Source organism: Euphorbia lathyris, chromosome 10 (genome assembly GCF_963576675.1).
Source record: "Euphorbia lathyris chromosome 10, ddEupLath1.1, whole genome shotgun sequence".
NCBI lineage: Eukaryota > Viridiplantae > Streptophyta > Magnoliopsida > Malpighiales > Euphorbiaceae > Euphorbia > Euphorbia lathyris.
The window spans coordinates 53,990,833-54,062,921 of NC_088919.1; the positions used below are offsets into that span (position 1 = coordinate 53,990,833).

Here is a 72,089-nt window from a genome sequence, read left to right on the forward strand (position 1 = left end):
GAAAGTCTCAAATTCAGGATCTTCTGCTGCACGGATTTCCTGAGAAACGAAGTTATAGGCACGTAGATTTAGAGCCAAGTCGACTGTTAAACATCCCACATTACTAAATGAGAAAGCTATATGGCTCCTTAAATATGTGAGACAATCCTCACCCTTTGAGGTACCTTTTAGGGTAAGTTAGGCCCTTGTTTACATGGTATCAGAGCCATGGTTCAATGTTGGGGCTCCCGTTGATATTGGCGTCACGCACCAAATGAATTGGACATGAGGGGGGCGTGTTAAACATCCCACATTGCTAAATGGGGAAGTTATATGGCTCCTTAAATATGTGAAGCAATCCTCACCCTTTGAGGTACGTTTTGGGCTGAGTTAGGCCCTTGTTTACACCGACTACTCCAAGAGCGCTCATCCATAAACCAGTTACTGGTACAAATAACATAAAGAAATGTAACCAACGTTTATTGGAAAAAGCAACCCCAAAGATTTGAGACCAAAAGCGGTTAGCGGTGACCATTGAATAAGTTTCTTTAGCTTGAGTTGGGTTAAAAGCACGGAATGTATTGGCACCATCACCATCTTCAAATAAAGTATTTTCCATAATAGCACCATGAATAGCGCATAACAGGGCAGCGCCCAATACGCCAGCAACTCCCATCATATGAAATGGGTTTAGCGTCCAGTTATGAAACCCTTAGAAAACGGTCGTTTTGAGGTGTTAAATGGCCATCAGTATTAAAAAGTGTAAAGTTCAGTGGTCATACTGTTTAAAATTAAAATTTAGTGGTCATAATGTCAAAAAGAGCAAAGTTCAATGAGTATGGGTGTAATTTACCCGCAAAAGTAGAACAATCAAACAAGAAAATAAGATTATTTTAAAACTTTTATATATATTAAAAAAAGATTAATTTAGGTAAATAATAAGTAAAATTTGCCTGAAAAACTTCCACTTTAAAGCAGAGAAGCATATAAAAGATAAAGGAAATAATAATTTTTCGAAAAGAAAGAAAGAAAGGAAGAAATAATAATTATAGAGCATGTGGAAAACGTACATAACACAACCCTCTGCCAGTGATAAAAGAAATTGCAAACGGTACTATCCCATGATTGAAAAAGACAAATAAAAGGAGGGTGGGATCCATCACTTAACTAAATTAAATTTCAATTCAAATTTATGTATTAAATCTTAATTAAAAGAGAGTTTAATCTACATAGTATATAATATATATGGTTAGGAATAAGCATAAACCGGACAAAATAAAGGGTAAGCATTCGTACTGATACCATAACGACAATCCACACCAATCATACATAGCAACAGTGAAAAAGGTATAAAATATGAATAACGCACATATGATTTTATTAATATATGGACATTAATAATATGTTTTCAATACTCCATTAGTAGTAATAGGTGGGATCACTCTTAAAGATGATAAGATCCTAGATTAATTCTAGTAACAAGTTCAGAGATGACGAGTTACTCCCCAATAATATTTCTTACGCCAATTTGAGACTCAGGAGTAGTAGAAGTTGCAATGGCCCTGTTTGGCAAATAACTATTAGCTGTTAGCTGTCAGCTGATTACATTAGCTGTTAGTTGATTTTTTTATTTTTTTGTTAGCTGATTTGATTAGCCGATTATGTAAACTTGTTTGGTAAAACTTAGTTGATTGCTAATAGATGTTTGTATAAAATGACATATAAGGACATGATAAACTCTTTACTTGGAATTAAAGAGTAGTAATTATGGGTAAAAATATCATTTAAAAGAGATATAGGAATAAGGGGTAAATTACACCCATGGCCACTGAACTTTACCTATTTTCACATTATGGCCACTGAACTTTACCTATTTTCACATTATGGCCACTCAACTTCATTTCTTTCCAGTATGGCCACTCAACTTTACACTTTTTAACACTGGTGGTCACTCAATTTTAACTAACTTCTCAAAATGACCGTTAATGATCGTTAATGACCTTAAATGAAAATATTCAAGAGTTAAAGTTGTTCAGAACGACATTTACCATGAAACCACATTTTTTATTTTCGAAAATCACATTTTTTGGAACGTTCTCTCTCTAAAAATTCATTTTCTCTCTCCTAACTAAACAACACCTAAATGACCTCAAAACGAAAATTTTAAAGAATTGAAATTCCTTAGAATATCATTAACGCTTTGGATTTTTATTTTTAGCCATCAATGGTCGTTTTGAGGCGTTAAGTGGCCACCGGTGATAAAAAAAAAGTATAAAGTTCAGTGGCCATACCGGGAAGAAATGAAGTTCAGTGGCCATAATGTGAAAATGGGTGAAGTTTAGTGGCCATGGGTGTAATTTACCCCAAATAAGCTAATTGAAAAAGCTCATAAAATTAGCTTTTTGAACCCAATAAACTATTTCAAACCTCTTTTTACCAAACACCACAATTAGAGAACTGACTAGTCAAAACCTCTAAAGTGGCTCAAACTTCTAATTAGAGCTAATATCTCACTCGTCATTGCACTCGATAGCCAAGTTACTCTCCCACTTTACATCCCCACTCTCTTTCATTACATATATTCACTCTCCTCCGTTACACAAGTTTCACCTTTTACTCTTTCCTATATTATATTATTACTCATCAGCAACATATCAAATATACGTGCAGGTTAATATCATAATATTTTACTAAATTTAAAGCCATTTTATCTTTAAATTTATTCAAAATCATAAAACTTTTACTTTTTAAACTAACTGACATACAATTATTATTATTTTTCAAAAAAAAAAATACAATTATTTTAAAACATGTAAACAAAACATTTGAATCGATATCTAAAAGTGTGGTTTACAAACATTTTATTCTCCATTGTATTATTACTTTCGGAATTAAGGGTTAGGATTAGTTTAGTCCAAATTAAAGTTTTGACATCAATACAATCTTAAATTTGTAATATTTGATAAATTGATTAAAATTCGATAAAATTTGAAGTATTAAAATTTAGGATAAATTCTTACCAAAAAAAATTAGGATAAATAATTTATTAATCCTCACATTTTTACGTAACATATTATTTAGTTTTTTATTTTGAAAAGGGTTAATACACATATTTGCCCCTGTGTTTTCGCGGAAAAATAAATTTGCTCTTAAATCAAATAAACCCACAAAACTATCCCTGAATTTTCCATAAACCTGCAATTATACCCTAATCTAACAAAGCTGCTAAACGACGATGACATCAAACCTTCTTGTCTCCAAAAAAAATTGGATGACGACAATCAAAATTCATTTGGTTTCTTATTGTTTTCTATTGCTATTGCTTTTGGATTAATTAGGAGGTTTAGACGCCGTTTTATTAGGTTGATTGAGCTTTTATGAAAATGAATTTTGACAATCTGTGCTTCTAACTTGGTTTTAATCGAAATTGAATTTGCATATTTTTTTCTGTTTGTGATTGGTTGTTCTTTTCTCAAGTTTTTCTGGAGAGAAGCAGGTTTGATGTGAACATCGTTTAACAGCTCTGTTAGATTAGGGTATAATTGTAGGTTTGTGAAAAATTCAGGGATAGTTTTGTGGGTTTATTTTATTTAAGGGCAAATCTGTTTTTCCGAGAAAACACATGGGCAAATATGTGTATTAACCCTTTTGAAAAATATACTATAATTTATTTATCTTTTATCACGGTTAACTATTTGGTCATTTTGTTTATTTTCTTTAGATTTTTAACCAAACATATTTTAGCTTTCGGGACAATCACAATATGACACAGAATGGTATTGTTAGTCTGTTATTTTCTGTCTGCTTGTTTATACCGAATAAAACGGTTAAAAATCTACAAAAGTTAGATAGAACGATCAAACGGTTAACAATGAAGAAACATACGAATCTTATAATATGTTTTTTAAAATAAGGAGTGTGTTAATTAAAAAAAAACTAATAAAGAGCTTTTTATGGAAAAATTAGAGGTTTGACCATTTTAGAGGTCTAGTTAAGCTTCTAATAGTGGTGTTTGATGGAGAAAAGTTTGAAATAGCTTAGTGGATCTAAAAAACTAATTTTGAAAAAGCTATTTTTCAATTAGCTTATTGCTCTATCTCTTTTGAATAACATTTTTTCCTCTATTTACTACCTTCTAACTCCAAATAAAGACTTTATTATGTCCTTATTTGTTATTTTACACAAACAACTGTTAACAATAAGCTAAGTTTTACTAAACAAGTTTACACAATCAGCTAGTCAAATCAGATAATAAAAAAGATAATCAACTAACAACTATTTACCAAATAAAATTTATGATACGTAGGCTGTGATGTTTGTCAATTCTAGAGTTTGAGTGGTTAGATTCACAACTTTTAAATTAGATTTCGAATTTGTGTAAAAAAAATCATTACTGAAAAAGTATCCACCTGTCTGACATGGTTGTTAACTTCAATTACAGAAATACTTATACACATTCAACATTTAGGGGAAAAAAAAAAGGATGGGAATAATGGTCATGCTTCAGTTGGACCCAAACAATCACATGTTCTGTTATGAAATTTTCATGATTGAGATTTGCAAACAAGGGAATATCTAGGCTCAAATAAAATAAAATAGTGAACTGATTTATTTGTTAGGTAAAGGAATGGGCTAAGAATGACAACAACTATGGTAAATTATGCCCATGGCCATTAAACTTTACTTATTTTTAAGGTATGATCATTGAATTAGAACGTAACATAAAAATCATTTAAGTTTGCAGTTTTTGATATTATAACTACTAAATTTTAACTAAAGTCTCAAAATCACTATAAAAATGTTCTATAATTAAAGTTGTTTAGAACAATATTTATCATAACATCACATTTTCTATTTTCAAAAATCGTAAAAATTCATTTTCTCTCTCATAACCAAACAATACTTAAATCATCTAAAAACAAAAAATTTGACGAATTAAAATTGATTAGAATATCATCAATTCTTGGAATTTTTTATTTGATGTCGTCAACGATTATTTTGAGGCATTAATTGAAGTTTAATAACTATAATATTAGAAAGTGTAAAGTTTGAGACTTTTATGTTATACGTTTTGAAGTTTAGTAGTCGTACCGTGAAAATTGATAGATTACGTAAATATTAGTTAGAATATTTATATAATCTTGTATTTTAGGATTATCATATATTTAACATGGTAAATTAGCATATATTGTGGTAAATTGGCTCCTTAATTCTAGCTAATATTTATGTAATCTATCAAAAATAAATAAAGTTTAATGGAATAAAGTTTAATGGTCGTACCGTGAAAATGAAAGTTTTTCTAAGAGATATAAGGATTATTGTTACTTATAGGACTTGAATACTCATGAAGTCATAACAGTTGGATGGGTGGTAGAGGGACTTTACCTGCTCGATAAAAAAATCATTTTCTTCGATTGTTATTTACGTAATTTCACTTTGTCGTTTCACTAAAATAGACCAGAATAAAAGTACCACAAATATGTGGCACTGCAGATTAGGACATGCACATTCTGATGTTTTGAATCATGTACCTAATATAGAAGGTTCATTGTGTAAATGTGACATTTGCCCTTATGCAAAACAACACAGATTCACTTTCGTCAGAAATGATATAATCACCGCAACGATTTTTGAATTGTTACACATTGATGTATACGGTCCATATAAAGTTGTTTCTTTGACATGAGCTATATATTTCTTAACTTAACCATAGTGGATGATTTCACTCAAGTCACTTGGGTGATCTTGTTAAAATTGAAAAGTGATGTTGTACATGCTTCAGAAGTTATTCAGAATATGATTGCAACACAGTTTCATGTCAGCACCAAAATAATTAGGACATATAATGACATTGAGTTCTCAGCCATGATTGTCAAACATTTATTCAAGACAAACGGCATAATACATTTAAAAACTTGTATTTACACTCCCCAACATAATGGAGTTGCAAAAAGATATCATATAGATCTTTTGAACACCGCCAGTTCTTTTATATTTCAGACATGCTTAGATATAGAATTTTAGGGTGAAACTATTCTTATGGCAGAACAAATTATCAATATTTTGCCCACAAAATTATTTCAATGGCAGAGCCGTTATGAATGTTTATATGGTACATCACAACATTATGAGAATTTTAGAATATTTGGTTGCAAATGTTTATACACTAACATTTACCATCTAAAGGTAAAGGTAAATTTGATGCAATGGAATTTCCTTGAATATTTATAGGATTCTCTTGTGGACAAAACGGTTACAAGATATATGATACCACCAATCATAAATTGACAGTTTCAAGAGATGTTGAATTTCATGAAATTGTTTTTCCTTACAAAATACTATCAAGCTTTATCTACTCGCAACCAAATTTTACAGATGACATTTCTCACACTCCAACATTTTCTAGTTCTATCTACCTACAAGATAGATTTTCTGAATTAAGTACAAACCGATAGGAGAAATTGATAGCTACAAGGCTCAATTAGTTTTCAAAGGTTATAATTTAACCTGTCGGGTTGATTATTTTGAGAGTTTCAATCTAGTAGCTAAGAGTGTGACTATTAGAATCTTTCTTGGCATAGGGACAACTCAAAATTGGCCCATTCACCATATCGATGTCAATAATACACACTTGCATGAAATATTGGATGAAAAAGTGTATTGGCTACCTCCTTTAAGATACACTAAGGCGGAAAAAATGTCAAGTTTGCACGCTTCTTAAATATTAACAGTTCAATATAATTTTATCAAATACTAATAATTAAACAGCTAACAACAACAGCAAACAGCTTACTGCAACCGCAAACAGCTAACAACAACCGCAACAACTATTAGCTAACAGCTGAACCAAACGGGCCCTTAGTGTATTACTAACAAAATTACAAAAATCATGTTAAAAACTAAATTTGCTATATATAAATTAATCATAACTTTTTTTTTATTGTGTTATTAATATAGTTATAAAAAACCAACAAAAATTGTACGAAATTGTTTCAATTTATCGACAAACTTATTTGAAAAGTTGATGTAACAGTTAAGTAACAATTAAATTAGTCCTTTTCAAAAGTTCGAAAGCGCAAAGCTAAAACTGTTTTTATTTAAAAACGTTAGAATTAAATTTACTCAATTTTATAACTTAGATTAAAACCTGAAACTTAAATTTAGGTTTAATAGACACTCAACCCCTAAACTTGTAACTTTTTTTCACGTGACCCCCTCAACTTAGGGGACAACCTCTCAACCCCCTTAACTTTCCAAAAACATCATATACAACCCCTTACACCCCTATGTTTGGTCAAAATATTGACCCGTGTAGAAAACGCGCTTGACTCTTGACCACACCAATGTCACGTGTCATTTTTTTTATTAAATTTTTCCAACTGATTATTGTATGCGAGGTGTTGTCGTTGTTTGTCGTCGCAGCCTTATCGATGTGCTGAGGTTGGCGGTAGTGGTCGTCGAGATGAAATCACTTGGAAAAATTTAATAAAAAAGTGACACGTGGCATTGGTGTGGTCAATAGTCAAGCGCGTTTTCTATACGGGTCAATATTTTGACCGAACAGAGGAGTGTAAGGGGCTGTATGTGATGTTTTTGGAGAGTTGAGGGGGTTGAGAGGTTGTCCCCTAAGTTGAGGGGGTCAGGTGAAAAAAAATTATAAGTTTAGGGGGTTAAGTGTCTATTGAGCCTTAAATTTAGCATATAAGTGGCAGCACAAGTTTTATAGCTTTCAATTTTTTTTTCCTCCTCTAGTTTTGTCGTTTTTGGATCATTATTTGGTAAATTATTGCATGGTCATATCAACAAGAAATTTGATTGATATGATGTTTCAGTAAATAAACAGTAAAAAACAATTGTGGAAATAAGGTGAAAGAATATTTCCTACTTTGTCATATACTTACTATATCTTCTTTAACATTCTACGTGCGTTTGATTTGGGGGTTTCAAGAAAGGGTAAGGAAAAGAGGAAGTTTCATTCCCTTTGTTGGTGTTTGTTTTGCTAATTAAATGATTCCTTTTACTTTTTTAGTTTTGGGTTTACCCCTAACTCCTCTAACTCATTCCCCACTTCCCCCTAAGGTTTTCTATTCCCTTTCCCCTCTCTTTCTAACCTACACTCCTTATAAAATTCTACTTTACTCCATATTTTAATTTTTATTTTTATTTTGGTCTCTATATTTTTTTATTTTTACATTTCTTTATCTTTGGATTAATTTCATTTTTGTTATATATTTTTAATTTTTTTACTCAAAAAATATTTTTTGAATAAATTTTACTTTTTTTTATTTTTGTTTAATCCTTATATTTTTTTATTTATATTTTTTTATCACTAGATTAATTTTACTTTTGATCCTTATAATTATTTAAGTTTACCTTTTTACCCTGAAAAATAATTTTGACCAAATTTTTTTCTTTTATCATATTATTCAGTTTTAATATTTATTTTTAATTATTTTAAAATAATTATTTTCTTTTTAAATATAATATTTATGCATTTTCTTTGATTAATTTTAACTTTTATGAACTTTATATTATTATCAATAAAGGTAGCAAGTGAGTGACATTTTGGATTGTTTGGGATTATATATGAAGTTATTTTACGTTTTATGGAAACTATAGTAAAAGAGTTGAATTTTTTTTTATTATATATGAAATTAAAAAAAATAGTTTTGATTCCCTATATGAACCAAACATCCACAAAGGGAATATGGTGGAATTGCATTCCCTTTCCTAAACATATCCAAACACATAGGGGTATGAATGCTCATTCCTTTCATTTCCTTTAGTTTCCCTTTCTTGATTCATTTTCCCTTACCCCTTATGAACCAAACGCCCCCCTAATTTTTGCAAAATGTTTTTCAACGTGTGCTAAATTTTCAAACAGAATTAGTACTGTATTTCCAACAAAATTATACGAAGCACGGGTAATTCTATATTTATCTTAGACAAAAATGTAAAGATGCCGCAAAATTATAACAAAAATACAAAGATGCCACTAATTTTTCTACCAAAAAAAAAAATTGAAGGGGAAATTATATATTTTGGCACAAAGTTATATCAAAATTGTGAAACAATAATTGAAGGAAGAAGAAAGCTTGTTTCCTTTCTTTTTTCCTCCCATGTTTTTGTTTTTTTGGTGTGCTAATTATTTTTTCTTTTGGTCTGTATCAGTTTATTTTGGCTCGATTTATATTTTATTTGATCTCTAGATTCGTTTGAAGTGCATTTGTTGGTTAAGATTTTTGTTTTTGTAATCTTTTCTGTTATAGCAAGTGTAGAAAATGTAGATCTTATCCGTAGATTACTGGATCCGAAGTTTCAGAATTGTTCCAATGATGAAGATTGGATTACAGTTGTTCTGCTGCGTATCTGAGGTTACGATAAATATATGCTTCAACGTTTTTCTACTTTAGATGTACCTTTAATAATCTTTTTTTCTTTTCGTAGTCTTTTCCTTCCTCTTGTGGATCTTGTATTAGGCTTAGCCTATATGTATCTGATGTTTTACTCATTACTGTTGTTATCATATACTAGCAATCTTATTACTTAATGAAATTTCAGCATTCTTATATATATATATATATATAAAAAACTCACTTGTCACTTCTTTGTTTCAGCCGTCTATCTCTCTAACAAATCATGAATCTCCAGTTTTTTTATCTCTATCGTATCATCTATATTTCTCCTGTAACAGACAGTCAATGTAAGTATATATACATCTGTGAATGAGGTGGCTCATGTTTTAGCATTCCTTGTCAGAATTTACTGAGTGAGATACTGCCATTTTAGATTTTATTTTATAATTTCTTATAGGATAATTAATTTATTAGTCCCTATATTTTGATAAAACACACTGTTTAGTCCTTGTATTTTCAAAAACACATGATAAAGTCCCTAACTTTTTTCTCGATGAACTGTTTAGTCCCTAATGTTTTTCTCAGTGAACTGTTTAGTCCCTGCTGTTAGACTCTCATGAAGATTTTGTTAGTCAATTTGGATTTGCGTTCTTCTTTTCCTTTCCTTTAAACTCTAATGCATCTGAAATTAACTTTGAGTGTTCTTCTTCTTGATTTTCTTCTTAATCGTTCAAATTCGTAAGCATTTGGGTCTTTTTTTTGTTGTTCTCCATACAAATAGCTTCTTTTTCTAAATTGGATTTCCTCTTCTAAAGTTGAAGGTAAATAGTAAATGGTCATTTAGTCATTTCCGAAGTCATAAACGGTAAAAAATCTAACAAACAGACGGAATGACTAAACAGTTCACTGAGAAAAAGGTTAGGGACCTTACCATGTGTTTTTGAAAATACAGGGACTAAACAGTGTGTTTTGTCAAAATATAGGGACTAATAAATTAATTACCCTTTCTTATATGTTGATTCCGTTTAATTAAACTTATTTTTCTTTAAAAAAAAGTGAATGTATTTTTTTTTAAGTGAGTGTATTAAATTTATATTTAATCTAACCACCAAATCTCAACATAACAATTTATAAAAATGTGGTTGACGCTGAGGGTGATTGGAAGTGGCCTATGTTTGAGTCCTTCTTTGGTCTGGATATTCTCCTTAAGATCAGGGGAGTCAAGGTTAGTACTCAGGAGGAAGATATGGACAAGCACTGTTGGGCGCTTTCCAATAATGGTATGTATTCTTGTAAGTCTGCTTTTGAAGCCTTCTCTTGTAATGGGTCCGGTCAGCCCTCCTTTTCTTGGAAGTCCATTTGGGCTTTGAAGATCCCTTACAGAATCAGGAGCTTCATTTGGCTGGGAATGAAAGACAGATTGCTGACCAATGTCGATAGGCACAGAAGGCATCTTGCTATCTCTGGTGCTTGTAGTAGGTGTTCTGGCCATGTTGAGTCCCTTTGCCATGCTCTGAGGGATTGTTCTAAAAGTATGAAGGTTTGGAAGGAAGTCCTTCCTCCTCACATTCTTCCGTCCTTCCTTGCCTATCCTGAGGCTGATTGGTTCCAATCTGGGGTGAGTGGGAAGCTTCTGGCTAAGGTTGAGCATGGGGAGGTTATCTTTGCTATCATTTGTCACCAAATATGGAAGTGGAGAAATGAAGAAATCTTTGGTGGTAAGGAGATGTATGTTCATAACTTACCTGAGTTTTTCTCGAGGAAGCTCTCTTCAGTTATTGAAAGTTTTAAAGGGGATTCTTTGGTTAGAGCTTCTCAGAATAAGGAGGAGCGTCTTGTCGGTTGGTGTAGGCCCAAGGAAGGGGTGGTGAAGCTCAATACAGATGGTTCTTGTCTGGCTAGTGGGAGAATTGCGGCCGGAGGGGTTTTAAGGGATGGAGGGGGTGCCTGGATGTCTGGTTTCTCTCATAACATTGGTATGGGTTCATCCTTCTCGGCGGAGCTGTGGGGTATCCTCTCTGGGATTAATCTTGCCAAGAGTCTGGGTGTCAAGAGGCTCTCAGTGGAGTCTGATAATAAGGAGGCCATTGATACGATCTCCGACAATCATGTTATCTGTTTTATTAGCCAAAACCTTATTAAAGCCATTAGGAGGCTTGTCTCCGATTTTGAATCTGTTGAGTTCAGACATATTTACAGAGAGCAAAACCGTATTGCGGACCGCCTGGCTGCTGCTGGCCATGAGAGGATGCTGGGTGTCTCCATTCTTTCTAGTCCTCCTTCCTTTCTCTTACCCCTTCTGCTTGAAGACAGGATCGGGGTCAGCTTTCCTAGGCTGATCCCAGGCTAAGTTGTGCTTGTTTCGTTTTGTTTTTCCTTTCCTTGTTTATCAAAAAAAAAAAAAAAATACATCAATAAATTTAGATTTTAGTATATTAATGTTAGGTATCACTTTTAGTTTTTTTTAGTTAGACACAACAATTATGTAACTATGATTGTTAATAATGGACTTGCAAATTAGTCGCAATTTCAAAAAAAAAAAAAAACACCAATAATACAACAATCTTTAAAGAGAGGAGAGTATTGAGAGTTGGTGTGCCAGCATTTCTAGGATGTCTGTATCACCCTTCCTCACTAACCAGCTTTCAATTAAAAAAATAATATTGAGAGTTGGAACCCTCAATTACAAAATACACAATCGATTCACTATTTGTCTAAACAAATATACTTGAAAGTATTAAAAATAACTAACAAGGACACGATTTTAAAATAAGATTCAACATGTAAAACTACAAAATCATAATCAATATATATCCAATATCAAAGTTGATATGATCGACAAAACAAACAACGAGATTTACATTTCCACCAAAGATGGGGTGGAGATGATGAAGGTAAAATGAATGTACTAGTGAAGTTGGGAAAAAAAACATGAATTATGTAATAGGTTTCAAAAATCTTCTATTTTCTTTTTCCACTAGCTATTCAAATCCTTAGAGAGTCACCATACTCGCATGAGATTTGGTGTGAAATTTGTGGCCCCGGTGAGCGATGGGTACTTTGGAATTTCCGGGTGAGATGTGGTTAAAGGAAACAAGAAGACACTTCCAGATTTGATATACCGTGACTCAAATAAGGCATAGAGAAAATTTAGTCATTTTTCGTTGTTAGACTCTTTTTAACCATTAATTAATTTAATCTAAAATCCAATTTAAGTTTGAAAAAATACTTTAAAACTTGCATTATAAAAAATGATATTCCACAAAATTAAAAACTATAATTAGGTTATCATGGTATCATCTGAATGGTCGGGATCAGTACTGATGTTGAATTTTTTCTCTTCAAAAAAATAATTGATCACAAAAAGTTCTTTTTCTTTTTTAGAAAAAAAAAAGGTGAAAGTTGAAATAATTGAAAATAATTGAGAGCAAAAATAAAAAGGTTGGAAAAAAGAAAAGACTTTGAATGGAATCATACACAAATCACACCCTTGGATGATGATGATGATGCAAAAAGATCAACGATTACAAATTAAACACAGGATGGAAATTAAATACCCTCAAAAACACCCAAATAAATACATCAGAGAATGAACGAAAAGCCGGGCCGCCTCCGCGGCCGCTGCCACCATCACCACCGTATCATCCATTCCTAACCACCGGAACTAGCTAACTTCAGTAGTCAGTGGTGGGGAGTTGCTCATGGTCTCCGTGACCAATGAAAATGGTCTCATAAATAAGCCCAGCAAGCCCACCTCCGACCAAAGGCCCGGCCCAGTATACCCAATGGTTGGTCCAGCTCCAGCTAACCAAAGCCGGTCCGAATGAAACCGCTGGGTTCATTGAGGCTCCGTCAAATGCCCCACCCGCCAAAATATTTGCTCCGACGATGAAACCAATTGCAATTGGGGCAATTGTTCCCAAACTACCCTTCTTCGGGTCGACCGCGGTGGCGTAGACGGTGTACACTAGTCCAAAAGTCATCACAATCTCAAAAACAAAGGCGTTCCATACTCCCACACCGGCTGATAGAGCAAAAGCAGATGTAGCCTGAAAAAACAACAACAAAAAAAACGAATCAAAACTCGGATCAGAAGGATTAAAATATCTCTAACGTTTTCAAAGATAATGTTTATTAGAATGTAATTTTATTCTTATTTCAGTAAAATAAAATAAAATTGAGCTATAAAAACATAATGAATATAAAATTACATTTTTAAAAGTGTAATTTCCGAACTTGCTATACGAGTCCTTGATCTTTGCTCAAAAAGTTAAGTTTACATTTTGATTAAGTTAAGTTAATGCTGATCCGGTGGTTTTCACCTAGTCAGTGTCTGATCAAGTGAATTTGCTCAGTCACCATTAAATTTAAAATGTGTGAATCTAAACCTTAAGATGATTGTAATCTCAACCGTAAAATTTTAATAAGCTTAATTGTTTAGTCACTGACTAGGTAAAAATTACTGGTCCCGATGTATTAAGTATAAAAAAAAACATAAAAATGTGTTTTAAAATCAAAATTTAGGTAAATTGTGTCTAATTACATGATGATTAGAGGTATTTTGGACCGTACACAAAATACTACCTTTTAAAATGACCGTTATTTAACAAACTTAATTACGGTTAGTTAATTAATTAATCAGTTAATCAATCATTACCAAGCCGCCGGTGCTGAATTTGAGAAGCAAGCAAGCGACGGTGGAGCCGGCGAGCTGAGCGATCCAGTACAAAATACCACGGAGGAGAGAAATGTTACCACCGACGAAAGCGCCGAAAGTAACAGCAGGATTAACATGACCGCCGGAGATGTTAGCACCGACGGAGACAGCAACAAAAAGAGCGAAAGCGTGAGCGAGAGCAGCCGCGACAAGGCCGGCGGGAGACGCAGCGCCGTTGTCGGTTAGCTTATTGAAGGCCATACCAGATCCTTCGCCGGCGAAGACGAAAATTAGAGTGGAGATGAACTCAGCCAGAGCCGCCTTCAAGGCGTCCGGATGAGTCGCCTCCCGTGTATCGCCGATAGCTATGTTTCTGATCGGCATCTTGTTTTTTCCGATCAAGATCTGACGGCGGAGATGAGGTCACTGATTTGTGTGAAGCAAAAGAGTGATCAGTGTGCAAAAACTGGTCTCCACTTCTCAACTTATATGGAAGAAATGGTACAGGTAAACCGGTATTAGCCCGTTGCCGGTCGGAATTTTAAATATGAAAAATAATATTTAAAAGATGATTGGTAGATATGATGTATAATGCAATTTAATATTTTTTGAAGAAATTAAAAATATTCGGTCTAAGCCTATCTACCAGTCACTACTGTTGACCGAGAGTTTCGAATTATTCGGTCTAAGCGTATTTTCAGAAGAAATTACAGAATTATTATATTTTTTGCATAATACATGTTAGGAAAAAAATTAAAATAATAATTATGTGATTTTACATATTTATAAATAGAAAATTGTTAATATATTTTGTCAGTAAAAGAAATTTTGTTTACATTATTAGTAAAATAATAAATTCAAACTAGTTTTTGAGCCGTGCGATGCACGGATTCATCTTAACATATAAATATTAACAAAAATATAATCTAATAATTACAATTAATGATATAAAGGTGCTATATAAATTAAATATTATTATTTTATTTTCACATTTACCTTAAATAATTTTTTTATAGATAAATATAATAATATAATTAAAATTAATATATTATATATTATATTATGTTTTTTATCAGTAAAAAAGGAGGAAGTGACACCTCAACTCCATCGTTACTATTTTATATTATATATAGATTATATTATGTTTTTTATCAGTAAAAAAGGAGGAAGTGACACCTCAGCTCCATCGTTACTATTTTATATTATATATAGATGTTTTCAGGTCCGATCCTGATATTCTAGAGGCCTAGGGGCAAAGTACCGAATGAGGTCCTAATAAATAAGTGTAAGTAAAAAATAATGTAAAAAAAATCAATAATGTAAAACAAAAATTACTTAAAAATAACATATTTTTATTACGCGCATCAATGGATCTAATAAAAGCATCAAATTTCAACTAAATAAGTTATTTTATTTCGAATTAAATATCAGTTGCTCATACAAAATATTATCTACGAGCATTCTAGATCAAAATCACTAAAAATAGTGTTGCATCAATATTCTCTCAACATTTTATCTTTCTTATAATGTTGATGATCTTAAATAAATTTTCAATAATTTTAACTCCGAAAATATTCTTTCAGCAGATACAACAGTTATTGATATAGTTAAGAGGATTCGAAACACAATTGAAATATTTGGATAATAATATGCTGCTTTGGTAAATTTGTATGTTGTGACTGTTTAGGCCTATGAATTATATTTATTGTCATTGAGATTTTAATTTATGTATTTTTCATTAAAAAAATTTATTTTTGGACCATTTCCTCCCTTATGCTTAAATGTGCACTGCTAATTGCTTAGATCTAATAGTATTTCTGCAACAGTTACATCTTTTAAAATTTAATTTTAACAATTTTTTATTTTTTTAGAAAAAATATTATTTTTGGGGCACTCCCATCCCTTGAGCCCTAGGCATGCGCCCCTCCTGCCCATGCCCAGGGACGGCCCTGGATGTTTTTTATCAGTAAAAAATAAGGAAGTGACATCTCAACTCCATTGTTACTATTTTATATTATATATAGATTATATTATGTTTTTTATCAGTAAAAAAGGAGGAAGTGACACCTCAGTTCCATCGTTACTATTTTATATTATATAGATATGCAGAGAATTAGAGAGATTTTAGGGATTAATTTAAATTATATAAAACTTTTAGATATAGATATGCAGAGAATTAGAGAGATTTTAGGGATTAATTTAAATTCTATAGAACTCTTAGATATAGTACGAATAAAATAATCTTTTTATAAATAAATATAATAATATAACTAAAGTTAATATATTATATTTTATATTTATATTTTTTATCAGTAAAAAAAGGAGGAAGTGACACCTCAGCTCCATCGTTACTGTTTTATATTATATATAAATATGCAGAGAATTAGGAAGATTTTAGGGATTAATTTAAATTATGTAGAACTTTTAGATATAGATATGCAGAGAATTAGAGAGATTTTAGGGATTAATTTAAATTATGTAGAACTCTTAGATATAGTACGGATAAAATAATCTTTTTATAAATAAATATAATAATATAACTAAAGTTAATATATTATATTTTATATTATATTTTTTATCAGTAAAAAAGGTGGAAGTGACGCCTCAACTCCATCGTTACTGTTTTATATGATATATAGATAGATACGCAGAGAATTAGAGATATTTTAGGGATTAATTTAAATTATGTAGAACTTTTAGATATAGATATGCAGAGAATTAAAGATATTTTATGGACTAATTTAAATTCTGTAGAACTCTTAAATATAGTACGGATAAGCCAATGAGGGTTGGTCCGAGTGGTAAGGCGTTGAACCTCTGCTTGACAGGTTTGAGGTTCGATTCCCCACTCCGCTAAAATTTAGCCCTCATTGGTAGGTGATCTGTAAATTCCACTGTAAACTCTCATCGAGGTCTGTGGTTTGCCCTGACCTTGGGAGTGGTAGACCAACCCTTACCTAAACTTTTTCCTACCAAAAAAAATAGTATGGATAATAGAATAACATTTTTATAAATAAATATAATAATATAACTAAAGTTAATATATTATATTTTTTATCAGTAAAAAAGGAGGAAGTGACACCTCAGCTCCATCGTTACTGTTTTATATTATATATAGATAGATATGTAGAGAATTAGAGAGATTTTAGGGATTAATTTAAATTCTATAGAAGTCTTAGATATAGTACGGATAAAATAATCTTTTTATAAATAAATATAATAATATAACTAAAGTTAATATATTATATTTTTTATCAGTAAAAAAGGAGGAAGTGACACCTCAGCTTCATCGTTACTGTTTTATATTATATATAAATATAATAATATAACTAAAGTTAATATATTATATTTTTTATCAGTAAAAAAAGGAGGAAGTGACACCTCAGCTCCATCGTTACTGTTTTATATTATATATAGATTAATAGTTGATCGTTATTAATATGATAGGTTGATTTTCCTTAAATTACATATTTACTTGTTTTTTTTATAATCATTTGAATTATTAACTTTTACGGAAATGGTATTTTAATTTTTTTTTTTTATTGATTTAAGTATGTGTTAAATGGTCAAATTTACAACAATAAAAAAATTATCTTCTAATTACATAAAATCCACTGTTAAAATACAAGGGCTCTTAGGCTAGGCTCCGCCTAGGCATTCGAAATCGAGAATCCGTCTCTGATTTTTTTTAATTAGTCTTTCTAGGAGTTTTTTTTAGGTCTCATGCGATTTTTAACCGTTTCGGCTCCGTCTAGACCGCCTAGGCGCCATCCAAGCGACAATGAACAAAAAAACATTTTTTTGTTAATTTTTTTTACTTTATTATAATTCACTTTTGAGTTGTTTTAATAGTATTGTTGTTGAAATGTTGATGTCTACACGTTTTTAAAGATATATGTTACAAATAATAAATATACGTTTTTTTTATATTAAATAATTCTATAGTATTATTTTTAGATAGTATAATGCATATTTTAATTGATTTTTTATAACTATTTATTGATTAACAAATAAAAGATACAAAAATACAAATCTGATTAATCTTTGAGGGCCCTGTCCGTCCGATTAGCGCCTAACGTTTTTTACAACCTTGATAAAATCACATAATTTTTTTACTTTCTTATAAATGTTATGGTAGTTGAATACTTTTCGCTAAAATTGTTACTTATTAGAAGTAAAATCAATCAAAAAAACAAAATGAATAGAAAGAGCGTAAACAATTTTCTTTTAGCAAAAATAGAAGATAGAAGAAAGAAATGTCGAGGCATGTATCAAACAGTTTCCTTAAGACATATTATGCCCGTTATAGAGAAATCTTCTCCCACGATACAACAAACATGTTCGAACTCAACCGAGTGCAAAGAATTACCACTAGAGAAGGTAAAGCAAGTGGCACAAATTTTGCAGAGATTTTGTTCTTTTTGTGTTCCAAACTGGATGAAGGAAATAAATAGATTGTTCTAAAAAGATTCTGACAGTTGAGGAAAAATAAAATAAATGGACTAGGCCAAAAGGAGGCGAACCTAATAGGGCACAATCTGATCTCACATTCGTGTCACCCAAACTACGAAGGAAATAACAATTAAAGAATATTTTTCAACATTTTAGCAAGAACATAAAACATGTGAATGAAATGTTGAGGCATGCGTAAAACAGTTTCCTTAAGATATAATATTCCTTCCATAGAGCAATCGTCTCCCACAATGCAATAACAAGTTTGTTCAAACTTGACTGAGTGTAGCGAATTACCACCAGAGAAAGAAGAGCAAGAGGTATGAATTTTGCAGAGAGTTTTTTCTGTCTCAAAATGGATGAAGGAAAGAAATAAACTACTTCAAAAAGATTGTGAGCATTGAAGAAAAATAAAATAAACGTACTAAGACAAAAGGAGGCTGGCCCGATTGAGCCCATTCCAGTATGACATATGCGTCGTGCAAGACACGCGAGTGCATTGCCAAACCTATTCGGGTTGGATTTGCATTCGTTATTATACTTGACAAGTTTGAAAAAAGCTTTAGTCTATAACCCTTGTAACTTCTCATACATAAAAGATGTGTAGTAGGTTTCATTTTTCTTGGATACTATAATTTTAATGGTTTACTTTGAACATTAACGTATCATTTATTATTTATCCATTTTGAATTTATAATATTATGTTTGGAAATATCTCATGAATTAAATACAATGACATTTTTTTTTGTTATTCAAAACTCCGTTTATCTTTAAAAAAACTCATCCATCTATTATATATTTAAGTTTTTTAATTGATAAATGATACCAAAAAAATTGACCAATTTTTCTAATATTGCTAAGGATAAAATTGATTAAGAATTTTATTTCATGGAATAAAAAATTAAGATTGGTTAGAGAGAGAAAGAAAGAATTTGAATAGTTTAAGTTAGAAAATTTGAATTTATATCATTCAATACAAAGAGGATTTAATTGGAATATAAGCATTTTAAAGAATGTCTAATATATCAAATCCCAACCAAATTAATCAGATTCATAAAAAAGAATGTTTTTTTTAATCATATAACACCTTTGGCAATTAATTACTTAATTAGCTCATCTTAAAAAAAATTGGGGCTCCTATAAAGAATATATTGGAGATTATTTATATTTTGGATAAAGTATGAATTTAGTCCTATTTGAGAAGAGCAAATATAATTTATATGTATTAAACCGTGCCGTGTATTTTTAAGCCTAACATTAATATTTACAAGATGTTGTAGTTTCGAGTTTTATTAACGAAAAAAGGTTTTTCTACTGACAACCTTATAATTTTTGATATTCTGTCAACTCAATCAAGTTTGAAACTATATGTTTTCTCTTACTGAAACAAAAATTCATTTTTTATTAATAAGTTTTGAAATTGCACCATTTAAAAAAAAATTAGGATTAAATTTATATTATTTTATACATAAAGACTAAATCCGCTATCTCCAAATAATCATACAACTAAATTGGGTTAAATGTATTACTGGTCACTGAACTTCAATTTATCTCAATAAAATCATTCAACTTTGAGTTTTATCTCAATTAGGTCACTCTCACGATTTCAGTATTAAAAAGCATCAGAATAATGACATACGTGACACGTCAGTATGAGTCAACTCTGATCTTCGGCCGAAACGAAATGTGACATCCACATATGCGCCTTTTTCATAAAAATAACTGACACGTGGATGTCACGTTTCGTTTCAGTCAGAAATTTGTGTTGACTCATGTTGATGTATTACACATGTCATTATTTTAATGCTTTTTAACTACTGAAGTCGGCAAAGTGACCTTATTGAAATAAAACTCAAAGTTTTTTTTTTTTGAACCCAAATTAAAATATCATATAAAAGTGGGATTAACATCCTCAACAATAACGTTTGACAGCCATTCCGGCACAACAGTAGAATAAAACTCAAAGTTGAGTGGCTATTTTAAAACAACCATATAAATTCAGTGACCAATGGTGCATTTAACTCCAACTAAATTAATAACTTGTCCTTTTCTTTTCTTTTATATTTTTTTATATCTAAATTAATAACTTATCCATTTGTTATTTAATATTTAAATTAGTAACTTATTGGTTTGTTATTTTTTATTTAAATGATTCTGGTGTTGATGATAAAATAAGGAGAGACATACCAAGGCCCCTCTCTCGATATAAAGTAGCATTATCCTAAAAGCTTTATAATTATTAACGTTGTAAGTATGTCTTTTAATTATTCAAATATAAAATGTTATATATATATATATATATATATATATATATATATATATATATATATTATCTTTCCATAATTTTTACATAAAACTAAATTATGTGACTACCTCATACAAGACTATCTAGGGTCCGTTTGTTTTACCTGCTGTTTGCTGTTTTCTGTTACGATTTGCTGTTTGCTGTTTGAAAAGACTGATGTTCCAAAAAGCAGGAATTCCCTGCTTTTATAAAAAAAACTACTTTTCGGCTATAAAAGGCAAACAGGAAGTGTCTAACCAAACACCTTACTAGTTCCGCTTTCTATACCAACATATAATTTAAACCAATTGGAAGATTAAATGTAAACAAATCAACAATATAAGAAGAAATTGAAATGAATAACTAAAATGACAATAGTAAAATCAGAGTTTGCAAAGGAATGACAAACTTGGAGCCAAAAGTTGGCTATCTTGACGAGGCCTTAAGTTATGGGTTTGATCGACCAGAGATGGAACGAGTAATTAAATGGACAAATTTAGGCTAGGATCAGGTCAAACTTTAGATGGCTTGTAAATGAGTTTTTTTGGCATGGAATAAGGTGAAACGAAGTCCTAAAATCAAATTCAAAATGTTAAGAATAAGTGTGCATAAGAATCAGGGCCAGAATCGGGATTTAAGGGACTGGAAATGTAAAAATGAAATGGTTGGACAGATTGTGTTAAATGATTTGGGTTCAAAGAATGTCTTGTAAAACGAGTTTTCGGACACCAAATGAGGTGAAACGAAAGCGTAAAATTAAATTCAAGATGTTAGGAATAAGTTTGTGTAAGAATTGAGGATAGGACGGGATGTAATGAGTCTGAAATGTAAAAATGAAATTGTTTGGCAGAAACTATAAAATTTGATGTAGATTAAAATCGACTGGAGGTTTTAATCGTAAACCAACAAAGATTACAAACTTCTCAAACTTAACTTGAAGGTTGAATAAACCCAAAGGAATGAATCCTTGCTCCAATAGAGGCTTCAAAATATAATATTCATCAAAAGTTAACCAACATTACAAAAGATGGAGAATATATACTCCCCCTAATTAAAAGATAAAGACTAAAAGACCACCCCTAGGGTTACCAACAACTAAGGAGCCCTAGGGGTAAAATAGGAAATACATAAGGATAGATATTAGGGTAAATAAGTTCAATGGCAACATGGTAAATAGTTAAATGGCAAAACAGTAAATAAGAGGTGGCAGATATTGTCCTTAACAATAAGAACTTGGGGAGGAAGTATTCCCCAACCCAGGTACGCCCCGCGTGGCCTCCCTCACGCCCCGCGTGGATGTGTCCCTAGACTTGGTGGTTCTTGTTGGGCACTCTTAAGCGTGGCGTCTTGAGACATACGCCCCGCGTCTTGAGACATACGCCCCGCGTACTCGACCTCCTGGTCTGAACTCTCATCGGAGGTTGGTTCCACGCCCCGCGCCTCGCCATACACGCCCCGCGTGTATGACCTCTTGGGTTGTTCCCCCGACTTCGAGCCCTTCATGCCTCGCGTCCCAATGGACACGCTCCGCGTGCTCTGTTCTTCGCCCTTTCCTTCATCCCCCTCGGTTAGCTTTTTACGGGTCCCATCCTTCAACTCCGGTTCAACCTTTAGGGACCGGATGTCCTCATCATACTCTCCTTCTTTAGAGGAGTTGGACCCCAACTCAATGATAGCACAAGGATGACTCACCCCCAAGGTTGATGCTCCGCTCTCCCCACTAGCAATACTCATCTCTTGGGTCGGCTTACCCACACCTAACAATCCAACGGGCTGCTCAACGCGGGTATCTTCTAGCGGCGTCGGTTCCCGGCTAGGATACACAATCAATGCCGCTTTCTTTTCTCCCTTAGTAGGACCCGTCAACGGTATGAGAATATACTTGGCCCCATCTTTGAAGACGGTGTACGTGTTGTCCCGTCCCGTATGTGAGGCGTCACGGTCGAATTGCCAAGGCCTCCCAAGAAGCAAGTGATACACATCCATATCAGCCACATCACACATAACCTCATCTTGGTAGGCCCCAATAGAGATAGGAACCTTGCACCGGTGGGTGACATTAAGCTTCTCCCCCTCTTTGATCCAGCCCACTCGGTATGGCTTCGGGTGTGGCTCGGGCACTAAGCCAAATTTGCTCAAAGCGGCTTTGCTAAGGATGTTCTCTTGACTTCCACCATCAACAATCAATTCACATTTCAATCCATGGATTAGACCTCTAGTCCTAAACAATTGGTGCCTCAGGTCATGCTCTTGTTCAACCGACATCAGTACCCTCTTCACTACATGGACCTTCCGCTCATCCCCGGATGATCCACTATCAATGGGCTCACAATACACCTCATCATTACCTCCATAATCATCATCATCACATCGCTCAACCATGTTAGCGCTCCTCCTCCTTGGACATTCATTCGAACGATGGCCCGGTTCGTTGCATCGAAAACACTTAAACGGAGCCGGTTTTGTGTACGGGTTGTTGCCCTTAGGAAGTGCAGCTGCCCTAAAGGGTCTCATATCCCCATTAGGTGATCTTCCCCCGTTCACGACTTTAGTGCCACTTAAGCTAGCACCACTCTTATCCTTGCCCACCTCTTTGGACTCTTCCCCCTCTTCATAAACTTCCTCAATTCTCGGCCTCCGGTATCCGTCACGTGCCCTAACATTCAATTGAGACTCGGCCTTCAAAGCTAGGTTTCTTGCATCTTGAATCCGAATTACCATTTGTGTCCCAATTCTGTCTTGAATATTATACCGTAGCCCCTCTAGATACCTTGAAGTCTTTTGGCTTTCGGTTTCCGACAAGTTAGCCCTTGTCGAAAGCCTTAAGAACTCCGAAGTATACTCGTGCACGCTCCTCGGTCCTTGCGAGCAATTCCGGTAGGAGCTGTAGATATACTGCTCGTAGTCGGGTGGTAAAAACCGCTCTCTCATCATCGATTTCATTCTCCTCCAAGACCTAATCGGTTCCCTTCCTCCTCTTCTCCGCTCTTCCTTCACATTATCCCACCATACCGAGGCTCCCCCTTTCAACCTATACTCCACCAACCGAACTCTCCTATCTTCCGGTATTCCCGCATAGTCGAAGAACCTCTCCACCTCAAGCAACCAATCAAGGAACCCCTCAATGTCAAGCTCCCCTCCAAATGAAGGTAGATCAACCTTGAGTTTGAAAGCATCATCCCTATCATAGTGTCCTCCATACCCCACTCTCCCATTCATTCCGTCTCTATATCCGCCCCTATCAATAGCATGACCCCCATACGGATCATTCATTCCATAATTTCCCCTTCCATGACCACCTACATCATCATCATTCAAAATATCCAAATTCCCGGCACGCACATGCACGGGACCAACAACACCATTCACATGCACATCATTCCTATTCCTATCATTCAAAGCATCATTATCCATTCTAATCTCCATAGTTCTAGCAATCTTAGGCATCTCATAATCATTAAATAGATCTCCATCGCTATCACTATCAACATTTCTAACGATTACGGGATTAGTCCGTCTTACCTCTTGAACCCGAGGGTCCAAGGCTTGGGGTGCATACGTTCTCCTTGGTGGTGGCGACGGTTGTCGGTCAAGTAGAGGGCGGTCTTGTTCTTCTTGCCGCCGCTGAGGGTCTCCGGTTAGGGAAGCTTGAGTGTTGCGGGTTGTTACGGTGAGTACTTCAAGAATGAGACGAAGATCTCGGGTACTTGCATCGTGCTTCTCATCTATCGCCCTTAGAGACTCCGTGATATGCTTCACGTTGCCTTCTAGCGCCTCAATCCATTGCTCCATGGATCCGGTGGCTTCGGTGGTGATACGTGGTTGAACCATTTCCGAGAAGAAGTCTCCGGTCAAGGAAAACGACTCGGCTCTGATACCAAATGATGTAGATTAAAATCTACTGGAGGTTTTAATCGTAAACCAACAAAGATTACAAACTTCTCAAGCTTAACTTGAAGGTTGAATAAACCCAAAGGAATGAATCCTTGCTCCAATGGAGGCTTCAAAATATAATATTCATCAAAAGTTAACCAACATTACAAAAGATGCAGAATATATACTCCCTCTAATTAAAAGATAAAGACTAAAAGACCACCCCTAGGGTTACCAACAACTAAGGAGCCCTAGGGGTAAAATAGGAAATACATAAGGATAGATATTAGGGTAAATAAGTTCAATGGCAACATGGTAAATAGTTAAATGGCAAAACAGTAAATAAGAGGTGGCAGATATTGTCCTTAACAATAAGAACTTGGGGAGGAAGTATTCCCCAACCCAGGTACGCCCCGCGTGGCCTCCCTCACGCCCCGCGTGGATGTGTCCCTGGACTTGGTGGTTCTTGTTGGGCACTCTTACGCGTGGCGTCTTGAGACATACGCCCCGCGTCTTGAGACATACGCCCCGCGTACTCGACCTCCTGGTCTGAACTCTCATCGGAGGCTGGTTCAACGCCCCGCGCCTCGCCATACATGCCCCGCGTGTATGCCCTCTTGGGTTGTTCCCCCGACTTCGAGCCCTTCACGCCTCGCGTCCCAATGGACACGCTCCGCGTGCTCTGTTCTTCGCCCTTTCCTTCATCCCCTCGGTTAGCTTTCTACGGGTCCCATCCTTCAACTCCGGTTCAACCTTTAGGGACCGGATGTCCTCATCAAAATTGGGTAGAATGTGTAAAAACGAATTACAATGCTAACTGGCTAAAGAAAATAATCAATGAGGAAATAAATTTAAATAATTTAAATGAGGCAAGGTAATTCACTCAAAAGGTTGTCAAAACAAATGATTCTTTGGATGAATGAATTTTTTTTTGGCAATAGCCACAAAAAGAAAAGTAGTCAATAGAATTGACACAAAATATTGGATGCTCCTAGAGGTAATGTAAGCAAATTTTTTGGCAAAACTAGAAAAAATGCGTTCCACTAGGCGTGTCAGAAATTGTTAGTGATATTTTTACAAGAAATACACCGTTTTCAACCTTAGGCCGTCTGAGATGTGTGTGGGCAGGCCAGAGAAATGGATTATCAAAATATGTTTATGAAAACGAATAAAACATGCGCCTAATAACTTGATTTCTAAAGAATCACGACGATTGGACCGGAAATACAAGGATTAAGAATAGGTCTAATGCTCCTCCAGCCCCCTTAACTTGTCCAAATTGATCATTTTACCCCTCCAACTCATCGAATGTCCTATTTACGCCCCTTAACTCCATAAAAATAGTATTTCTCACCCTCTTAACTTGTCCAAATTGGTCATTTTACCCATTCACAACTCATCGAATGTCCTATTTACCCTTTTAACTCCATAAAAGTTGTATTTCTCACCCCTTATGATCCTATTTACGCCATTAACTTCATAAAATTGGTATTTCTTACCCCTTTATAGTGCAAAATTAATAGGACTTATTTAAATGAGTTTGAAAATAATTTTTTTTAATATCAACTTTTTATTTTGTTAAACAAGTTAAAGACATTATATGTAGGGATAAGGTACCAAAATAACCCTATAGTTTTTGCGGAAGTATCAATTTAGGTTCCACGTACAAAATAGCACCAATATAGGTTTAACGTTTAAAAAAGGTATCAATTTAGGCATCGATAACGGATTGTAAGGGTGAGAAATACCACTTTTATGGAGTTAAGGGGGTAAATAGGACATTCTATGAGTTGGGGGGCTAAATGGACAAGTTGAGGGGGTGAGAAATACCACTTTTATGAAATTAAAGAAGTAAATAGGACATTCGATGAGTTAAGGGGATAAAATGACCAATTTAGATAAGTTAAGGGGGCTGTGAAAGCATTAGGCCTTAAGAATATAATTTCCCTTGGGTTCCTAGTTGCACTAAACGTAAGTTTAACTAGATTTAAACAGCTTGCTGAATCAAGAATATCACACAAATAGGTGTTTTTTTTAATTTTTTCCTTTTATGTTTATAATATTTTTTTATTACAATTGAAAATGGAAATGATTACAAACCAGAGATGGTTTATCAAAAGGGCAGTAGTTCTATTCCAAACTTGTAAATAAACATGAATTTATACGGAATCCAATATAATAAAATACAAATAGAAATTATGAAACAATTTTAACAAACTCGTGTTGTCGCTTTGAAACTAAATAACCGACGTTGAGGCTTACCAAAAAAAAAAAATAACCGACGTTGAGGCTATCTGATGCACCGAGACTCCAAACCGAGACTGAGGAGGGACTTGATCACGTGAAACAGTGAGTAATTGAGCTCGAAAATTGACTGAAGTGTGGCTGAAAATTTAATTGTGAGAACAAGATAGGAAAACAACTATATGATCAAATAAAATGAAGAACTAACGGTGGAAATGATGTTAATGGTTAACCGAACTCGCCACTAATCGAAACAGGGTCAAAGTGCCTGATTTGGGATGGTTTTAAAGCATGAAAAATGATGTTAACGAAATATATAGACTTCTTTGGTTACAAAACAGAGAACTTAAGCTTGTAAACAAAGGATTTTTGGGTAAGTAAACAAAATAATAACTTGGAAATGATTTGAGAAATTTAAAATTGAACTTTGGGAGTTAGAATGGCACGAAAAATGGCTGGGGTATGGAGTTGAAGAGCTTTAATCTATATTGTGTTGTTGTAAGTTGTGTTTTTTTTTTATTGATTTAATCATTTATTGATTGTGTTGGGTTGTGAATTGTCGTAATGCCTCGAATCAGTATATCTTGTTTCCTATTCGGAGTAGTATTGTGTTTCAGATTTTTACTTGGATTCAGAATCGTGAGATCATAGGTTCCTAGTTGGATTAGGATCATGGGTTCCTAGTTGGATTAGGTTAGACTGGGTATTATAAATACCCCGTAAACCTAATAACTGTTTTTCTGCCTCCTAATAAATACTATTCTCCTTCTACCCGTAGACTAGCCAACACAACGTTGGTGAATCACGCAAATCTGTTTTTTGATTGTTTACTTGTTTATCTTTCGTTAATTCCGCACAACATGAATGAAGGCAAATGGTTCTATTTTTATACAAATTTGGCTTAGTTTGGTGCGAGGTTGCTAGAAAATATCTGCTAGTGGAATAAACAAATTGCAGTTCCAATTTTGCAGTTCTGCTTCTTCAGTCATCTTTAACGAATTGTTCATGTCTCGTCACAACTCCAATGAAGCTCCAAAAATGGAATTTAGAAAGCTTGCAATCTCTAGTTTCTGAATTCATATTTTTCTTTGCTAATTTCTGTCGTTAGATATCCCGAAGAATTGTTCAAAACTGGACTGTTGATGCTTCCTGAAAATATTTTCACTTTATTTTTTATTTTGATTTTATTTTATATTTCCAAACTTTATAAAGAATATGAAAAATATTTTACCTATAACAATTTGTTATTTAAAAAACTTATTATTATTTTTAAATGAGAAGTGGGTTAAGTAATTAATAAATATTTTTAAATTAATTAGTGGGATGAGAAAGAAAATTAAAGATATATTATTGAATGAGATAGTATTACATTTGCTAAGTAGGTATGAGAGTGACTATTTATGCAATATTTTTCTAGTCTTTAATAGAAAAAGGCTAATTTTTCATAATAGTTTTTTTGTTCCTCTCCTCTTTTTGAAGGGATTTAGGGGCATATTCTGCAATAGTTCAATGATGATATGTTCATTTAATATACATGTGTGGTTGGTATTATTTGGATTTATTGTAATTATTTTTTTTTATAGGTTATCATTCTATCTTTTTTTTTTTTTTAGGTAGAAAAGGAAAAGAAAAACGAATAACAACAAACTACCCAGGAATTAGCCTAGGGAAGCTAACCCCAATCCTATCTTCTAAGAGAAGATGAGAGATGAAACTAGGGGAAACAGGAAGGGTAGTAACGCCTAACGTCCCTTCATGGCCCGCCGCCGCCAAGCGATCAGCAACACGATTCTGCTCTCTAAAAATGTGTCTGAACTCTACGAACTCAAAGGAGGAGCAAAGCCTTATAATAGCTTTGATGAGGTTGCGACTGTTAAGACCCATAGAATGATTCTCAGAAATCATTTTGATTGCTTCCAAATTATCAGACTCCACAGAGAGCCTCTTAACACCCAGCCTTTTAGCAAGATTGATTCCAGTAAGAATAGCCCAGAGCTCCGCAGAAAAGGAAGAACCCAACCCTAAATTCTGGGAGAACCCAGAAAGCCAGACGCCCCCTACATCTCTAAGCACACCTCCAGCCGCAATCTTACCGTTACTGAGGCAGGAACCATCAGTATTCAGCTTCACAACCCCCTCTCTTGGCCTGCTCCATCCCACGAGATGGACATCACAACACTGAGAGGCTCTGGCAAGGGACTCTCCTTTGAAACTATCGATAATAGAGAAAAGTTTTTTCGAGAAGAAATCAGCTAAGTTTGTCATAAAAACAGTTTTATCTCCAAAAATCTCCTCGTTTCTCCATTTCCAAACTTGGTGACAGATAATAGCAAAGAAAATGTCACCATGCTCCATGTATGGAAGCAACTTTCCTCTAACACCATCAGAGAACCAGTCGACCTCAGAATGTGCCATGAAGGAAGAGAAAATATGGTGTGGGAGAATTTTCCTCCAAACCTCTTTACTATTAGAGCAATCTCTAAGAGCATGGCACAAAGTCTCAACATGGCCTCTGCATCTACTGCAAGCTCCAGAATCAGCCAAGTGCCTTCTGTGCCTATCCGAATTAGTAAGAAGCCTGTCCTTAACGCCCAGCCACAGGAAACTCCTAATACGGAAAGGAACTTTAAGGGTCCAAATCGACTTCCACACATCCGAGGGAGGATCAGATCTAAAGAGAGAGAAAGCTTCAAAGGCCGATTTGCAAGAATAAACTCCATTGTTAGTCAGCGCCCAACAGTGCCTATCCAAGTCTTCCTCTTGATTACTCACCTTCACTCCCCGCATTCTAAGGAGAGTCTCAAGGCTAAAGAAAGTATCAAACTTTGACCAGATCCAGTCCCCTTCCGAGTCAACCATATCGGCAATCCTCCAGTTGCGTATATCACTAGGCGGGGGGGAAGAACACACCTCAATTAACGGTTTATCCCCAATCCAGTTATCAAACCAGAAACTAATGGACTTACCATTCCCCACCTCCAGGCCAACTCCCAAGCAGAACTCATCAAACACAGCACTAAGTCCTTTCCAGAGGAAGGAACAATTATCAACTCTCTCTTTCGGGCCCCCGAAGATTTTGTCTTTCCGATACTTACCACAAAGGAGGCGAACCCAAAGAGAGGAAGGGTTTTGCCACATACGCCAAAGGAGTTTCATTAATAAAACTTTATTATTGTCCTTTGCTTTCCTAATACCCAGACCCCCAGAATCTTTAGGCTGGCAAACCTCACTCCAAGGCACAAGATGGATCTTCCTGCCCTCCGCAGCTTCCCCCCACAGGAACCTACGGTTAATCTTGTCAAGATCATTAAGCACAGGATCCGGAAGCTTACAAGCCTGCATGATGTGATTGGGAGCAGCACAATTAACAGATTGAATTAACGTGAGGCGGCCAGCGAGAGACAGAGTCTTGGCTTTCCAAATGGCACACTTCGAATTAGCTTTATCCAAAGTCTCTTTGAAGGAGCCTTTAGACACACGCTCACTATGGAGGGGAACGCCCAGATACTTCCCAAGAGAATCAGTAAGAGGAATACCTGAGAGATCACTTAATCTCTTACAGACTCTCTGATTCATATTCTTAGAGCACATCATCCTAGATTTCTGGATATTAAGCTTCTGCCCAGAGGCCGAACAAAAACAATCCAGAATATCCATAATGACTCTCAACTGCTCCTCATTACCCTCAAGAAAGATAAGGACATCATCTGCAAAGAATAAGTGAGTCACCTGGGGACAGAAGCCGTTGATCGCCACAGGGTGGAAACTCCCATTATCAATCGCATCCTGAATCAGGTGAGAGAGCCTCTCCATAGCAATAACAAAAAGGAAAGGGCTCATAGGATCCCCCTGACGGATTCCTCTGCCCGGGGAAAATTCCTCCGACATATCCCCATTGACCATAACTTGAAACACAGGAGAAGAAATACATACCTTAATTAAACTTCTCCAACTGTCCGGGATTCTAGCTCTCTCAAGGCTCTCCATCAAGAAATCCCAATTAATTCGATCATAGGCCTTCTCTAAATCCAGCTTCAGAGCCACAATGCCTTTCCTCCCCTTCCTAATCTTCATCGTGTGGACCATCTCTTGGGCGATCACCACATTATCCATCATTTGTCTACCAGGCACAAAGCTACCCTGATTCTGACAAATGATCGCAGGAAGAATGCCACGGATTCTATTAGCCACAATCTTTGTAACAGTTTTGTAAAGAACATTACAAAGACTGATAGGTCTCATATGCAAAAAGGAAGAAGGCTTATCAATCTTAGGAATCAGAACCAGGAGGGTTCTATTAACCAGCTCAATATCCTTCGAACCACTGAACACCCCCAAGACAAAATTATAGATGCCTTCCTTCACTACATCCCAATGCTTATGGTAAAAGCCCGCCGGAAGACCATCAATCCCAGGAGCTTTAGAAGCCCCAATGCTGAAGATAGCTTGGTCAATCTCTTTTCGGGAAATAGGTTGAAAGGCCTCCTGACTACAATCCTCACTGATTAAAGGAAATGTAGCAATAGAGTGAGCCCTCTCCAAAAGAACAGGTTCCTCTTTGAACAGCTCTCTGTAGAAATCCAGGGCTAAGTTCCGAATAACCTCATCTTCATAAACCCAATCACCATTAGAATCCTTAATGGCCTCAATTCTATTTCTCTGCCTTCTGATCAGGGTAGAGAGATGGAAGTATTTGGTATTACGATCCCCATCTCTAATCCAGGACTTCCGAGACTTCTGGAACCAAAGGAACTCCTCCTGCCTAAGCACAGCCTCCAGCTCCTTCTGAAGGGTTCTGAGGAGGCCCTCAAGGCTATGATCAAACCTCCCCTCCAACCTGCGTTGAATGCCCTCCATCCTCTTTAATAACTTGTTCTTCCTTCTGATAATATGCCCAAACACATTCCTATTCCACCCCTGCACCTTATTCCTGAACCCTTCAGCAGCTTGCAGTACATACGAATGAGGTCTCCAACTCTCATGAACGAACTCTTTAAACTTAGGATGGGACTCCCAAGCCAACTGATACCGGAACGGTCTCTTACCCCTAGGGTGCTTACCTCTCAAAAGTCTAAACAAAATAGGACAATGATCCGAATGACGGAACGGGAGGTTCAACACAGAGCACTCGGGGAAGGAAGTTAGAGTTAAAACATTAGCGTAGACTTTGTCCAATCGAACAAAAGTATTATTACGCTTCCAAGTGAATTTATGACCAGAAGCCCCCAGATCGGAAAGCCCACATAAATCCATACTATTCTTGTGATGCAGACAGCGATTAACATAATGATTGGATCCCCCTCTCTGATCACTCATAAAGGCGATATCATTGAAGTCACCCGCCACAAACCAGGGCTCCGAAATGCTGACACTCATAGAATAGAGAACCTCCCAGAGCCGTTTTCGATTAGACAAGATAGGGTCAGCATACACAAGGGTAATGAAAAAGGAAGTATTGCCGGAAATACTCACTTTACAATGAATGAACTGCTTATCCATGCTAAGAATATCAAAATGAATCCGATCTGGCCTCCAAAAAAGCCAAATCCCCCCAGCCCGGCCAGTTGCCTCAGATCTTACACAGTGCCAGTTCTTAAACTTCTTAACCACCTCATCTGCTTTCTCACCACTAATCTTAGTTTCCAAAAGAGCAAAACAAGATGGATTAAACTGCTTAATAAGATCATTAATATGGATACGGGTAGCCTTGCTAGCCGCACCCCTAACATTCCAAAATAACAAATCCATAGAAAGGAGGACAACTGACCACACCCCTACCCTAAGCTAGGTATTTACTAGGGGCTCCTGAGAGCCTTACCGAGGTACCCCCGGGCCCCCTCTTATCTGGAAACGCCAAAGTGTTAAGGCCACTTTTTTGTTTTCCTTTAAGCTTTTTCATATTAGTTTTGTTAACTCCCATAGATTTCCCAATCCCAGGATCAATACCAGGAACAGGAATACTAACCTCATTTGAATTCTTCATCCTTCTAGCTGCAAGGGTCAGGGTCCCCCCCTGGGCTTCATCCTTAGAGACAAAAAGTGGGTTCACAGATTCAACCACCTTCTCGACTGGATCTACAGACTCTAATCCTGGAATACTCTCATCCATATGATTCTCATCTTGGTCTGACTCTTGAACTTCCTCAATCATCAGGGCCCCAAATCTGGACCCAGGCAAGGCTACTGAAGAAACCCCAGCCTCCTTTCTAGCTTTGAGGACAGGCTTCTCCTTGACATTTGGAATAACAGTAGCTTTAGGAGAAAGGGACTTAGAATTTGTGTTGATATCAGGAGGACGATTGTGAACCACTGCAGGTTGATTCCTACGTCTAGCGGGCCTCTTTGCCACCATCCAGGGACCAAAGTTCCCTTCATACCCCTGGTTCCCTCCAGTAATCCGCACACTACTCTCAACCCTCTCTATAACAACCCTCTCCCTTTTAGGGCAACCCTCCTGAGAATGACCATACATGCCACAATCATAACAGATGTTATGTAAACCTTCATACTCAATAAAGAACACTTTATCCTGAACACAGAACTTAGAAAGTAAAGGTTTAGCCAGATCAACATCTATACATACCCTAGCAAACTTACCCCTAATGGCCCCAATTGTAGTCTTGTCCACATGGTGGACCTTACCAACCAAACCTCCTATTTTACTCAGAAAGTTTTCACTGTAGTACTCAATGGGAAGGCCCGGGAATCTTACCCAAGTCAAGATCCTGTTAACCGAACAGTCGTGAGGATTAAAATTAGGAACCCAAGGCCTTAAGGCCATCATTCTATCTTTATTTATTCATTTACAAAAAAAAAAAATATATTTTGTTTATTTTATTTATTAATGTGATAAGTACTCCAGAACATTTGATGGGAACCCTTCTATGTGTGCAGTATGCTTATATCAAACACCACCAGACAAAAATGGCAGACAATTCATACAGTTAAGTTTTTGTAGTATTTGTTCAATTAAAAAGAATATATCAAGTTTTTTATAAAGAAAAAATAATTGGTAACAAAGAATATATATATATATATATATATATATATATATATATATATATGAAAAGAAATAATATTATATAAGTAGTAATTTTGTATATATTTTATCATATTAAATATCCGTTGAGAAGATTATAACGGAAACCATGATCACGTATTACCAATCACACTTCGATTATGTCAAAGTTAATAAGGAGAATTAGTGATAATTAATCCACAAACTAAGAGCGAAGGGTTGAGACTGAGAAAAAGGGAGGCAACGTAGTGGAGTAATGGGAGAGGAGGCAACTTTTGTTTCGTACTGTCTTTTATGTTGTTTTGGGGTTAGAGTTTAACTATACTTATATAGCTAGACTAATTAGGTTAGATCCAGTAACCCATCCAAATTGGATCAGACCCATTATGTGCGGATCATTATTTGGCTAATACCAAATAATTCTACACCTTCCACTTCTCATTCATATTCATAAATAGTTCGTGCAATCGACATACAATCGAGAGCTTTAGTGTTATACACTTGTTGGAGATATATAGCGTCCCGATGGACATTTATCAAATCCAGTACTATATACTCGTTATATAGTATTTTGATTGAATACATATAGTAACATGTTGTATGCTTCATTTTTTGTGTTGAATTCATTTTTTGCGATTATAGGTTTTAGTGGCGCACTTATTGTGGCAAACTCAATATTTGCCACTAAAACCTATAGTGGCGAAAATTAGATATTTTGTGGGGAAAAAATTCCCCACAGAAAAGCTATTTTCTTGTAGTGATCCTAGATTTCATATCACAAACATTGTAGTTTCTCTAATCTCTACAATTTTTATTTTCATAATTATGCACATGTGAATAAGTTTCCGGACATCGAAACATATAAACTCTAAGACGTAAACACATCTCTTTCCCTCTTACTTTATTCCATCCATTATAATCTAACTTGCTTGTCCAGCCGGTCCCTTCCAGACTGAACCATTCATGTCCCTTACAAAGCATCATTTCAAGGTAGCCACATTAAATTATACTTTTGGAACAAGTTAAGGATCTTAAGGATAAAAGAAATTCGAAAGCTCGTAGTTTTCCGATGCAAGTCTCACACGAGGGAAATTTGAGATCACATCTTTTCCATCGCATGGTCGCTAAACACACATGGTATGAAACCATGAGTTATGTCATTCTATCATTTCCTTTTGAAAGAAGCACATGTCTCTCATTAACACCATAAAGCATCAGTTCATATGTTTCCAAACATCCAACCTTAATTCACTCCTTTTAGGGACTAGTTTCGGCTATAAAGATAAAAAGGCAACAGTTGTTTTTAACTTGACATTTAGATTATGGGTAATATTTTATATACATGTGTTGTTTAGTATGTATACTATCGTTTTGCACTTAATGAAATTATTTTCATAATTTAGGCAATGCGGCTATTTAATGAAATTATTTTCATAGTTTAGGGAATGCGGCTATTGTTATTGAACAAGCTCTCGATTTGCTAAAAATAAGGATGCTTTAGTTTGACACTATATAAAAATGATCTAACGATCTCAAAATTGAGAATTTTAAAAATTAAAGCTGTTTAATATTTTATAGTAAACCAAATTTTTTATTTTCAGAGATCTCTTTCTATACGATGATCCTAACAATATATTACAAGGAGTCGGTCCTCTCTATAAAACCTCATAAATGTGAGGTATTTTTAGGGGGATTGGCTCTCCCGTGAGATTGTATTATGTAGCGGAAAATTCACTATAGCACGATTCCAATTAAGGTCTCGGATTCTCCGTAAATTTTCCATTATCTATGGGATTTTGTAGGAAGGATCGGATCGGATCTTCCAAAAATCCTTGGGATTGAAACATGTAAGGTAAAATTTCATATGGCACCACATAAAATCACAGTCCGGAAAGGTTTTAAAAGTATCTGAAATTTTCAATGTTTTAAAAACCGGACCGGACGTTGAACCGGTGAGACAACTGGTTCAAGGTTCAATAGGTTCAACCGGATAAAAAAAATAAATATATATATAAAAAATAAAATGATGTTTCATTGAACATAAAATTAAAAATTTCATACATATAATAAACAATTCTTAAATTAACATATTAATTAAAAATTAAAAATTCATACAGATAATATAAAAATTCACACATCGGTAACCAATCCTTAATTTAACACATTAATTAAAAATTCACACATCTAAAATCAAACCCATAGTTTAACACTATATTAAGATTAAAATTAAATTAATTAACACCATTATTAAAGAGGTTGTTCTCTACCTAATTTTTAAATTTTTTCCTTTCAATATGTTTTTCAAAAAAATGGAAAAAAACCAGGGTCAATCCGGTTCACTGGTTCAACACCGGTTCGCGGTTCAACCCCAGTTTGATGCGGTTTAATATAGTTGAACCTGTATAGCTAAAACCGGACCGGACACTTGACTGGTTCGCGGTTCGACCGGCCGGTCCGGTCCGGTTTTCAAAACACTGGAAATTTTAGGTATTTAATGGAACTCAAAAAGAAGACGAAATTATGACAATAAAATGAAGGTAGGAAGGTTGAAAATGGGGAAGAGATCCTAAAATGATGGAATTGCCATAAAGAGAATATGTGGCGGGACCAATTTTAAAAGCTGTCATTTAATGTATCCAGAAACTTGTATTTGCGTATAAATATATTCTTTTTAATTTATGGAATATTATAAACCTTAATCATTATGGTAATCATATGTGATTATACTATATAAATGGAAAGTTGTTTTAATATTTATCTCTTTTATATTTTTGGTAGGGGAAAGAATGAAAAAACAAAACACCACAATAAGTTAGTCCGGGATTAGTCTGGGAAATCTAACTCTCATATTATCTTCCGAAAGTAAAGACAAAAGGAAATCAAGGGGAGACGAGAAAATCGAGATGCCCAAAGCCCTCTCATGGCCTTCTTTAGCAAGCCGATCTGCCACCCGATTCTGCTCTCTGTAAACACGGCAGAAGTTGATACTATCGAAAGAGGAGCAAATCCTTCTAATTGCTTTAACTAAATTCTGGCTCTCTAAGCACAAAGCCATTTTATTAGAAATTAAATTGACTGCTTCGAGGTTGTCTGACTCCACAAGCAGCTTCCTAATCCCTAGACCCTCTGTCATCCTAAGCCCAGAAAAGATACCCCAGAGCTCAGCAATAAACAAAGAGTCCAAGCCCAGATTCTGAGCAAAACCAGACAACCAAGCACCTCCAGCATCTCTTAAAACACCACCGACAGCAATTCTTCCATTCTCTTTACACGACCCATCGGTATTCAACTTCACCACCCCCTCACCAGGTCTATCCCAGCCTAACAGATGAACATATGTCCTTTGGATAGAACCTGCTAAGCTATCAACTGTAAAACTCTCAACAACTGATTTAACTTTCCTGAAGAAGAACTCCAGCAAATTAGGAATGACAACAGCTCCTTCTCCCACTACCTCTACATTTCTCCAATGCCAAATTTGGTGGCAGACTACAGCAAACAGAATTGCTTCATGCTCGAGCTCAGCCAAAATCTTCCCTCCAACACCCTCCCTAAACCAGTCTTGTTCCGAATAGGAAAAGAAGGCAGAAAGACATTGTTCATGTAACACTTTTACCCATACAGCCTTACTTCCAGCACAATCTCTAAGAACATGACAGCTGGTTTCCGCATGAGCTTTACATCTACTACAGGCATCCGAATCTATCAAATGTCGTTTTTTCCTTTCAACATTCGTCAGGAGCCTATTCTTAGCACAGAGCCAAAGAAAACTCCTAATATGATAAGGAACCTTCAAAGACCAAATAACCTTCCAAAGGTTTGAAGGAGGAATATCCATATCCTGATTAAAGGCCTCAAAAGCAGATTTACAAGAGTAAGCACCGTTATTAGTAAACGACCAACAGCGAGTATCGCCATCCTCCTCCATGCAGCTAACTTTAACTCCTCGGATTCTCAGGAGAGTTTCAAGGCTGAAAAAAATATCAAATTTAGACCAATCCCACTCTCCATCCTCAACCACAACATCCGCAATTCTCCAATTTCGAAACTCCGGAGGCGGAGGAATAGAACAAATCTCCAGCAAAGGTTGCTTCCTAGCCAAGCATCATTCCAAAAACTAATCGATCTTCCATTGCCAACCGACCATCCAATACCAGTGCAAAACTCAGAAAAAACCGCATTAACCCCTTTCCATAAAAAGGAACAAACCTGAACTTTTTCTTTATGCCCCCCAAAAATCCTATCATTCCTATACTTCCCGCAAAGGAGCCAGACCCACAGAGCAGACGGAGATTGCCACATCCTCTAAAGGAGTTTCATTAACAACACTTTGTTATTATCCTTAGTCTGTCTAATCCCAAGGCCACCCAAACCTTTAGGTTGGCAAACCTCCTTCTAAGGAACAAGATGAATTTTCCTATCTTCCACTGAGTCCCCCCACAGGAAACGCCGATTGATTTTATCTAAACCGTTAAGAACTGGTTCAGGAAGACGACAAGCTTGCATAATATAATTAGGCGACGCGCAGTTCACTAACTGAATCAAAGTAAGACGACCTGCAAGAGAAAGTGATTTTGCTTTCCAACTAGCACACTTGCTATTAATTTTGTCAAAAACATCATTGAAAGACGCTTTAGACACTCCATCATTATGGAGAGGAATCCCCATATAGTTGTCCAAAAATTTGGTAAGAGGAATGCCTGACAACTCACTCAGCTGTTTACAGAAACCCTGTTCCATATTATTAGAACACAGCATCCGAGATTTTTGGATGTTAAGTTTTTATCTCTTTTATTAATAGTAATCTTTTCTACTAGCTTTTAGGATGGGGACAGATTTTTTGCCCAATGGTATGCTTAAATTAAAGTGCCAAAAATACCTCTAAAGTTTATAATCAGTAGTAAATTTACCCCTAACGTCTAAAATGATAAAATTTAATGTTACAATTAATAGTAATTTTACTCCCAACGTTGACAAGTTGGGTCAATTTTAGATATTATTATAAAATATAGATATTTTGTTTCTTCTTCTGTACCAATTACATATCAGTTTATTTAAAAAAAGATTTCATGTTTTCTTGTGGTTTAATAATAGAATTGAAGATTAATATCTATAAATTCGGTGAAATATTTTGAATTTTTTTTGTCCAACTCGCACGAAAGACAATATAATTTTTAAGTTTTTTTTTTTATATCTAATCATATGTTTATGATTTTTGTTCTTGACGATAAACGTTATGTGTATCTTTGTACCTTATCCCTTAATTTAATTAAAAGCCTAACTTATACGGATAAGCTATAAAAAAAATGGCATAACATCCATTTGGCTCCCCAAGTCCGTTTGGTTTACTTTAGGGAGTCCTGCTTTTTAAAAACTTTACTTTTCAGTTATAAAAGGTAAGCAGAAAATGTCTAACCAAACACTTAAAACTCGATCTTTTAAAGTAAAAATACAAATATAAGTTGGAAAGTAAGTAACCAAAAAGTCAATTTGGACTTTAAACTATCAAAATAATCAATTATGTTTCTAAAATAAGCAAAAATCATCAATTGAGTCATCATTCTATCCTAACATTAGAAATTGCGACTATATGATATGGACTGTAATGATCTCTGTGTTGGTTCAAAATAAGTTTGAAGTAGAAGGTCTGAAATTGTTCAACTGAATTATTTTTGATGAGGCCTCGATTAATAATTTTTACTCAGAATAAGAACTCAATCGATGATTTTTTTTGCTTAGTTCAAAAACATAATTAATGGTTTTAACAGTTTAAAGTCCTAATTTGTTTTAAAACCACAGATTGGGAAGCAAATGCATATTATCCCTAGAAAAATCAATCACTATCAATCTACAACAATTTTCCTTCTGACGTTATAAGTGATACGGTGAAGGCATATTATTAGTAAATTAGAACAATTTCAGACATTATAAACGGTTTTCTTTTCTCAATTATAAACCTACTAATTTCACTACAAGTGTATATCATGTAGTTAAAAAACTCTCTTCTATATCCAGGTTTCTGGGTTCACTTCCGATTTTTAGCCAGAAGTTAAGCACATTTTTTGCTTTTTTTTATTGAATAAATTTTCGATTGATCTACTATAATAGATTTGATAGTTTTTTCTTTATTTGTAGTTTTTTTATTCTTTACTAAGGGCCTGTTTGTTTTACCTACTGTTTGATGTTGCTGTTTGCTGTTACGGTTTGCTGTTGGAAAAAGCTGTTTTTTCAAAAAGCAGAGATTCTCTGCTTTTGTAAAAGGCTGCTTTTCAGGTGTAAAAGGCAAACAGGAAGTCACTAACCAAACACTTAATGTTGCTTTTCAACTGTAAAAGGCAAACAGGAGGAGCCTAACCAAACACCTAAAACTCTACCTTTTAAAATGAAAAGGCAAACAGGAGGAGAAAAGTAGGTAAACAAACACCCCCTAAGATGATAGTGTTCACCACGCCGATAACCCCCTTCAGATAACAGTTAAAAATCGTCATCCCGAAGAAAATAAAACTTTCATCGGGCTCGCTGACGTCTGACGATGCTTCCGATGACAGTTGTATTCGGTCATTTGAAATAATGTCACATGACATTCGTCTATTTGTTCACTGTCATCTTATGCATATTATGATGACAGTATATTTATTATTCCCATCAATTAGATAACCCTTGAATGACAGCCTATTTTAATAAATATGTCAAAAAATTTACTGAAAATGGCTTTTTGTTTAACGTTATGACAATTTGCATATTAATGTCCGTCGTTGTAACGTGTTTCAAATGATATAGGTTTTAAAAAATTATATCAATGAATTTTTGTTCAGATGACAGATTAATTGTTTTTATATGACTTCTTTTTTTAATTCAATGTGGCTTATAAGCTGGATTCTGGTTTTTATTCGTTTTGGCATAAAAGTCAATTTCATGTTTTTACCTGAATCATGAATTAAACATACTTGTGCGCAAAAGATTTGAATTCAATTAAACATACTTGTACCGTACAGAAGAAAATAAAAATAACATCTTCATTGTTGTGATTTGAATTCACCGAAACATGTTTATTCCAAAAATAATAATAATTCAAAGAGTCAAAATCTGCACAGAAAATGCAATAATGATATTAAAAAAAAATCTTTAAAATTCAAGGGACACAAATTCAAACATTAATTACACTCCACTTGATTCACTCAATTGTCTCACTCCCTTCACTTTCTACCCTCAAACTAACTATGTATAAACTGATAGTTTGTTTACCATTTTTTACCCTTCAATCTCTAACTTTAGAAAAGTTGATTGAGAATAAATCTTACCTAATGAAAACTGCTTTAAACCGCAACCCTGTGGATTTGGACTCGGCTCATCTTAGGCAAGAGTCACCAATTTGGCTATTGAGTCTTGAAAGGTATCTCTGTTTCTACCGTATATCATCACATATATCCGACTCATTGAAAGACCACAGAGTCATTGCTAGAGAAAAAGACTATATGAAATCGATTCTGGATGGAGTGTGTTTCTCATCCTATTGTACCAAAAAACAATTTCAAGTACTATCTACTATTGCTCTATCACGATTTATGATATTGAGATGCATATCAAGTTTTTCTGATGTACTTCTGGATTGTAATTTTTTAATTACTTATATTGAGATTTACTATTTTTTATTAATAAAACAATTTTTTTAAGGTATGTATACATGTGTAGTATTATATAAGTTTATCTTATCCAAATTTTTCTAAATTTATTATGAAATCGAAAAAAAATATAAAATTATTGTTTTTTTTTTGTAAAGAAGGAAACTAAACAACTTAAACACAGAACAAACGAAAGCAAAACGAAAAACGAAACAAGAACCACACGGCCACACTAGGTGGCGATCATACGGGAGAGTGTTACTCCCAAATAATCTTCTCTCAGAAGTTGGCATTTATCACTATTCATATGCAATCGGTGCATAACACATTCAAAGAAATATAAAATTATTGCTTTTTGAACTATTTCATATGCAATCGGTGCATAACACATTCAAAAAAAAATTGATTTTACCACTATTAAACTCTCCACTATCATTTATGATGTTAAAATTAAAACTGTTTTAAGCTAATAACCACATAAATATTTTTCTATACTTTATGCCAAATGTTATTAATTTTATAAAATAGTTTGAAGAGATCAACGAATTTTTAAACATGCAATATTTGCTTATAAATTTTTTAAGTTATCTGCCACGTTAAAAGATTATGATGAGTAAATAGTAACGCGGGTTATTAGAGTGGTTGTACGGAATTTTCACATTCTTATTTAGAATTTAGAATTTCTCCCTGTTGTGGAGCTTTACCGTATCCTCGCCCAAAAACCCCTGTTTCACCATCATCCCAAAACCTTCCGATTTTCCCCTGCACCAGCCAAATCTTCAATCCCGATCCATAATCAATTCCCCTGATCACTGTCGATTTTAAACAGCAGCTCCCCATTCATCAATTACCTATCCCCATCCTCCTCATCTGCTACTCCCCTGTTTTCCATCACCAAAACCCTAAAAAGTTACGATTTTCCCCAATCACCAGAATCAAGTCTCCCATATTCGTCCGGCCTCTTTTATTACAGTCACCCCCAATCGCAACCCCTAACTCAGTGCCGCCTTAATCGATACCCTTGTTCTGGGAATTTCAACACACCAACAGCCATGGACAAATTACCAGACGCCATACACCGCATAACCCTGGAGGAAGAGGCTTCTGCAGGTTTAATTCTTCAAATCCAAGACACCATACCCCCCGCCAGACCAACTTCTCGGAGTCTGATAGGCTCTTTTGTTACATCAAGAAGTATCAAAACTCAATTCATGAAAAACGTATTGGCTGACCTGTGGAGCCCGTCAAGAGGAATGTGCGTTCTGGAACTGGGACCAAACTCCTATCAATTTGAATTCTTCCAACCAGTTGAAAGAGACGGAGTGTTAAAGGGAGGCCCCTGGACCTTTGAACAACAATTGCTACTCTTAGCTCCCTTGGAACCGGGACAGGAGCCGAAATCAGTAGAATTACACAGCACTGATTTCTGGGTACTAGTACATGACATCCCTGTTGGTCTAATGTCAGAAAGGGTTACAGTTCACATAGGGAACTTCGTGGGAAGTTTCGTAGAATCAGACCCAAACAATTTCACAGGAGCAGGAAGGACCTATCTGAGAATAAGAGTTTCTGTTAATATCGTACAACCTTTGAAGAGAAAACTAAGAATAAGCAAAGAAGGTGGAGAGTTCTCCTGGGTTTGCTTTCGATATGAGCGACTACCGACCTTCTGCTTCTTCTGTGGTTGCATTGGACATTCGGACAAATTCTGCGAGCTGCTGTTGGACGTCCCAGACCCAGACAAAGCTGACAGGCCTTATTCCACCACATTACGTGCCTTAACCTGGAGAGCTGCAGAACAGGTACAATCAAAGTATTTGCTCTCATGTCCACCTAAGATGCAGGAACCCACAAGGTACGGAAACTTCAGAGCTACTTCAATCCAAAAGTAGAACACTCCCCCAGGAACAGACACACGCACGGGAGAAATTAGTATCACAGATCCGAAGAGAAGAAGGCAGGAGGAACCAGAAACACAGACAATAAATATGGAAGAGGAATCCTTAATCCTTCTAAACCAAAATAGTGGAAAGAATCAGTCAGTTCAGATAAAGAATGATAATAAGGTGGGCCCTGGTCTCCAGGCTCGCCCGGGGCAATGAGTACACTAAGTTGGAACTGTCGGAGGGCGGGCAATCCTCGCACAGTTCGTATGCTGAAGGACCTAGTGTCCAAATCAAAGCCCGAGTTTGTGTTCTTAAGCGAAGTTAAATGTAGCAGAGAGAAAATTGAAACAATAAGAAAGAAGATCGGCTACGAGGGGTTTTTTACGGTAGAAGCTGTTAACTACGGGTGAGGCCTCGCCCTCTTCTGGAAACAGAAAAATTCTGTCAGTTTGCTCCGCTTCTCGCGGAACTACATTGACGTGGAAATAAATTTACCAGGGCAGGATTCTTGGAGATTAACGGGTTACTATGGTCATCCAGAAAGAACACGCATGAAGGATTCCTGGGAGCTAATTAAACATCTGTCAACTCTTTCTACTCTCCCATGGATTATAATTGGGGACTTCAACGACATCAGATCACAGGCTGAAAAATCAGGTGGTGTGCGACAGAGCCTTACGTTAATAAGGGGTTTCAATTCTACCATAGAGTCAAGTGGGTTATCAGACATCAGTATGGAGGGTTACCCTTTTACTTGGGAAAGGGGGCGTGAGGTAGGTAGGTTAGTCGAAGAAAGGATAGATAGAGCTCTGGCGTCCTCAAACTGGCGCCTCAGGTTCCCCGAAGCTAAACTGATAAATGAAGAAGTTTCTTGTTCAGATCATACAGCTCTATTTTTATCACTATGGTAGAACACTACTCATTTAAAGTATGGATTCAGATTTGAGAATGCTTGGTTACACGAGAATGATTGCAGGGACAGAGTCGCAGCAGGATGGCAGAATGAAGTTGCTTCCTCCCTTCCAAACAGATTAAAAGATTGTGGTTCTTCCCTTCATCAATGGGGCATCGAGTTGAGAAACCAATTTAAGACAAAGGTAGAAAATTGCAAATCAGTAATGCGCAGAATGAAAAGGAGAAGTGACGTCGAATCTGCAGAAGCCTATAAAGAGGCGAAACAAGAACTTGACACTTTATTAATGCAGAAGGAGAGTTATTGGGGACAGCGAGCGAAACAACAATGGATAAAAGGAGGGGACTTAAATTCAGGGTACTTCCACAAAGCAGCAACAACGCGTCGGAGGAAAAACGACCTCCACAGGCTAAAAGGAAATGACGGGGAATGGAAGGAATGGGGATCTGGCTTGGAAGATATCATCTCCTCCTACTTTAGTGGGATTTTCACATCAGAGTCATGCGATCCAGACCCTATATTGTCTAACATTTCGTGCAAAGTAACCGAAACGGTTAATGAAGAGCTTCTTAGACCGTTCAGCCCCGAGGAAGTTAAAACCGCAGTGTTCTCAATGCATCCCGAAAAGAGTCCAGGGCCGGGTGGTTTCAACCCATGTTTTTACCAAAAGTTCTGGGGAGTGGTGGGTGTGAAGGTGACAGAGGCTTGTCTCTAGTGGCTCAATTCAGGCGAATTACCGGAGGAAATTAACGAAACAATATTGGTCTTGATCCCAAAGAAATCAGCCCCTGACTATGCTTCAGATCTGCGTCCTATTGCCTTGTGCAACGTGATTTACAAGATAATATCAAAAATCCTGGCAAATAGGCTCAAAACTGTACTTCCAAGTATCATTTCAGAACAGCAAAGCGCCTTCATTCCTGGGAGATTAATCACTGATAATGTTATGTTAGCTTTTGAGGTAAACCATTATCTCAACCGGAAAACCCAAGGAAAGACGGGGTATGCAGCTCTGAAATTAGACATGGCAAAGGCATACGATAGGGTGGAATGGAAATTTCTTGAAAAGATGATGCTCAAACTGGGCTTCTCCTCAACATGGGTTCATTTAATAATGCAATGTGTCACTAAAGCAAAATATAGGATCATCAACGGACAACATGTGCTCGGCCCCATCACTCCGCAAAGAGGACTACGACAGGGAGACCCAATCTCACCATACTTATTTCTAATATGTGCAGAAGGATTATCTGCCGCGTTGTCGGAGCTAGAAGCGAGAGGAAAAATCCATGGCCGCTCAATAGCAGCACAGGCACCGGCAATAACTCACCTATTTTTTTGCTGACGATAGCTATCTATTTTTCAGGTCTTCAGAAGAAGAGAGCGAAGAAATTCGACAATGCCTCAAAAGATATGAAGAAGCATCTGGGCAGAAAATTAATCTTAATAAATCCTCTCTCCACTTCAGCAAAAATGTGCCAACAACAGTAAAGATGAGTATTGGTTCCATCCAGAACGTGGAAGTAGTAACAAGTCCGGGTAAATACTTAGGCCTTCCATCACTGATTGGAAGAAACAGAAGGGAGGTGTTCGAGTACATCGAAACAATGATCAGGAAGAGGATAGGCAGCTGGAGGAATAGATTCCTATCAAAAGCAAGGAAGGAAATCCTAATCAAATCGGTTATACAATCTCTCCCATCCTATGTCATGAGCTTGTTCCTCATCCCAACTACACTCTGTGAAGAACTAGAAAGGTTGATAAACTCCTTCTGGTGGGGCTCGGAGGATGGACAAGGAAGGAAAATACATTGGAGGTCTTGGGAAAAGCTTTGCAAACCAAAACAACTTGGAGGTATGGGCTTTAAGAATTTTCACAGTTTTAATATAGCTTTTCTGGCAAAGCAGGCATGACGTATGCTGGTTTACCCAACATCTCTTGTTGCAAGAGTTTACAAAGCTCGATACTTTCCCCAGACCACTATCCTTGATGCTGAAATTAAAACAAATCCAAGTTATATATGGAGGAGCGTTATGGCTAGTATACCTTTACTAAAATCTCAAAGTCGAATGCTTGTGGGATCAGGTACAGAAGTAAATATATGGTCAGACCATTGGCTTCCCGATGAGATAAACCCTTTTGTAGACAGCCTTGCTCCCCCGGGCCGAGAAGATGAATCAGTTGCAGCGCTCAGAGAAAGTCCACAAGGGAATTGGGATCTGGCGAAGTTACAGGAGCTATTTTCTGTTAGGGACAGAATGCTTATCATAAAATTTCAGCTGAGTCGGAGGGAAATGCGAGACAGATGGACTTGGAAATTGGAAAGGAACGGGGCATATTCAGTTAGAAGCGGCTACAGACACATCCAATACCAACCGCATGATAATGAGGGAGCTGATCCAAGCGAAATTTGGGGTAAAATCTGGAAAACTCATGTTCCGCCAAAGGTTCGTCACTTGGTATGGAGGGCAACAACTCGTTGCCTACCTACGCATTCTGAACTGGTGAAAAGAAGAGTTGATACGGCTGTTAGATGTCCGCGCTGCAACCTTGAAGACGAAACCGTCTTTCATGCGTTGATTTCATGTCCAGAAGCCCGTCAGGTATGGTTGTTATCAATAATTGGTGATCAAAGTAGGAGTGTTAGCCGTTTTTCTGAATTCTAGAATTATATTCAAAACAATCTGGACAAGAGTTCACTAGAATTGGCTGCTATCTTGTGTTGGGCCATATGGAATGACCGTAATTCAGTCCTATGGGAGGATAAACGACAGCCGCCAGCCATCACATTGTGCAATGCCCAGACGTTCTTAGCCAAGTGGCAACTTGCCCAGAAAGCGTCGGACACGAGAGGGGCTGCTGTTGTGCGTATAGTCTGGACCAGTGTGGAAGAAGGGAGTTTAAAACTGAATATTGATGCTGCGCTTTTTACGGAATTAGGGAAGGCGGGCTTTGGTTTTGTTCTCCGGGGCCAAAGGGGCGAGTTCATCGCAGCAGGCTCTGGTCCTCTCGGTTTCTGTCAAGATCCCCTGCTAGCTGAAGGTATGAGCTGTCGGGAAGCTCTTAGTTGCCTAAAAAAGGAAAACATTGGTGATGTTCACATGGAAACGGATTCTCAGCTCTTGGCTTTGGCAATTAACGGAACCACCGAGCTAGTTTCCCCATTTGGCATCATAGTTGACGACTGTAAAGCCATGATTAATGTGCCTAATGTGTTATCCTTTTAATTTGTTAGAAGGTCAGCGAATACGATAGCTCACATGTTAGCTAGAGCTTCGGATTCAGAGTCTGACATTAGGATATGGAAACATACCCCCGGAGTTTATTTGTAATGCTTTAAAATAGGATGTTGAATAAGAAGTTATCCTTTGTTTAAAAAAAAAAAAAAAAAAAGAAGAAGAAGAAGATTAGGATGAGTATTAGATTATATTTTCTATCATTTTACGTTGGATAAGCAATAATTATTTTATGCTTAATTAATGGAATAACAAAAAAATATTAAAGTTCTTAGCATTTTTAAATTAATATTAGCATTTCTAAAATTTCATTATATGTATAAAGAAATAAGCTAATATGGTGGCGGATATTATTGTTTTTTCTTAATAAGGTTTTCTTGCTTTCCAAAAGAAAAAGAATTAAAGTAGTAAAAGGAATACTTATAAATTTATACTTTAAGTATTTCAATGAAATTCTTAAAAAAAAACAAAAAAAGCATTTCAATTAAATTTATCGAAAAGAAAGTATGTCAATTAAAAAGTAACTAATCATGAGATATATTTATATATCTAAATATTTTCTTATATGTTGTGCATTTATTAAAATATAAGGTAAAGTAAAAATAATAATTTATGTGTTTTCACTTTTTTTTTTTTTCTTTTTTTGGTTCAAATGGGGGAGTGATGTTTTTTTTTTTTTTGGTAGAAACAGGAAAGAAAACAAACCAACACCGAGACAAAAGCTAACCTGGGACAGCCTAGGAAAGCTAACCCCAACTCTGTCCTCTAAAAGAAGAGAAGAAAGATAGATAGGAGGATCAGAAATGGTGGAAACACCTAACATCCCCTCGTGCCCAGCCGCCGCCAAGCGATCCGCAATTCGATTTTGTTCTCTATAGATGTGGCTGAACTCTAAGGACTCAAAGGAGGAGCCAAGACTTCTTATTGCTTTGATAAGGTTCTGGCTACTAAGGCAAAAAAAGCATGATTATTAGAGATCATACTAATAGCCTCCATATTATCAGACTCCACAGCAAGCCTTTTAATACCCAGATTTCTGACAAGCTTGACTTCAGAAAGAATACCCCAAAGTTCCGCTGAAAAGGATGAGCCCAAACCCAGGTTATGGGTGAATCCAGACAACCAGGCACCTCCCGCGTCCCTGAGCACGCCTCCAGCCGCGATCTTTCCATTGTTGAGACAGGAGCCATCCGTGTTCAACTTAACCACCACATCCTTCGGCCTACACCACCCAACGAGTTGAACCTCTTTATTCTGGGTAGAATTGGCAAGGGAGTGATATTTTCTTAACGATAGATGACTGAGTTTTTCTGCTTTGCTAAAAATAATGACCGTAAAATTAAAATAATCTTTGACGATCTTAAAATTGAAAAATTTAAAGATTTGATGATATTCTCAGCAACTTTAATTCTTTAATTTTTTGAGATCGTTTAGGTGTGTTTGATAATGAAAGAGAAATTGAATGTTTAGAGAGAGAAAACTCGGAAAAATAATTTTTTGGAAAATAAAAATTTGGTTCCATAATAGATATGATAATAATCAATTTTAATTTTTGATTTTTTTTATTTTAAGGTGGTTAATCGTTATTTTTATTCTGTCAAACTAAAACATTCTTATTTTTTTATTAAACGAAAACTTAAATCATCGTTTGGATAAAAAAAAATCCATTAATACTATTGTAATTAAACTTGAAAGTAGAAAACTTAAAATATAATGTAATAATAGAGAAAACGAATCTATTAAAAGGTGATTGTTTTTTTTTTTTTTGACGAAAATTAAAAGGTGATTGTTAGCTTGATAATCTTTTGACACATTTTTCAATTATGTGAAAAGTAAAATGCATTTTTCAGCCGACAAAATTTTTAAAATTAGCTTAGCCAAGGTTATTGAAAAATGTAATTTTTTTTAATGAAAATGAAAAAAAAAATTATAAATATAATAAGAAAAACATAAAGAATAAAACTTTATAAAATCCACGAAACAACGAAAACGATTATAAAAAGTAAGAAAACCCTATAAAAGTATAAAAAATAATAAAACACATATTTTTTAAAAAATTCAAATTTACAGAAGAACAACTGCAATCCGATCTTCATACAAAAATGTATAATTAATCTAATCACAAAAACATACAAAAAAAATTATAATAAAAAAAACATAAAACATAAAAAGAAAAATCGGAATATCAAAATAAAACTAAAATAGAAAAAATACAATAATTGGAAAAATTATTGCGAGAGACTTCCAGAGTGGAATTGTTTTTTTTTTTTTTTAAATGAGAATAGAGGCACGTGACCTGTATTTATATACAATAAGGGGGTGGGTAGAAGAAAAGCAACGAGCACGTTACTATGCCAGGCTGGAGATGGTGATTGGATTAGACATTATTAAGCAACAAACCAGCATTTGCCAGCTGTCTGGCCCCAATCTTTTAGTAGTGGTGGCCCCCACCTCACGTTTCTTCTCAAAAGTTAACCGATTTTTTTTTTTTTTTGGTAAGAAGGGAAGAAAAAAAAACAAAAAACAAAAACCTAATCCGGGATCAGTCTAGGAAGACTGACCCCAATCCTATCCTGAAGAAGAGAAGGTAACAGAAAAGAAGGAGGAACGGAAAGGGTAGAAACACCTAACATCCCCCCATGCCCAGCAGCTGCCAAGCGATCCGCCACGCGGTTTTGCTCCCTATAAATATGGGAAGAGGTAAGAGAATCGAAGGCAGGACGAAGTCTCAAGATGGCTTTAATGAGATTTTGACTCTTAAGACAAACAGCCTGTCTATCCGAAATCCTGTTGATAGCCTCCAAATTGTCAGACTCCACCGAAAGTCTTTTAACACCCATGCGAATGGCGAGTTTAATGCCAGACAAGATCCCCCAGAGCTCCGCAGTAAAGGAGGAGCCCGTACCTAAGTTATGGGTAAACCCAGCCAGCCAGGCGCCACCAGCATCCCGAAGAACTCCACCAGCAGCAATTCTGCCATTACTAAGTGGAAATGGGGACATACATATCTTTAATTTAATTTAACACTTACATAAATTTCTTCTTAAAAAAAAAACAAACACACCTATATAAATAATAGTAAGTTACCAAAATAATAAACAATTTATTAAATTATTAATTTTTATATTTGTATAAAAAAGGCGATCCGATGCACTACGCGTTCTCACTTAAGCGAGGTTCCGGAGAGAGGTCGCACCATAAAAATATACTGGGGACAAGTCTTTCTCTGCCAATTTTTTTTTTATAAGAGGCCGCTCCTAATTTTTATATTTGTATATATTATATTAATTCATTTATGTGTTTTCAAAACAATTATATAGTTTTGTTGTGCTATATTGGTTTCTTTCGCAAACCGCGGATACTACCACTCACACCGCTTACTCTTGCAGAGGATAGGCTTACAGAAGCTCGTGCAAAAAAGATTCATGGGGTTCGAGATCACCTCCGTGTGGTTCATCCTAAGTAGCTAATCGAATATGCTTTTGTCTTTTGGAATTGTACCATCCATGGCGAGTGGTATCGTATAATAAGAGAAAGGCTGCTTCGGTCGAACCCACCCTTACCTCATTCAGAATAGGAATAGGATACTTCCTCAGTCCAAACACTCATATAGAGTTGGGATCGTCACAATTCATTCTAAGAAGATGCTATTGACTGACCTCTTTTCCCGGAAGGCCCTTATTTTAAAAGAAAATGTCGATTCTTCGATGGCAGTTAGTCCAATATTGAAGGAGTTCAGGGCAAAACTAGAGCCTTTTTTCCCACTCCCTATAGTCTGTCTTAAGTTAAGGAAGGCTAGAATTGGAATATTTAGAAAGAAAGAGAATAAGATTTACAAAGTTATCACAACTTAACATATATCTCAAAATATAATATTCCAACCTCACAAATTTTTCAAACCCAAAATTTCTCAAACTTTATCTGGATAGCCACTAACCCAAAATTTCTCAAACTTTATTTGGATAGCCACTAAGTTTGAGAAATTTTGGGTTTGAAAAATTTGTCTGAGTTTGGAAAATTTGATAGCATTCTTAAAAGTTATCAAAACTTAACATATATTTCAAAATATAATATTTTATTTTCAGTTTCATTTACCTAATTTTTTACAACTTAAAAAAAACAACTCAACTCAAAAAATTGTTACTGTGATTACACAAATCATTAGTTCATATATAAAACACGGATGAATGAACACAATGAATGAACTTAGAACTATTACACAGATAAATACAATGAGTGTGTATATAATTTTTGCTTTGCTTTTAGAACTTCAATAATGATTCTTTCTTGAATTCAGCGTTAATGATCAAAATCCAAATGTAGCAATTGATGGGGCTTTTATAGTGACACTTTGAAAGCTGACTATTTCGAATTTTAAGATAACCGTTTGATGGAAACGACTCTTCTGTGTCTTTCATCCTCAGAACTCAGTGTCCTTAGGTAATGATAGTTCTTCCCTATTCCGTTGTGCTGTTCAAAATACCACGCTTCTGATATTGGACAGAGCCAAACAGTTGTCTAACCAAATGAGGTTAAGATTTCAGGTTGATCAGGGGGACAAGCTGCTTGGAGCTTCTGCTTCTTTCCTTATTTAGTTATACTTTGTAAGTTGCACGGAGTCAACGTTTGATCTTGTCTCTTGTGCTTTGATCTTCTGTCTTTCAAAATCAGTCTTATCTTTGGCATGGCTTTGAGCTTTTGGATCATTCTTGTCGTTGGGCTGAAGTTGATCCATGGGCTTTTGTCCATCTCTAAAGCCTTGATTATTTCTCTCATACTTTCACTTAATTTAATCTTACACTTAACATACACATTAGTACAACTAAACCAACATGAATTTTAATGTGTTATTAATTATGGGAATATTACTTTCTTTTAATATTTTTATCATAATCAAAATTAGTGTGGAAATCTGTTTCAACAAAAGTGACATAGTCATAGTTCCACAAATATACCAATACATTGGAAGGACAAAATGCACAACACAAATATCTGCATGAAAAGATTAAAGTGCCAATATAAGGATAACTAAACAAACAAACATAGACATATCCACGCAAATATAGTCCACTAACCAAGTCAATTTCATACCCAATGAATGTCGGGCGAAAAAATTCGGAAGGAGCGAGCCCGTCATTTTGGATTGGCGGATCTAAATAGTACAATTAGTGATTTCAGTAAACCATATATATATATATATATGACATATACCTACAAATATATTGTTTCTGTATCACCGGTGATAGATCAGAATGGACATTTCCTATAAGAAAGCATAAACTCCATAAAAGAAATGAAATAGCAGTAAACTATAAATAAGGAATTGAAAAATGAATGGTAACTACAAACATATTGTTTCACAAGATGATGAATTGGTACCGGAAAAAGGCATCTGGAACAAAGGAGTAGAGCATAATCACGAAGCTGGAGACAAGTAAGTCTAACCACGATAAATCACACAAGGTAGTTGTGCACCAGACACAACAAACTGTAAAAATCCATTAAGAGGATATATGAGATGATGAAAATGAATCAGAAGCATAATAAAAAAAAATAGCTATATCACTAAACCTTTAAAAAAAAATAGCTTTTAAAAGAAGAAAAATAAATGTTACCTACAAACATATTATTTCGTAAAATGATTAACGGGAACCGAAAAAACAATCATTAGAAAGAAAAGATTAGAGTGCAATCTCGAAGCTGGAGATAAGTAAATTTGACAGAAATAGATAGTGAGTGAAACAATGTAACAGTCACGATAAACCTTAAACATCCAATCAGAAGGATATCTGAAATGATGAACTAGAATTAGAAGCACAATCATGCATGGAAAAATCTAAAGGAAAATAACCTTGGAAGAGGAAGGCAAGCAGACTCATGAAGCCGGGAGGAGAGCAAACATGATGACAGTTAGAAGGAGAACGACCAAGACGATGTATGTTTCATAGGTGATCTGAGAACAAAAAAATTAGAATTACATTACTAATTTCCGACAATGCGATGTTATTTTGAGAATTTAAATTAGAGAATTTAATCGGGACAAATTGAGAAAAAAAGGTTGAATTTTTTTCTTATTGTTGGAGCTTTTCACTTTTGAAGTGTTACTATACATAATTACATATTTAAATATGATTTTTTTCATATGACATCATGTATGTATTTTGACCTATAACACATTTGAATTTATAAATTTTGAACTATCACACACTTAAATTTATGAATTTTGAACGTCCGATGTTTTTATTTACTAATGTGGTTGCACTTTATTATTAGTAAGGATTAAAAAATATATTACATTGCCATGTTTGCAAATAAGGATATTAGTATACCTCAAAAAAAAAAAAGGATATTAGTGGTTTAAAATTAATAAAGAGGATGTTTCATTGCTGCTCGAATCCGTGGTTTGGACCCGATCAGAGAAAGAGAAGCTCGGACGGTGCTGGATGCATTACAATGGGCGGAGGAACGGAACCACGTTAAAGTTATATTTGAATCAGACGCAAAGGTCGTGGTAGATGCAATTAATTCATCAAGTGAGGATCTCACTGACTTTGGAGACTTAGTACAACAATGTCGGTTTATTCTTTCTTCAAATGACTGTTACTCAGTCACATTTGTTCGGCGACAGGCTAACGGAATCGCCCACGCACTTGCAAGGGAATCCCGCGTAGCTAACAGTGCCGTAATTTTTGATCGTATTCCAAGTTTTCTATCTTCTGTAATTAACATTCTTTGCCCGTTAGTGGATCATTAATTCAATTCCCTTTCAAAAAAAATTTAATAAATTTAAAAATGTGACAAGTCTAAATTTAAATGTATAATAGAGCAAAATATAAAAATATTTAGATGTTTAATTCTGTATTAAATCATTTTTTATGAAGACATATTTATCAAAAATAATTTTTGTTTGAAAGGACAAATTCATCAAATTTAATAGTCTAGAAAATGCATTTAAAATTCTGGTTTAGTCATCATCAAAAATAATAATAATAATAAATAAAAAAAATTGTCACTAGAATCTTCTATATATGTCTATTTGGACCGACCATATTCTTGGATCAATCACGGGTCAATATAGCTTAGGCCCACATTCGTGCATATCGAAATAATAGTAACAAAATATGAGAAAAAAAGGGACCCACCCACAAATAGGACATATTTCATGTCTTAATCACAAAATTAACTCTTTAAACTCAAATTTTCTTTTATCATTATATTCAATTAATCTATTCGATGCTATTTACACATCCTTCAAATGATATTTTTCCATTAAAATTGATTTTCTATATTAAAATTTCAAATTTTAAAGGTTTAGAGGGTGTTTGTTTCAACTTTTCAGAAGAGTATTTAGCGTTTTACTCCAAATCGCATAAAATATAGTGTTTGGTTAGGTTTATATAACCGCATCGTTTAATATTTTCTTTAGAAACTCCAGCGTTTTGGAGCTTTTCACGAAAAACTCATATTTTGAACTTTTCATAAACAACTGTTTGTAGTTATTTTTTTCTCTAAAAGATGGGACGCGAAGGCAGTCCGGACATCCCAACTAGGTTGGCACCTCCGGCATAGCCAACAACCCGGATATTATTAAATAAAAGAAAAAGAATAAAGAATACAAAAGTGCAAAGAGTCAAACAAAAGGAAAGAAACAAAAGAGAAAACCAAACAGAAAGTTACATAAGGCGGATATGTGCAACATTGCACAGATCATTAAAAGTAAATGCCTGGCAAAAGTCAGGGGCAGTATCCCACCAGTGAAAATCATCCGCCAGTTGCCCATATCCTGCAAGCCTGTCAGCCACTTGATTACCTTCTCTGTAGATGTGAGTAACCGTCCATTCCATGTCATTAAGCCTGGAAAGGCATTTCAGCCAGCCTCTTCTAATTTTCCATGGGACTTCTGTTACCTTGTTTCTAAGCATTTCACTGCATAACTGGAGTCTGACTCAATCCAAAGACGCCTCCAGTTCCTGTCCGACGCCTCCTTGACAGCATGGATGATTGCCTGCAATTCCGCCTCATGAGCTTGAAAGTTCTGTATAGGAAATGCATAGCATCCATGGACGAAACCTCTGTAATTTCGATACACACCTCCTGCCCCGGCCTTACCATCACTACCTGTTGCGCCGTCCGTGTTTACCTTGGCCCATCCACATGGAGGAGCAACCCATCTCACCTCAATGAAATCCGGTTCAGGTGGTGGTCGAATCCGAGCCGTGTTCAACTGACCGAACTCATCCATGAAGTGCAGCAGACGTGTTTTCAGAATTTGGATTGAGGGGAGCTCGGCTTCAAAAATAGCCCGGTTACGAGTCATCCAGATGAACCAGCAGCAGGTGACTATTGAGTACCACCATCTCCTTCTCCTACTTCGCCTAACTCGGATCTCACATAAGTCATTAAAGAAGCCAGCAAAATCGATTGAGTCGCTGCCACAAACTTCATTTAGATCAAACACTATTTTCCACAGCTCCTTTGAAACCTTACAGGTAATGAACAGGTGGCCAATACTCTCACCATCTGATTTGCATTGCTCACACCTCTGAGCAAGGTTAATGCCTCGTGTCTGAATCAATGTCTGAACTTCAATCCTTCCATGAATAATCCTCCAGCAAACCGTCGCCCTACTAGGAGGGATGAAGGCGTTCCATATCAGTTTGTGCCATCGCACTGCAGTTCCGTGCCATCTCTCAGCATAAAAGTCTTTCACTGTCAGCTTCCTTGAGGGTGCAGGCGTCCAGATACAGCAATCGCGATCCTCCAAAGGCTCGGTGCCGTGGACTGCTTCCTGAACTGTACTAGGCAAAAAATCCAGGTTATCCCAATTCCCATTAACTCTCAGCTCGTGTAGGGGTCGGAACATGGTTGCTTGATCCTTCCGAGGAATGCTAATTTGATCTGCGATCACAGGGACTATCCACCTGTCAGTCCAAAAGTTTAGATTTGATCCCTCTCCGAACCACCAAACCGTCTCTGCTCTGATACTGTCATAAAGGCCCTTCATCGAGGTCCAAATAGAGGAACTAGAGATAAGCCGTTTCGGCAAGCTAGAAGGTTCAAGGAAGCGCTTACATAACAGGGAAGCAATAAAACTCCTACCTTGAAGGATTTCCCAACACATTTTTGCGATCAGCGCCAGATTAAAAGTTTTGAATTCTTTGATTCCTAGACCTCCATACTCGAGCTTCTGACAGCAGATTTTCCATGGCACAGTAATTAGTTTTCTGCTGTCCCTATCCCCAGACCAAAGGAAGTTCCGAGCCGCCTTGTTAATTTTTGCAATGAGGGTCGCAGGCCATTTATACACTAGGAACGAGTGCACCAAAGCTCCAGTGAGAGAAGCTTTAATTAGTGTAAGTCGACCAGTAAAAGAGAGAGATTTACCACGCCAATTACTGAACTTACTAATGAACTTATCGACAAGCGGCTGTAAGAGGCGAGTTCTAGGCATTCCCTGAAAAAGCGGAACCCCGAGGTAGACCAAAGGCAGCGAAGCTAATTTAATCCCAAAGATGTCAAAAAGCCTAATTTTCCGAGCTGGTGTAATGAGATTTCCAAAAATGACTTGAGATTTATCCCAATTCACAGCCTGACCGGAATTCTCAGCATAAAATCTGAATAACTCTTTGATGCAGATCATGTTTTTCACAGAGGCACGACACAATATCATTAAATCATCAGCAAATAATAGATGAGAAGGGAAAGCAGAGCTTACCGTGTACCGCATAGGATCAAGTTTCCCTTCATTAACCAATTTGGATATCCATCTTCCAAGGAAATCTTCAGCGATTCCGAAAAGGGTTGAAGAGAGAGGATCCCCTTGTCGAACCCCACAAGAGCATCTAAAAAAGCCTTTAATGCCTCCCTTTAATGCAATAGAGATTCTGGCTGATCTCAGAATTTCAAGGATCCAATTTCTGAATTTCAAGGAGAAGCCAAAAGCATCAAGGACAGCGAGAAGGAAGTTCCAATCTAAGGTGTCAAAGGCCTTCCTGATATCAATCTTCAGGGCCATATTCCCTCCGAAACATTTCTTCTTTAACATGTTTACCCCTTCCGAGGCTGCAGCTATGCAGTGATGGATATTTCTGCCAGCCAAGAAGCTAAATTGGTTGTCAGATATGATTCTGGCTGCTATAGGTGCCAGCATGGAGGAAATAATTTTGGATATTATCTTATAGTGAAAATTACCCATAGCTACAGGTCGGAATTGGTGCAGATCGATTGCTCCTTCAACTTTTGGGATGAGCGTAATGACGCTAGAATTCAACCCGGGAAGCATATAGCCAGAATCAAAGAAACTAATCACCATCCGGCAAACATCTGAACCCACAATATCCCAGAAGTGCTGATAGAAGATTCCTCCAAACCCATCTGGTCCAGGGGAGCTATCTCTGTTCAACCCAAACACAACAGTTCGAATTTCCACTTCCGACGGTCTTTCAGTCAGGCTATCATTATCCCTATCAGTTACCCTATGAGGAATTACCGTGTTGACAGCTTCGTAGTCTACTCGCCTGAGATCACCAGTGAATAACGATTCATAGTAGCTAATCACGTGATCAGAAATTACAGCCTCATCAGTGACTATCTCGCCATTGATCCGAAGACTATCCAAGGAAGAATGAGTTTTCTTTATTCTGGCTGACCTGTGAAAGAAATTAGAGTTTCTGTCCCCAGCCTTTAGCCACTTTTCTCTGCTTTTATCCCTGAACAGAAGTTCCTGCCTGTATAGTTGGAGATCAAGGTCTTGCTGGGCATTCAGTTCCTGATTGTAAAGACTGTCATTCAGACCATCCCGTGAAATGCTCGCTTGAACCTCTTCCAATCTGCTCACAGCCTCTGCAATGTTGGATTCAACTCTTCCAAAAATCTCCCTGTTCCAGACTCTCAGTTTGGGCCTAAGGGTTCTCAGCTTGTGACACAGCAGCTGGGCAGGAGGCAGTGATATAGAACTAGAAGACCAGTGCTCAGAGATCAGTTTGTGCAATGAGCTGTGAGTAGTCCACATTGTAAGAAACCTAAATCTTCCAACCCTGGGAGGACCCTTAGAGCATGACAAAAGAAGAGGACTATGATCAGATTTGTTCCGAGGGAGAGCCAAGCAGCTAACCCTATCCCAACTGTCAAGGAATTCTTCACTTACCAAGGCCCTATCTAATTTACACTCAACATGATCAGACCCCATTCTTCCGTTCGACCAAGTGAATTGTAACCCTGCGCTTTCGATTTCAGCCAGGTCTTCATTCCGTATGAAATCCCTGAAATCTCTACAGCTTCCAGCAGACGGGCATCTCCCAGATTTCTCATGCGCTCCAGTAACTGCATTAAAGTCTCCTATCACAAGCCTATTGGAACAGCCCCTAGCTTCAAGAACCGACTCCCAGAGAAACCTTTCTTCTATTCACACTGTGCCGAATTGTGATGTGCTGTTCATGACTGACAAGAGTGTCGCTTCTGTTACTGCTATCACATCTAGAGAACAGCCAGATTGAATTGTTCACATTCTGAGAAATCAGTTGCAAACCAAGAGAGGTCCAGAAGGACTCGGAGATCTTATCAAAATCCACCATTGGTTCCGCTAAGCAAACCAAATCAGGGTGATTAGACCTGCAAAGCAATTTAAGAGCACGCTGGGTTCCGTTGTTATGGATCCCCCTGCAATTCTAGAACAAGATTGTCACAACCGACCCTAAACGACCTCAATCGGCATCGGGCGTGAAATAGAAAGATCATAATCAATACTTAGAAGTCTCCAATTTATCCAAATATCATTATATTACAATTGCAATACCAAAGTTCTACCCATAAGTCTAACAATAAGCAACAACTTCCGATCCTTGCCTAATCGGTCGGTAACCTTCTCTCTATCATGTACTTTCTCACCTAAAAACATTAAAACATTTAAAAAGGTGAGACAAAAATCTCAGTAAGAAACTATCAGCTATAAAAACCAACTTTATTTAACATAGCTACATATATACATTTATAAAGGGATTTAATCAAAACCTTATAAAATATACTCAAAACGTAAAGGCATAATATAGTCAAAGGAGTAAACCAAAATTCAAAAATATATATAATCTTGTATTCATTCTTGAGTTCAAAACCTTATAAAATATGGTAATCAAAGAAGTGTTTTATCAAACCAACTCGTATTTAATCAAACGTAAAACCTTATATCAAAATCAATCATAACCAAAAACATAATCCAAATGAACTTAAAACATTGTATCCATCCTCGAGTTTCTCCCCTTAAGTATCAATCCATAACCACATATATAAGCGAGACGTCTCTTAACATTGCCTATCCCATATGGTCTTACCCAACACTTCACTGCCATACCCAATAGGTCTTCAGACTGTGTACACAGGCCATGTCCCTCACTGAACATGGTCTTCAAATATGGAACCACCGATCCGGATAACTCTCGATAGATATAAAATCATAAAATCATAACGTGCTCAAAATTCCTTTCACAATCAAATTCCAAACTATTTTATACCATAAATCATTTGGCTTCAATTAGCCCTTTTATATCATAAAAGTTATATTTGGACTTCAATCCGAAATAATAACAACAATAACCGCAACAGATTTCTCAATCCAAAAACAATTCGTAAGAAATCATCAAATTCATTTTGTTCAATATGGATATATATTGAAACCAAAAACATATATGTATATATGTAAATCAACCAAATTAAACCTTAAATCAACATAATCAAGTAAAATATGAAATTCACATAGAAGCATAATCAATAGCTTCATTTGAACCGTAATTTCACAATAAAAATAAGATCGTGAAAAACCTCAATTTTACAAAATTCCTGCATAACCCTAAAATATCAATTTCTGCAAATTCTTTGATTTTATATATATATATATATATATATATATATATATATATAAAACTCAAAATATAGTTGATAGTTACTTACCTTGGCTATTAATTGAAGAAAACAATATCGTTCAATTCTCTGCTAAATTCTGTCTAAGACGTTTCCTTCCAAACACTGCCGAAACTCAAAAACTCTTCGATTAGGACTTAGATCTATACATAAGGATGCTATGTTTCTAATTTCGAGTGATTCGGACGGTCGAATCTTCGTATATCAAAGAAACGGTGGAGAAACAGTTCAGAGAAAATTGATGAATTTTAAAAAGAATAGAAAAAAGAAAAAAATGAAAAGAAGAGGAAGATGATAATCGTATTCTCCAGAAGATTTGGAATATATATATTCAAATTTGGTAAATATCATGTTTGATCCTCTATCTTTTTATAATCTTTTAAAATTATTCTAAACTTTTAATTTATACATAAAACCATCAAATTAATACCAAACTTTTCCTATAACACCAAATAAAAATCACATACCCAATAATTATAATATATATTAATATCAAAATATGAATTCTAGAAATTTAGTTACAGACGTGACAATTCTCCCCACCTTAAGAAATTTCGTCCTCGAAATTCATATTCTCTAATCTAAATTTTCTTCCTCAAATAATCTCCAAAATCACAAAATTATTTCACATGATCAGGATTCCTCATAATCATCACAAGACACCAAATCTCTAATCATTTGTATCTTCCTAACATACACCAAATCTCACTTTAATAAATTTAAATCACAATTGATTCCATCAATTGCATATATATCAATTATATTTCACCTATCTCCAAGTTCTACAGACTTCAAAAATATCACTTTTGAAACGCTAATATGTATGATATTATATTTTCCTTAACATTTAAATAATCTGACTCAATGATTTGCATCAACATATAATCTTACTTCATCATAATAATAATACTTATATCTATAATTTTTCACTCCAATCATGATGAATATGAACTCCAAGTCATCATCGTCAATCAAATATAAACCTTATATCGATAACATATTTACTCTATGAATATCACCTTGACTTATTTAGTTTCATAAAACCTCTATAATCAAATCCTTACAATAAGAAAAAGCAATATAGATCATTCTTATACCCATCATCCTACATCCCATTAATAACTCCAAATAATATCTTTACACCCATAAAAGTCAATAAATCTATAATAGCATTCGATTTTCTTATTTGACCTATAAACACTCAATTTGATTCTTATATAAACTGAAATCATAATCACACAAACTTCACTAAAAATAACTTCTATTAACCATATATGTACTACAAAATTTCAATTATAAACTTATATATCCTCTTATATCATATCTCTTAATTTTCTATCTCAAACTGTGCACAAGATCAGAAAAATTTGTCCTCAAAATTCATATCTTAATTATTTCCTCAAACACTATTTAAATCAAATGAACTCGAATATATTCTCCCACTTTACTTCTCATTGATCACTAATATCAGTATCTCTCTAAACATCATCTATATAACTCTCAATAATCTCCAATTAATCAACCTCCAAAACAATTAATTGAAATCTCCACATTTTCGGTTTCTTAATCACATATAGATTAACTTCAAAACTCATCATATCATTTCAAAGTCTCCTAACCTTACTTCACATCTGAGATACGTATATTTTTAAGCTAACTATTAAACTCTCAAATATCAATTCCAAGTCATATTAAGGAGAAAAATCAAAAGAAAAACCAAATTCTGGTTTAAAGCTAACATGGCCAACATATGTCGTTTCCAGCATAACTTTTGCATACGGAGTCCGATTAAGGCGATTCAAAAACCATTGGAAACGTAAGATAATAATAAAGAACTTTCATTTAGGACTCCATGACAGATTCGGCCTCTATCTGGTCGAAAAATACATCATAAGATTCGGATACGAATCCGATTTTCCAGCAGTACCTATATAGACAATTCTCTATATCTCTAGTTCAATGGTATGACTTACTCATAACTCATATCACCAAAATTTCATACACCTAGATATTGCTAACTATCAAATCTTATTTTTAGTCCTCAGTAGCTAGTTACTCAATCCTCGAAAAATTTCAAATTATTTCTTAGCTATCACCAACTATTCATATTCCTCAATTACTATCAACCTTAGGTCCGAAGAATTTAACCTAGAGCTCTGATACCAAACTGTCACAACCGACCCTAAACGACCTCAATCGGCATCAGGCGTGAAATAGAAAGATCATAATCAATACTTAGAAGTCTCCAATTTATCCAAATATCATTATATTATAATTGCAATACCAAAGTTCTACCCATAAGTCTAACAATAAGCAACAACTTCCGATCCTTGCCTAATCGGTCGGTAACCTTCTCTCTATCATGTACTTTCTCACCTAAAAACATTAAAACATTTAAAAATGTGAGACAAAAATCTCAGTAAGAAACTATCAGCTATAAAAACCAACTTTATTTAACATACCTACATATATACATTTATAAAGGGATTTAATCAAAACCTTATAAAATATACTCAAAACGTAAAGGCATAATATAGTCAAAGGAGTAAACCAAAATCCAAAAATATATATAATCTTGTATTCATTCTTGAGTTCAAAACCTTATAAAATATGGTAATCAAAGAAGTGTTTTATCAAACCAACTCGTATTTAATCAAACGTAAAACCTTATATCAAAATCAATCATAACCAAAAACATAATCCAAATGAACTTAAAACATTGTATCCATCCTCGAGTTTCTCCCCTTAAGTATCAATCCATAACCACATATATAAGCGAGACGTCTCTTAACATTGCCTATCCTATATGGTCTTACCCAACACTTCACTGCCATACCCAATAGGTCTTCAGACTGTGTACACAGGCCATGTCCCTCACTGAACATTGTCTTCAAATATGGAACCACCGATCCGGATAACTCTCGATAGATATAAAATCATAAAATCATAACGTGCTCAAAATTCCTTTCACAATCAAATTCCAAACTATTTTATACCATAAATCATTTGGCTTCAATTAGCCCTTTTATATCATAAAAGTTATATTTGGACTTCAATCCGAAATAATAACAACAATAACCGCAACAGATTTCTCAATCCAAAAACAATTCGTAAGAAATCATCAAATTCATTTTGTTCAATATGGATATATATTGAAACCAAAAACATATATGTATATATGTAAATCAACCAAATTAAACCTTAAATCAACATAATCAAGTAAAATATGAAATTCACATAGAAGCATAATCAATAGCTTCATTTGAACCGTAATTTCACAATAAAAATAAGATCGTGAAAAACCTCAATTTTACAAAATTCCTGCATAACACTAAAATATCAATTTCTACAAATTCTTTGATTATATATATATATATCTATATACATAAAACTCAAAATATAGTTGATAGTTACTTACCTTGGCTACTAATTGAAGAAAACAATATCGTTCAATTCTCTGCTAAATTCTGTCTAAGACGTTTCCTTCCAAACACTGCCGAAACTTAAAAACTCTTCGGTTAGGACTTAGATCTATACATAAGGATGCTATGTTTCCAATTTCGAGTGATTCGGACGGTCGAATCTCCGTAAATCAAAGAAACGGTGGAGAAACGGTTCAGAGAAAATTGATGAATTTTAAAAAGAATAGAAAAACGAAAAAAAATGAAAAGAAGAGGAAGATGATAATCGTATTCTCCAGAAGATTTGGAATATATATCCAAATCTGATAAATATCATGTTTGATCCTATATCTTTTTATAATCTTTTAAAATTATTCTAAACTTTTAATTTATACATAAAACCATCAAATTAATACCAAACTTTTCCTATAACACCAAATAAAAATCACATACCCAATAATTATAATATATATTAATATCAAAATATGAATTCTAGAAATTTAGTCACGGACGTGACAAAGATTATCATGTGTGTATGACAAGAGATTTCACTTCCCCTTTCAAGCAAGAGTTACTCTTTCTTGATTTGGATTTTTTGCGGCTTGTAATCCATTCACTGCCTTCCGCAGCAAAATCATTGCCAGAATTGGCTAATCTGTTAGCTGAGCGCATAGCATGTTTTGTCCATTCAGAAGATTCAGAAAGGAAGCTTACCTCAAATGGATCGCTCAAGTCACGCTTGAGTTCCTCAGAGCCCGATTCAGAACCGCTGGCTTCATCATTGTGAGCACCCCAGCTGTCGGTTCCAGCCCTTCTCCCAGGTAGTTCCTTTCTCTGATCGTCATCCCTGCAGACAACCATTTGGAGCTGATTAACATCTTCATGAGCTGGGCTCTTCATAGGTTCCACGGGTTGGGAGCAGCTCTCCTTTGTCACTGCTGCCTGGGATTGCCTCCCAACTTTGACCCCCTGGTGCTTCCTTTGCGGTTTCTGGGGTATAGCATCATTCCTTTTGCGACATTGATCAATTGAGTGGCCAATTGATGAACAGTTGCTGCAAAGTGTCGGGAGGTTTTCATATTCAAGGAATATCCAGTGCTTGTGATCATCAGTGTCAATGCGCAACTTATACTGGATGTCACTGGTCAGCTCCACATCAACGAGCACTCTTGCATAGTGACCAAACTCGCCATTGACGGTGTTTTGATCGAATCGCAGAGGGACCCCGACAGCCCTAGCGATATTGGCAATTATTCTTGAATCCCAATGCTTCCAGGGCCGGTCCCCCTTGTTCAAGGTGATTCTCCCGATCACCGAGTGCTGAACTGATCTGATTCTCTCCTCATAGATATCTTGGGGGATTTTGACCGCCATAAAACCTCCCTCCTCAGAGATGAGTGGCTGCGTTGGCGACGGGATTGCAGTCGCATGGATAGATTTCTTTACTGCATCTACAAAGGAACGCGGGACACCGGGCGGGATCTTGTCTGGGACGCCGGAGGAGAAACGTGCATACGCCTCCCTACCGAAGAGGTGTGCGATGGCGAAAGGCGCCTCACCAGTCGCCGCCGCCGTCATGTCTCTTTCCTCAATAAATTCATAACTGTTTGTAGTTATTTATTATTGACCAAATTATCCTTCTTATTTTCACAAAATATGTTTCTTCTTTAACATTATTTATATTTCTACAACATAATTATCGGAAGAACAATGTTTTGTTGCATTCAATAAATTTTATTTTTATTTTTTATATATATTATTTTTATTAATTTATATAACACATTTTCTATTTTATAATAGGAAAAAATATACAAAAATACCACTAACGTTTCTAACTAGGAGCAATTTTACTCTTAGCGTCTAAAATGGTACAATTATAGCCATAACATTGACAGCCAAGAGTAATTTTAACCATAATATTGACAAATATGGTCAATTTAAGAAATAATTCATCAAACTATCTTATTCGTTATGAATATTGTCATCTACACTTCACATGTGCATCATTTTATCATTATTAGTAACAGATCACAAACATATGCTTTGACGTGAAATTTAAAAAAAAATAAAAAAATATATTGTCTTTTGTACGAGTTAAACAAAAAAAATTCAAATAGTTCACTGAATTTATAAATATTAATTTTCAATTTTATTACTAAATCGTAAAAAAATATGAAATCTATGTGTTTTATAATAATGTCTGAAATTGACCCAACTTGTTAAATTTAGGGTTAAAATTTCTCTTACTTGCCAACATTATGAGTAAAATTGCACCATTTTAGACGTTAAGAGTAAAATTGCTCATAGTTGTAAACGTTATGTGTATTTTTTTTCACCTTATCCCTTTTATAATTTGTTTGTTGATTAATTTAAAACATTTCCATATTAGACATTTTAAATCCGAACAACAATAGTTCAATATAATTTTACCAAACACTAATAATTAAACAGCTAATAACAAACAGCTTACTGCAACTGCAAACAGCTAACAGCAACCGTAACAGCTATTAGCTAACAGCTGAACCAAACAAGCCCTTAATATAGATTTACACTTTTAAATTTGGCATTTTTGTCTATTGGCATTCTAAATTTTTAAAATAACATATCACATACTTATAGTTGGCTTTAAAAACATATTACACACCTATAGTTGGCTTTAAAAACCTATTGCAGGGTTGGTCCTGACATTTTTATGGGTCTTAGGCGAAAAAAGAGATAAGAAGTTCCGAAAAACCTGTACTTAAAAGTTTAAAATAGAAATTTGAATCTATTTTAGATTTAAAATATCATTTTGTTTGGTAATTTTCTAGGTATGAATGAGTATTATAACTACATTTTAAATTTTTTTACTATATATATAATAAAAAAAATTTGGACCTCTTTTGCCTCAGGCCGTAGACAGTCGCACTCTTGGCCCTTGGCAGTTTCCATACTCTATTTTTTTTATAAATTTAAAATCTATTATATATTAAATATAATTAATTTTTGACTCAACCAAAAGAATCAAATGAAAATCAAACTTTTTAACAATTTGCAAAAAAAACGAACGAAGAGTCGAAACTCTTCCCTGCTTAGAATTTGTCAAGCATTATTAAACCACTACAGGTAGCTCTCTCCCCCAAGTTTATATAATTTTTCTTGGAATCCCACCTCCTTCCATAAAACTTAGTTATTCTGTAACTTCTGAAGAGGTGTATAAGAGAACGTTTTCACCCGTTACATAGTGGACAACAATTTACCATAGGGATATTTATGTTTTTCAAATTTTCGAAACATGGGAGGGAATTTTTGCATGCTGCCAAGAGAAAGTGAATGATTTTAAGAGGGATGATAAGCTTCCAAATCCATTTCCAAAACAAGTCTGGTCCCGTCAAGGTCTTGCAAACCTTTGCAAGTACTTCGCAGGATCCCTCCATGACCCTTTCTAGTATCAGCCATGTTGGTGCACCATGTTTTGTGCGCTTGACCAATAATTTCACGTCATATTGTTTGGTCATGTGTAATTTTATCACTCTAATTTTTAAGACCGTGATGGTTTGTATGTGATGGATATTATAAATGATTAAATTTTTTCTATTTATTTAATTAATATTTTTAATCCCTACAAAATAAATATGCAGGAGATTTTCGACGGATAAATTCTCCTACAACTTTAGTAGGCAATTTATGGTGAGAATCTTCTTGTCTTAAATCTCCTATAAGTAGGAGATTCTATAGGAGATCTCCTACATAACCAGTTTGTAGGTACAGATATACCACTCGCAACGGATTTTTATAGCAGCTTACTGTTTTCTTGTTGCGAAGGTTTATTCTTTAGGGTCCAGGGCTTATATTTTAACTAAAAAATATGTTGTTAATTAATTATATATTAATTGATGTGTCACATATTAAATGAGGAAGTTATATGACTCCTTAAATATATGAGGCAATCCTCACATTTTAAGGTACATTTTGGGGTAAGTTAGACTTTTGTTTACATGATATCAGAACCATGATTCAATGCTGGGGCTTCGTCTGATATTAGCGTCACGCACCAAATGAATTGGGTGTGAAGGAGACATGTTAAACATCCCACATTGCTAAATGAGGAAGCTATATGACTCCTCAAATATGTGAGACAATTCTCACCCTTTAAAGTACTTTTTGGGATGAGTTAGACCATTATTTGCATCACTTGTCTATGCACGGATGACGTGAAGAGCCAGACATACATATTGAAAACACACCTCACTTATTTTTCAATGCGTTTTAGTTTATTCTTACTTTTAGCTCTATTCTGTATGGCGGTCCTTCGCTTAGGTATGCATGATACCAATTATAATAATGTATGTAGATATTTTTTTTTTTTTGAGTCTCACAGTTTTAAAACTCACGTAGATATACTTTGAAATTACATCTTATATGGTCGAATAACTCCATCCCAAATTTATGATGTAAATAGATCCATATATTTTTAATTTCCACCATTTAATCATGTTTAAGTTAGAATCGTTCTGTATGACAAAATCAGTCACAAATAGACAATCGTTATCGAGTAGACTCAAAGAACTCTGTCTGGAAGAATACAAATATGTTAAATAAACCTCAACTCAATAAAAATTTTGGAATCATTAGTTATTATAGTCTTAAGTAATTTGAATTAATAAAAACCTTAGTATAAAGTTAATAAATCAGAAGACAAAAAAATTTGTATCACAACACAAGAATATATTTGAAGAGAAAGAAGGATTCTTAATGGGTATAAGTCCAAAAGGATGATTAGAGGTTTAGACATCTGCTTATCACCATGAAAAGGAAATTTCAACAGCTGCTATATACAAACTTAAAAGTTGCAACTTATTTTTTTAATACATAAATATATTTTGGGATATGTTTTTGTAAGATAATTAAAAAAGGGACATCTTCCTATTATGGCCACACAAATTTGCACTAAAGACATGTTTCTTCTTCATTTCAAAATTTGTGTCCCTTATGTTCTAATTCTAGATCAATTGTGTGAGTAACAAAATATTTTTTTTTTAGTAAAGTCTGATTTAATTTTTTCGAGAATTATAGCCTATAAATATGGCTTTGTTGTTTTGATTTAGGAGGGTGTTTGAGTGCTCATTTTCATGCTCCTATTTGCCTTTTCAGTTCGAAATGGAGTGTTTTAGGTGTTTGGTTAGTCACCTCCTGTTTGCTTTTTACACCTGAAAGCTTTTTACAAAAGAAGAGAATCTCTGCTTTTTGGAAAAGCAGCTTTTTACAACAGCAAACAGCGAACCGTAACAACAAACAACAACTAGCAACAGCAAGCAGCAATAGCAAACAACAAACCGTAACAGCAAACGGCAAACAGCAACAACAAACAGTAGATAAAACAAACGGGCATGTTGAGTTGTGGTGAGTTTTGAGGGAAAACTAAGAGTTTCTTTTAGATTTTCTACTATGTGTTCAATTATTCTTTAATGTATTTTCTTAACTATTCTAGCTGTAATTGTGCTCTATCCATTCTCTAGCGGTTCGTGGTTCTAATTTCACAACAAATGGTTTCAGAGCTTTGATCTAGTGAATTGAGATAGAAGTGATGGCAACAAAATTGAAATTGAGATATTTAATGGGAGTCGTTTCTCATTGTGGAAACGGTTTTGATATATGCAGCTTTTAGGGCTGCATATAAGCATTAAATACAATAAAATATTTAAAATGAAGTGTATAAAATAGGTTATTGTGTTTGGATAGAAGGTAAGATAAGTGATGGTTTAATAATGTAATTATATATAAAATTACTCTCATATCCTTTCATTTGTATAAATAAAATAGAAGATAAAGGGTAATTTTGAAAGAAAAAGATACTAACCATGACTCCCCACCAATTTGGGGTGCAAGGAAAGTTAGTCAAAATTCACATCATATATCCTCACTTACTATACTCTTCAATTACACCTCAAAACAAACAAGGTTAGCTAATTACAATTACCCTCAGTTACTTCCAAATACCATTATTCACACAATCTCTAAGAGAAAATTGTACACTCTCGGATATAAGAATCTAACTCAGTGATAGAGTACTTAAATATTTTGACTACTTTATTTTCTCAACTAACATAATTGGGATATAAAGTAGAGTCAAATGAACTGATGAATATCTACTCCATAGTCTACCAGATTCATATGATAAACTCATCATCACCCAACGAATAATATCCATACGGATTTTTTAGTCTTTGATGATTGCACTTGCAGTTCTAGAAAAAGTAAATTGGTGTAAGAACAAACAAGATAGATTGACAGGTTCGCAACAAGCTGAAGCCTTAATGGTGATGAAAGGAAGATCAACGGAGCGTGACTCTAGTGGGAGCAATAGTCATAGTAGATCAAAATCACGGAGTATCTAATGTTGTAATTTCGATGGAAGGGTCACCTGAGGAAGGATTGTTAGAGTTTGAAATTTTTAATCCTTAAGGAAATGTTGTAAGTACCTCGGATGATGGAAACACTTTATCTAATAAAGCGACGATGGTTGGAGCACACATGAAGAGATTTTCTGATGTGTTGTATCTTGATTTAGGGGCTACATGACGTTTTGGATTTGTGTATGTAATTGATGATCATGCCTTAAAAATTATCAATATTGGAGCCATCAAGTTAAAAATCAACTGCTCTGCTTCTTTTAGCATGTTTAGAAATTCAGTCATGGTAGCTTCAAGCTCATTCATCTCTTAGTTCATGATGAACCGTGAATAACTTTCTGGCAGGAACTAGAGAATCAAGTCGATGCTCAATTCATAGTCCATCACAAAACCTACATCTGGCAGCTTCTTCACATAGCCAATTATCTTAACGCAACTAATAGACTATAACGAAAGCTCCGATATTACTATTATTAAAAGAGAAACGTAAACAATGAAAATTTTAAAAATTTTATTCAACAAACTCATCGACTTTTAAATAGCATAAAATTAAATTAAAATAACAAATATAACAGAAAAATATTAAATTATAAAGATAGAAATCATATAGAAATTTAATGTATATCTTCATGATAACAATCCAAATTATTCTTGAATAAGGAATAAGGGAAAATTAATAGAAATAATGGCAAACCGTTATTCCTTCTAAAAGAGATATTTATGCATGATTAATGTGGAATTAATGATAATTAATTCATGATTAATGCAAGGGTGAATATGCAAATAATGAAGAAAAGGAAGGAGTTTCTAGCATTATGCCACACCACGTAGACCATGGCGAGATACGCCATAACGAGATACGCCCGATGAGAGCGAGTAATGGAGACCCGCCATTGTTCCCAAGGAGAGCGTACATACGCCTTGACTGATCTAAGAATACTAAAAGGCGCCTTTATTACCATCCATGAATGAGAATAAATACAATTAAATGGAAATTAATAGCATTAAAAGGGAATAAAGACTTTACTGTTCGAATACTCCAACTCTGAGGGTTTCAAGGATAAATGCTGGGATTAATGGAGAATTGATAGCAATTAAAGATGAGTAAACATGATTGTTCATCTACATCTCCATAACATCCAAATATCATACTTGGGGAAAAAGGATAATTAGACAAAGAATGAAGGATCCGTCATCAATACTCTTATGGATAAGGATCCACCGACGGATCTATAGATTCCTCAACACGCCTCAAAGGGTCAAAAGCCTTGGGAGACCCGCCGTCAAACATCGATACGCCTAAGGAACGACCAAGCTGATTCCCAATAAAGGCAACTAATAACCCATTAATGAGCTAACGGTCATACTTGAATAAGATCAGTAACCGCCATTAATGAGGCATTAATAGAGACTTTCTAGTTACCAAGAGTTACAACTACATTAGTATAAATAGCTTGCATCCCAAGCTATTGAGGTACACTTACTGATTCTCTACTTTTGTGCTTACAGTTTATTCTCAGAAATATTACTGACTTTGGCATCGGAGTGTCCCCGGCCGATCCCAACGGCGCCTCACAGGGAAGGGCTCCGATCAAGGATTTTTCCACAAGTTATCAATTGGTGCGTGAAGGTGGATCTCTAACAAACAGAAGATCACAAAATCTTGATTGTATAGAGTTTCACAAAGAACAAAACAATGGAGTCAACGGAATAGAAATCACAATCTCAAACCTTGGCTCAATCAGTACAAACATATCTATCCAAAGATACAGTTCTCCATATATTGGTGGGAAAGAGTTTTCTACATTAAATCTGGAATTTTATGATGAAAAAGATAAGTTTCCTCCCATTTCTTATTCCATTT

General features: G+C 35.3%; 2 protein-coding genes across 2 annotated transcripts in view; both read right to left on the minus strand.

The window, feature by feature from the left end:
* The window catches only part of LOC136209432 (photosystem II D2 protein-like), a 787-nt gene extending 129 nt beyond the window's left edge, over positions 1-658 (minus strand). Inside the window, exons 1-2 of the mRNA XM_066000893.1 lie at positions 388-658; positions 1-83 (exon numbers count right to left, since the gene is read on the minus strand). The exon at positions 1-83 is cut by the window's left edge and continues 129 nt beyond it. Coding sequence (XP_065856965.1) covers positions 1-83; positions 388-658 — 354 coding nt within the window. The remainder of the gene's footprint in view (positions 84-387) is intronic.
* Positions 659-12,809: 12,151 nt separating this feature from the next.
* Positions 12,810-14,456, minus strand: LOC136208623 (aquaporin TIP1-1). The gene is made up of 2 exons (XM_065999680.1): positions 13,993-14,456; positions 12,810-13,384 (listed from the first exon to the last, which is right to left on the minus strand). Exons 1-2 carry the CDS (start codon positions 14,374-14,376, stop codon positions 13,010-13,012), a joined length of 759 nt encoding a protein of 252 aa, XP_065855752.1. The 5' UTR covers positions 14,377-14,456; the 3' UTR covers positions 12,810-13,009.
* Between the last annotated feature and the right edge of the window lie 57,633 nt (positions 14,457-72,089).

Coding starts and splice junctions, on each gene's coding strand:
- LOC136208623 (XM_065999680.1), bottom strand. CDS start 14,376: ATGCCGATCAGAAACATAGCTATCGGCGATACACGGGAGGCGACTCAT. Junction 13,385..13,992: donor AATTCAGCACCGGCGGCTTG/GTAATGATTGAT, acceptor TTGTTTTTTCAG/GCTACATCTGCTTTTGCTCT.